At 34.3% G+C, this 62,221-nt stretch overlaps 4 protein-coding genes across 7 annotated transcripts; 2 read left to right on the forward strand and 2 right to left on the reverse strand.

Annotated features, from left to right (window-relative positions):
- The first annotated feature begins 19,309 nt into the window (after nucleotides 1-19,309).
- LOC145605288 (protein BONZAI 3-like) lies at nucleotides 19,310-26,827 on the forward strand. The gene is made up of 16 exons (XM_081661332.1): nucleotides 19,310-19,586; nucleotides 19,686-19,736; nucleotides 21,083-21,237; nucleotides 21,339-21,387; nucleotides 21,543-21,599; nucleotides 21,733-21,897; nucleotides 21,992-22,123; nucleotides 22,222-22,283; nucleotides 22,415-22,484; nucleotides 22,600-22,705; nucleotides 22,872-22,948; nucleotides 23,366-23,500; nucleotides 23,874-24,038; nucleotides 24,126-24,242; nucleotides 24,330-24,420; nucleotides 25,317-26,827. The coding sequence occupies exons 1-16, from the start codon at nucleotides 19,434-19,436 to the stop codon at nucleotides 25,406-25,408; spliced, it is 1,677 nt and encodes a 558-aa protein (XP_081517458.1). The 5' UTR covers nucleotides 19,310-19,433; the 3' UTR covers nucleotides 25,409-26,827.
- A 6,800-nt stretch (nucleotides 26,828-33,627) lies between these two features.
- LOC145604756 (uncharacterized) lies at nucleotides 33,628-36,858 on the forward strand. Of its 4 annotated transcripts, none has more exons than XM_081660701.1 (5): nucleotides 33,628-33,878; nucleotides 34,056-34,159; nucleotides 34,717-34,952; nucleotides 35,088-35,297; nucleotides 36,588-36,858. In XM_081660701.1, the coding sequence occupies exons 1-3, from the start codon at nucleotides 33,719-33,721 to the stop codon at nucleotides 34,732-34,734; spliced, it is 282 nt and encodes a 93-aa protein (XP_081516827.1). In that variant the 5' UTR covers nucleotides 33,628-33,718; the 3' UTR covers nucleotides 34,735-34,952; nucleotides 35,088-35,297; nucleotides 36,588-36,858. The 4 variants fall into 4 exon arrangements, with proteins under 4 accessions (XP_081516827.1, XP_081516824.1, XP_081516825.1 ...); XM_081660698.1 differs by having other exon boundaries at nucleotides 34,810-34,952; XM_081660699.1 differs by having other exon boundaries at nucleotides 34,839-34,952.
- Nucleotides 36,859-41,449: 4,591 nt separating this feature from the next.
- Nucleotides 41,450-45,617, reverse strand: LOC145604755 (purple acid phosphatase 3-like). Its single transcript, XM_081660695.1, has 7 exons — nucleotides 45,408-45,617; nucleotides 43,620-43,776; nucleotides 43,126-43,233; nucleotides 42,905-43,032; nucleotides 42,550-42,678; nucleotides 42,211-42,278; nucleotides 41,450-41,792 (listed from the first exon to the last, which is right to left on the reverse strand). Exons 1-7 carry the CDS (start codon nucleotides 45,597-45,599, stop codon nucleotides 41,579-41,581), a joined length of 996 nt encoding a protein of 331 aa, XP_081516821.1. The 5' UTR covers nucleotides 45,600-45,617; the 3' UTR covers nucleotides 41,450-41,578.
- Nucleotides 45,618-48,158: 2,541 nt separating this feature from the next.
- Nucleotides 48,159-54,175, reverse strand: LOC145605799 (uncharacterized). Its single transcript, XM_081661864.1, has 4 exons — nucleotides 53,943-54,175; nucleotides 52,320-52,577; nucleotides 51,602-51,821; nucleotides 48,159-49,497 (listed from the first exon to the last, which is right to left on the reverse strand). Exons 2-4 carry the CDS (start codon nucleotides 52,563-52,565, stop codon nucleotides 48,374-48,376), a joined length of 1,590 nt encoding a protein of 529 aa, XP_081517990.1. The 5' UTR covers nucleotides 52,566-52,577; nucleotides 53,943-54,175; the 3' UTR covers nucleotides 48,159-48,373.
- Nucleotides 54,176-62,221: the final 8,046 nt, after the last annotated feature.

Consider the following 62,221-nt stretch of genomic DNA (forward strand, 5'->3'; position numbering starts at 1 on the left):
ACCATTACGGCAAACAGGGCGAACCAAAACAAATAGGAAATACGGATTAGCAAAATATGCTAAGTACGATAACTGCAAGATAATGTAAACTCAATTTATTCGCAAACATGCTTTAAAACCAATTTCCAATAAATAATCCAATAATTCCAAAACTCATGATTCAAAACCAATTCCAATGATTCAACATTCAAAATAATTGATAAACCAATTCCTTTAAAAATACAATTCCTTTTTGAACCAATTTCTTTAAATCCAATTCTTCACCCAAGTGTGCACACCCCCCAAGCTAGTCTCCTTATATTACAAGGCTATTCTTGAGGAAAGACTAGGTCATACAAAGTCCATAGTCTTATCAATAAACCAAATCCGCATAGTGGGATTACCAACATGCTTATAAAGCATTAATAATAATATTTCAATGGTTCAATAATAAATCCTTTTAATATCCAATAATTCCAATATAATTCAAACTCCTTCCACATACTTTCAAAATCAAAACCTTTTAAATAAATATTTGAGAATAAAATCTCCTATTAATAAATTTCAAAATCAATAACTCTTCCTTGAGAAACCTTTTATTTAATTCAACAAACCTTTTAAAATCAAATCCTTTATTTAAACACGATAAGTAATTCAAACATGATTTAATTAAAAATCAATCATTCAAAATACTTTTATCAATACCTCCAAACATTATTTATTTCAAAATCATAGTTCAATCACCAATCAAATCATATAAAACATGTTATTCAAACCAATCACTTTCAAAGGTATCTAGCCACCTAACGTACCTTGATCCTTGCTTAGCTATATACACCAAAAGAACCTCATAGCAAAACACACCAAAAGAACCTCAAGAATCTTGATCGAACACACCCTACAAATAAATATAACCTTAATCAATATAAGGTTAACAAATAATTAAAAACCCCAACTATATGTACATGAACCTTTTAAATTATTTTATCATAAACATCATTAAATATATGATTTTATATAATTAAAACCACTCATAATAATTTTATACTAATCTCCCATAATAATAATAATAATAATAATAACTGAATAAGAGAAGAGAAGAAGAAAAGATAAGAAACCAAGGAAAAGAGAAGAATTGGATTTGCGTAGGAAATAATAGGCAGAACTTGCAGAGGCTATAACTCCTTTGATATAACTCCGAATTGGGTGATTCTTGAGCCTAACCTCAAGTATTTTTCGAGAGGAACAATCTTTTGTGAAACGTCAATACCCCAAAAACTGACCAGAAGTGCCTGAAAAATGGCTTCAAAGATAAACGGGATGATTTGTGTAAAATTGAGGAGAAGAAAAGAAGAGAATTTGTGTGAAAAATGTGAGAGGTATGAAGGGGTATTTATAGGCTAGTATGAGCATGAATTATGGTAGGAAAATGTAGGAAGATTTATGGTAATTAGGGTTTAAGAGATTACTTGGAGAAGTAAGCAAAGATTTAAGGAAAGTTTTGATATTTGAAGGGATTGTGTATAATTGAATATGGAAGGTATGTATGTCATGAAAAATATTAAGGAAATTGGAATTGCTTGGGGAATAATTAAGAAGAATGAATGACAACAAAATATAATAATTAGATATCAAAAAGATGGAGAATTAGAATGATGGAAAATAGGAGATTTTAGGGAGATAATTAAAAATACAAATTACCAAAATATTTTCCCAAAATCTTTACGAGATGGCCGAAATTATTGAGCTTTCCTAAGCTCATATTTTCAGCCTTCCTATTTAGTATTTAGGAATATATTTTGCTAGTTTTAAGGAATTAAAAATAATTGTGTAAATAATATATATTGTAATAAATAATTAAATAATAAAATACCAAATATTCACCAAATAATTTAACTTATAAAATCAGATTTTATACATAAGAAAATATGAGATTATTAGCTAAATAAATGGGATTTTCGGAATTATTAAAATAATAATAAAGTATAGCTTTTGCCTTAATTAAAATATCCGAAATATATAAATAATCCGATTTTTATAATAGGATAAATGGATAATAAATCTTATCCAAAATAATGATTAGTTTTCAAAATATTTTTGGCGCCAAAAATCAAATATTATTTTGGCTCCAAATTATAAATTTACTAAAATACCCTTTTTATAAAATAATTTCTAATTAATAATTAGGAAAATACGTATGAAAATACGGGGTATTACATCATTGTACACTAAATTAGTAAATTAATTATTTAATAAAAAAACTTTAATATTTTTTTTTTTAAAAAAAAAACACCACTTGCCTCCCCTATCTATTACCAGCAGCCAGCCCCTCGCCGACAAGAACTCCAAAAACCAGATCTTTCTCACTCCTTAGGCATGAGCACCACCCCATCCTTTACTCCAGCAGCGATGCCGACACTGACCCTACTCTGCTCCCTCTCCCGGCCCCCAGCGTTGGCGTCACAAGTCGTCCCTCCAACCAACCGCCGCCCTCTCCCCCTTCCCCTTAAACCACCATGAAACCCTAAAACCAAAACCTAGGGTTTCAATTTTGGGGTTTTAGAGTTTCGGGATGGTGGTTTAAAAGGGGAAATTGGGTCGGTGGAGATGGTAGGGGGAAGGGTGAATTAGGTTCGTTGGTGAGGGGAAGGGGATTGGCGTCGGCTAGGCGCCGACAGGAAGGGATGGAGGTGTTTTTCGAGTGGCGGGAGGGGTTTTACGGTTGGAAGAAAGTGAAATTTGGGAATGAGAGGGGTGTCGGCATGCGATAAGGCAATAGAGGTGGCCGTCGGCGTTGAAGTGCGCGTTGTTTGCCATTGAGGGTGGGGGCAAGGGGCTGGGCTGGCGTGGCCTGAAGATGGTGGTGCAGTGGGGAGGGTGGTTAAGTTTGGGTTTTTTTTTTTAACTTTTTTGTTAAATAAAAATAATAATAAAAAATGAACCAGTTAAAATACACCACGTGTCATAATTACCCTTAATGATTAACGGATAGACCTTTGGGCATTTTGTTATATTTTTGTTAAACTCAGGGACGTATAGTGAATTTGAAAATTTTCATGGGTATATGGTAAATAAAAAAATAATTCATGGGTATTTGGTGAAAATTATGAAGAAAATTTCGTGTTTAGAGCATATTCAGTAGTAAATTAAATGTAAAATTAACTTGCCATGCCACATATGATTTCAAGCTAACCTTCTTTATAGTTATTTTGTGCCCTAATAATTAGCTACTAGCTTGCTAATTAAATAAGCTTGACAAGTTGACATTATCAATTTGCTTTATAATTTTAAGGAAAAAAAATTGATTTTAATAATCCCACCTTTGACTGGTTGATCGTTAATAATCCCATCTTTGGACTATTATCTAATAATCCCACATTTATAAGGCATTATATTCTATTAGGTCAAGCTAACCTTCTTTATAGTTATTTTGTGCCTTAATAATTAGCTACTAGCTTGCTAAATAAGCTTGACAAGTTGACATTATCAATTTGCTTTATAAATTTAAGGAAAAATTGATTTTAATAATCCCACCTTTAACTGGTTGATCGTTATTAATCCCATCTTTGGATTATTATCTAATAATCCCACATTTATAAGGCATTATATTCTATTGGTCCTTTGTGAGCGGTAACCTATTGTAGACACCCAAATGTGTCCCCCCAAAACCAAACCCAGTGATAAATACCTTTCATGTCGTTTGATATCGAATGAAGTGAAAGTGTGAAAAGTCTAGTGTTGCAGTAGTTTTTTCTTTCTGTTTTCGAAAACCTACTCTATTTTATGAAAATAGGCAGTCCAATTTAGTTTGATCCATGAAAAGGATCCAATAATAGTGTATTTGGATAGGGCTCAAAAAGAGCTTTCTAACGACATATTATATGCCTTATTTGGACTTCTGGATCAAAAGATATGATTAAAAAAAATCGTAAAAATTGCTGTCTGTCGAGTTTTATTTCGATTCGAATTCGGATTCTTTTCTTATTTTTTCGACTCTCTTTATTCCTATAAATAGAGGTCATATCTCCCCTTTTTCAATCATCAACAAGCTTGATCACAACCGTCTCTCTTCTCTCTTTAAGCAATAGCTTATTCTCTCTCTATTTTTTTTTTCCTAAAGTAGCTTTTTCACAAACACCATACCGCATTCATTAGTTCTAGACACACCTAGCCAAGTTCGAAGTTGTCTTCGCCCTAGATGTGAAAGGTTGATACTTTATGAGGGTTTGGTCCTAAATCCCTGTTTCAATTATTTAATTTAATTGTTTGATTTATTATTCTATTGAAGTTTATTAACTCGTGTATTTTGTTATTAGAAAGAGGTACGAGGCATCAAAGTATGTAATCTTATTGCTCTATTTTTGTAGAAAGCATGTTTAATATTTATTAATTCCTAGTATCATGTTAGGATGTTATTAATGCAATCTAGTTGACAGGGTAAAGTCGTATCCCCTAATCAAAAGTAACTACCTAAGTCCTCTAACTAAAGTAGATAGAGAAGTAGGGTCGAATCCATAGGGAAACTAGTCTTTCTATTCCTAATTAATTAATTAATTAATTAATTATAATCTAAATTATTAAAGTAACCAATGTTGTTATAATTAAAGTCTATACTACGAAGAATATGAGTAGAGAAAATAATGAAGGGAGAAATCAAATAATAAAAAGTCTAGGGTATAGGTTCACTAATAAATAATATTCCAAGGTAAAACATAATAATCAATCGTCAATGCATCAATTAATCAGATCATAAAGGGCCTTCGCTACGTATTACAATTACAGAGTTAATTTACCGGTATTAAATCTCATCTCTCGAATCTCGACCTAACCATTTATAAATTAGTCTGCCTATTGAAACTAAGCCTAAACATCAATTCTCATCTCTCGAATCTCGAATCAATATTGCCAAACTCATACAATTAAACCAGGCCTAATCTAATTGCATAGTGTTTAATCAATCAATAGGAAATTAATTAAGCATTAACAATCAACAATCATAAATTACCCCTTCATATTATTTATTAGATCCCCATAAACCCTAGAAAGTAAACTACTCAGACATGATTAAAACTAAACAATCAAAGCAATTAAACAAGTCATAAGGAATTGAAGGAATAAAAATACTGAAATTAATAAAGTAGAAATCGTTACCGAATCGACGGAATTACAAAGCGGAGTCAAGAACAAGAGTAAAAGTTTATAGAAATCTAAAGAGAGAAAATCAAAGTAGAGAGAGAATAATAGTAAGACTCTGCAAAAGAAGGTGCTAAACTTGCTTAACAAAATAGCCTTTATACTAAGCAAGAAATCCTAAGCTGAACTAACTTAATCCAGAGTCTTAATCACTCTCAGAAACACGCGCCCGGTCGGGCGCCACACCGCCTGGCTGGGCCCGCCTTTTTGCTTGAGCTCCTCTTCTCGCGCCCGGTCAGGCGCGCCTCCGGGCGCTGCTACTGCTGCTGCGTTGTCTCGCCTCGCCCGGCCGGGCGCGCCTTCGGGCGACGCATCATGGCGCCGGGCGGATCACCTTGGGCATCTCTTGGACTTCGATTGGGCTTCGAATCTTCGGCCCAATCGGATTTCCTCTTCGGGTCTTTAACACTTGGTCCAAAATGCCTCGGAATCTCAAGTACCGAGCCCTTAATCACCAGTTCGATAACTCTAACCGGCCTTGGGATTCAACGGATGGTCGTGCTCCTCTAATGCTCGTAGTCACTCCATGAAAATCCGGGAAAATGCTCCAAAAGTGCAGTTTCCTACAAAACTCAATTAAAACTACGAAAACACTAGAACACCAATTAGTAATAAAAGTGGCTCGAAAGAGCCAAAAACACTACTAATTATGACCAAGGGACGGGGGTAAATCACTATATGAAATAGACATATCACTAGTATCATGCTTAGGTTGTCTTTTATTCTTTCTAATATCATGTTAGTATCATATTAGGGATAAAGCTTTGATTGTTAATGTTTAGTGACATGCTAGGGTTTGTTATTAATCATGTTAGTATCATGCCTAGGATCTTGCTATTATTATTATGCTTTAACGCTGGTATGATTATGTGTACCTATTATATGTAGCTTGATATTATTGTTGTTATTGCTTGATCACGCATTTTATGCCGGTTTAAAGAGAATTTGTACTTGAAATCACGCCTAATAAGATAATTAATAATTTGGTTTAGGCTAATATGATTTTAATTCAAGTGATCGCCAATAATAGATTTGTTTGTGCATTAATATTCAACCAACATAGATTAAACAGGTTTAGGGTTAACCTAATGATTGCATGTTAGTCAAAAAGCGCACATGAATACGAGTAGAATAAACTAGAGGTGTAATACCCTAGAAATTCCTTTCCTTTAAAATACACTTTACTCTTTTTAAAATACGATTTAGGAATATCTAAGACATTACCGCCACCGTGAAAACGGCTAAGGCAACTATCAAAGACACACAGGCACACAGCGGAAGACTTAACTCAAAACCATTCAAAAACGAGTCAACTTAAAAGTCAACCAAACGAAAGTAAAGATTAAAACCAAAGTCAAACGAAGTCAAATAAAATCAACCTACAACTTGGAACCATTGAAGGCCCTTATCAAAACCAATTAAATTATGAAAACCTTTGCGTTAGTCTCATAAGCATAACATAATATAATATTTGAAAGAAATAAACCACATCTCAACTAATAGAAACTAGCATGATTCGCTCTTCACTCATGCCCCGTCATGAATATGCTTCAACACCTGAAAAGATTATCTCCACTTGCCCCCACTACTCTCCGTTAAAATGGATCATCGTAGGGCCAAGATAAAGACATAGCCAGACACAAACAACACACACAATCAGCAAAGCTGAGTACATAAGCGTATTTAAACGCACTAACATGCAACTCCTAGCATCACACATACTTACCTCATTGCACCTGTTTACAAGCACACACAACAAACAACAAGACTCTTTAACTGGACACTAAATAATTCATTTAGCGTTAATTAATCATTGAACGGATTTCCAACTAAACCTACCTCAATAAATTGTGGCCCACTGACAAGGGAGCTAATCGTGCCAGCATCACCTATGCCACACATTGGTGGCGGAATTCCAGCGCATAATAATAATAAAAAGGAATATACAGCGTCCTGTACTCCATTAGAAGTTATGATCAAATATAAAGTCACATAACTCCCCCCATGTGTTCATACTCAAGGTATATACGTTCCAAGAGTTTTGGTGCGTAATCTCTTTCACTTTACGTTATTTACAGATTATTAAACTTGGTGATGACTCCCAAAGCATAATAACTCAATCAACAACAATTATTCAATCAAACAAACATACCAATTTAATTCTTGAATAATTAGTGACCACATGTAATTTAATGTTGAACCCTTTTTAAAACTACCTCAGTGTCAAAGACACCTTAAACGCATAAAGCGCCAACAATCCTATCCCTCGGTGTTAAAAACACCTTAAGTGCACAAAGGCACCAACATACTATTTAATCCTTGTGTACATAGACACTTATATAGCTCATTCCTCATGCTTAAAGCATCAATAAAAATTATATGAACTATAATAAAATTTCTTTTCAATATTCCAAACATAATTAAACAATTAGTTTAATTAAACATGCTCTCTAACATGCCATAAATAAATATGTAGTCCATATACTCATGCCAAAATATAATTTCCAATCCATAGATCATCACAAATAAATTCATGCTTCATAATTCAATCACCAATACTAATAATTCACAATTTAATACATAAACCTTAGCATGATGCTACTTGTAATTGATTGAAACCAAACCTAGCATGATTCTACATCATCAAATATGCTAAGTACGCGAACGTACCTCAATTAAGCCCATAAAGTGGCCGAAAATACTACAACAATTCCCGAATCAAGTCTCCTACAATAAGGGACAATGATACTAAATTAATTACTCTTGTATACATAATTTCCAGCAACTTAAACTCACTTTAAACTATTTAGAATAATCTGAAAATTATTTAAAAACCCCTAATTAAACTCCTTTTTAATAGGTTATCACACCCTTTTATTAAAATCACAATTATACTACTTTAAATAAAATTCCAGCATTTTTAACTAATCAAAAACCCCTTTAAAACTTCATCAAAATATATTTTCATACTTAAATTATCCATAGAGAAATTAAATTATCTCTTACCCTTTAAACTCAAGGATAAAATTAAAAAAAAACTTCGTTAAAAATCAAAAACTGCCCGAAAATCATACTTAGAGGCTGAATTTGGCCACGAAAGGGTGGTACTCACTACCAATGGTAGTGATTCTTTCTTAAAACGTTGTTTCCACATGGAAAACACTACTTTTTTGTCAAAATCGGATGAGTTTAGAACCTGATCGGGATTAAAACGGGATTAATATTAACGAACGGGAATCTATAAATTAAAACACGAATTTATGTGTTCAAAATAATCTGGAACTAAGTTAAACTAATTAGTAGTTATAATCACCAAAATTTCCAAAATATCATTACTATAAAAGCCCTAAATCAATTGTTCATAAAAACCCTAAAAATCAAGTCTTTAATAATTTTAAAACCCTAACTTATAACTTTATGAAATCTGAAAATAAAACACTTTATTATTTAAAATTTACAATCTTTAATCATCAAAACATAATTATGTTACTAATCAAACATACTTTGAATAATTAAAACCAAAACCCATAAATAAAATCATCAAAATAGCTAGAATGAAAAGAGGAGAGAAAAAGGAAGAAAATAAGACTAACCTTTTTGTGTGGGAAATTTTGGGGATCTAGTAGATATATATAGTGTAGGGTAATTAGTGTAGGTTTGGGCTTCATATAGTCATGGACTTTAAATGTTGAAATAGGTGGCCCAAAAGTAAAAATAGGGTGATTGGGTTCATAAGAAAGATGGGCTACATTTGGATTAAATACTTGTTGACCCAATTATAAATATTTGATTAATCTATAATCCAATAATTAAAATAGTTTGACCCAAAATATACTTCATAAATAAATAAATAAAATATAAAATACGTTAAAAATACGGGTATTACAAGAGGCCTATTTTAGGGCGAGTTCTTTCTCTTTTAGATTAGATTCATACCCTTATCCCCGAATATCCAGTCATTGTTCCAGACCTATGGAGTTAGCAATCTCATGGATCGTGAAAGGGGTGTAACCTTCACTCTGTGATTGGTTTATAAGTTCCTTAAACTTGTTGGCGCCTCTTTTGCTCTTGTTTTCTTCCCTTTGAACGCCACCATGTTTAAGTGTATGATCACAGTGGGGTTCAAGTTTGGGATAATGCTTGAAATATTCCCTACACCTATACATTGGGTTGATTTGTATTTAAAAAAAGTTAATTAAAATGACACATGTCGCTTAAGCTTTATTTGGATAGCAAAGAAGGAAGGAAAAGAAGGGGAGGGAAAATAGAGGAAGGGAAGGGAAAAGAAAGGGAGGGGGAGGTGAGCTCCATTATCCTTCCAAATCTCTCCAATTTCCACCAAACTAAGCACCATAATATCTATCCAAAACCATGTGATTACCCAAATGCCCTGAAATCCGGTTCCCTAATGCGGAGTACAACATATTATTTATTTTGAAAAAAGAAAAACAATATAATTTACAATAACAAAAAATAACCATTAAATATAATCTAAGTTCATCACATTTCAAGAGATTCAATTTACAACATGATTTAATTATTCAACATGTAATATAGTTTACACTAAAAGAATTAATAGTATAATTGATGATCAATTTATATCAGTTTAATATCCAGAATAAAAAATTCCAAAATAAATTAATTCAAATTGACAAAGAACCCCAACTATTGAAATTCAAGAAAATAAAGAAGAAAGATAAACAGATTTGATGAAAAAAATGAGTACAACCAAATTCACTAACCAAAACATCGATCTAATATACATTAGCCGTTCCAAATTAGATGACACAGTTTGACTTTGTAACTACTTACGTAACTTGCTTTGACTTTGTTTTGAGAAAAGTATAGTCATGTGGGGTCTTGTTTGATTCGTCTCAACATCTAAATTTTAAATATCAAAATTTTTAGGGAAATTCTCATTGGTAATTGTAGACACCCATTTGTGTCTCCCCAAAACCAAACCCAGTGATGAATGCCTTTCACGTTGTACTGTTATTGAATTAGGTGAAAGTGGTTGAAAGTCAAGTGTTGCGGTTTAGTTTTAATTAAAGTTCTCTTCTCTCTGTTTTTGAAAATGACTTTATTTGAAAATAGCCAAACCAGTTTAGTTTGGTCCATAATTAAGGTCCGATAATAGTGTAGATGGATGGGGCTCGAAAAGACCTTTCCAACGATATATTATAAGCCCAATTCCGATGAATATTGAGGAAGTTATGGCCAAAATACTAAACTGGGTCTGGTTAATTATTTAAATACGGCCCAATGATCTAGAGGAGGGCCCAATGTTAATTATTATTCCTAAAATTATTAGGATTAATTATAGTTTTCTAGAAGTTTCTAGAAAGTTCTTTTTAACTCTAATATTATTAGATTTAATAATTAATTATTTTAAAATAGACTTTTATTTGGAGTAAAATATCGTTTTATTATCTTAAAAATACATATTTTATCTTCTGTACGGATTCCGTAGATCAAGTTGATTAAAGATCGGATTCCGCGTGAAGAAAACGCGCTAATACAGGTTGTCGCCAAACGACAAGTCTGTCGCCGTGCGACAGACCCTGTCGCCTCGCGACAGACATTGTCGCGTCGCGACAGAGTCGATTCCTGGCGACAGCGTGTAGTTTTATTCCTTATCAAATTCTATGATTTTCCGGGCTATTTTCATTATAAATAGGGTCTGAATCCTTGTTTTCAGAATCATCAATTCTCATTAACTCTTCCTTAATTCTCTCTTTTCTCTCTTGAGCAATATAGCTTATTCTTTCTCCCTCTCTTTCTAAACTAGTTTTTTTAAACACAATATTCCGCATTCGCAAGATCTTGAATCTCTTAACCAAGTTCGAAGTTGCCTTCGCCCTAGACGTGCAAGGTTGATATTTTCTGAGGGTTTGGTCCAAAACTAGTTTAAACTTTGTTTAATTTGATTTCAATTTAATTCTTTAATTGTTCCTTATTTATTTTCATTGAAGTTTACTAACTTGTGTATTTTGTTATTAGAAAGAGGTACGAGGCTTCAAAGTAAGTAGATTAGCTTACTTTCTATTTCTTTCACAATGTAGATTGCATGCTTATTATTGTTTATGATTCCTAGTATCATGTTAGGATGTTTAATATTCTTAGTATCATGTTAGGATGTTATTTTATGCTTTCTAGTGTCATGTTTAGGGTGCCTTTATTCTTTCTAATATCATGTTAGTACCATGTTAGGTTTAAAGCTTCGTTCTTTATTGTTTAGTGACATGCTAGGGATTTGTTATTAATCTTGTTAGTATCATGCCTAGGATTATTAAGCTTTATTACACCTTATCATGCTATTATCATCATTATTGTTATTGCTTTATTATGTTGCTTGATTATATTTTGTTATTGCTTGATCACGCCTTTTATGCAGGTTTAAAGGGAATTTGTACTTGAAATCACGCTTAATAAGATAATTATTAATTTGGTTTAGGCTAATGTGATTTTAACTCAAGTGATCGCCAATAATAGTATTATTTGTGCATTAATATTCAACCAACATAGATTAAACAGGGTAGGTTTAATATGATGTTTGTATGTTATTCGAAAAGCGCACATGAATACGAGCAGAACAAAGTAGAGGCCTATTTTATAGGGCGGGTCCTTTCTTTTGTAGATTGGATTCGTACCCTCATCCCCGGACCCTGTTTGGTTCAAGACCTTATGAAGTAGTTGATGGTCCTTTTGGATTGTCTTTTGGGTTTACAAGTTCCTAAAACTTGTTGGCGACTCTTTTTGCTCTTTGTCTTTCCCTTTGGATCGCCACCGTACTTTAGTGTATGATCACAGTGGGGTTCAAGTTTGGGGTCATAATGCTTGAAATATTCCCTACAGTAATGCTGAATTTTTAAGTTTTCTCAGTGAATTGAAAAAAAAAACTAACTATCTTTAGTAAACTCGAACATTTTATATTAAGCTAACTATAACATTAATGACTAATTTAAACAAAACAGATATGTGTGTTTTATATGCTTTTTTATCCACTGTCCCACGGCCATTTTTATGCATATTTGATGCTCTTCGGGCTATTTTTAATGTGTTGTTCGAGTGTTTTGTAGAGTTGGGATGCGTCTATTTTGTAGGAATTCCCTGATTGTTGGTGATTTCTAATGGTTTTTAGGCCACTAAGAGATATTGGAGCTTAAATTATTATCAAATTCATGACCGTTTTTTGTAGCCCAAGACCAAGGATTTCGGTGATTTAGATCTTAGCTTGGTTCGTGGAATTGGTCCAAGTACTGGACCAAGGAAGAAGAAATTGGGCCACAAGTAATTAAAGCCCAAAAGAAGAAAAGAAAAAGGAGTTGATCAACAAAAAGAGCAAAGCTGGCTATAGCAAGGGTCAGTCAGCAAATAAGACTCCTCAGGATGAGAGGAGAAAGCCAGTCAAAGACAGGCAACAGACTCCACATCCTAAGGAGAAGGCCGCCACAACACTTGACTGGTCTAAGATCCTTCTGCCCCAGAAGGGTCCGATGAGAAACCCCTGGCAGGATCAGCCGGGTGAAAGCAAAAAATCAGTTTCTGACGCTCGAGAAATAATCGAGCGCAAGAGAAACCAGCAGCTATTGGAGTCAGCCTTTAACTCGAGCTTCTCAGACAGCTTCAAATCCACATCTGTAAGGATTACACAGTCCTTGATTGATATCCATACAGGCAACCATTCCATCCATACTGGTCCTCAGATGATTGGGTCTGTCCCGTATGCACCTCAGGCGCCATTACATGGGCAATATGGCCTTCAATATATGCAGCCAGCCCTCTATGTGAAGGAGTTATGTCTTCGTCGTGTGCAATTACTAGATATACAAATGGATCAAATTATGGAGATAATTAAGTCCGGACATTTGGGTCGTCGTTTTGCCATAGCTAGAGGTACTTACGATCTTTGGACTAGTAAATTAGGCCAAAGCCCAATTGGACGGATCCTATAAGGTCACACAAAGGGGCTAGATTGAGCATTAGAGGACGAGGCCCATCATGGGCCTCATCACTCTAGGTGGCCGGCCATGTAGGGGAATTAAGAGGCTTTTGGGCTTCGTGCCCTAGTCTAATTATAATGAGATTATAAATAGATTAGGTGCCTAGGTTTGCACGTATGAAAGTTTTACTGATCTTTTGATCAAACCCGAATCAGCAAACACGAAACCCAACCCCTCTCAAAGTCCTCTCTCACACGGCTTTCTCCTCCTCCTCGGCGCCGGTGGTGTCTCGTGGTGGTGGTGGTTCGTGCGGTGGTCGGTTGTCCGAAAAAGTGGTGATCGTGGTTTTCCTCAATCACTCGACCAATCTTGTATTGGTGGATGGCTCGTTCGAATCTCGTGGATTAAGTAGAGGAGCAACACTTGGGGCTCTATTCTCTCCCTGATTTGCCTGTCAAATAACTTCGTGGAATTCACACTTCAAAGGTATGATTATGTGTCTTGTGTGTTATGCATGTGATTCTTGGGATTAGGTGCTTAATTGAATATGATTCATAATATTTCCGCTGCGTAGTACCTATAAACTCCTACACTATGGAGCTCAGGCGACATACAACAATGTCCAGCCCCTGGATTGGAAGCTCTTTCTACTTAGACTTGGTGAACAACCTTCTGCGTTCACCAGGAAAATAACCGAGGCAGCACAGCCGGCCAAGGTTAAGAATGTGTTGGTGGGTACTTATGATGGTACCACCAACCATGAAGACCACCTCATGGCATACACCAACCTCATATATTTGCAGGGGTTGGATGATGCTACGTGGTGCCGTTGTTGTTTCCCGGCTATATTGAAGGGCATAGCCCACAATGGTTTGGCAACTTACCGACCAGATGTATAGACAGCTTCAAGAAGCTTGCCTTCTTAAATAATTTGAGCATCATATATACCGGTGATGTACAATGTGTAAGACTTCCTCATATATAAACAGAGTAAGTTGTAAAAAAAAAGGTGTAACACTTAAAAAACGGCTCTAAAGAAAAAACACGTGTATAATTTATTTAATGTGTGTATTAAGTGAAAAAAAACATTTCATATGTAAAAATTTTCTTCGCTAACCCAAATTCTTTCCTAAAATCACTCATATCTTAATGAGGAATAGTATTATCTATATATTTTTTTTTATTTTATTTCACATGTATGATTGTCAAGTGATTTCCATGAGTAAAAATTCAAATAACACAGAAGTATATTTTAAATGAAAAGTTTTATCTCAAAATTCAATAACATACTTGAGCATTGCACGGTACACAAAACTAGTAATAATTTATAGGATTAGAAGAACCATGTTTCCCTGTGGATTCGACTCTACTTTCCTATCAATACTAATTAGTGGTTTTAAGAATTATTTTTAATTAGGTGATGCCAGTGGCGGATCCAGGAATGTTGGAATGGGAGTACGGTGTGAAAAATTCGGCTTGTAAAATTACGAAATTAAGTTGACTTACTAAATTTCAATTATTATTTTTTTATTGTTTTCACCATCTTATTATTCATTGAATGTATTACTTAACTAAAATAGAACTAATACTTCTCCTTGCAATAATACAATGTAATACTTCATAATTTAAGGTCATATACTTACACTTTTACAAAACTTTTTGATGTATAAATATACTTGTACTAATCTATCTATATCTATACTTATATATTGTTTATGTGCCACGTCATTCCCTATTATAACATTATGCCACATCATCTTTTAATGACACATCATTACCAATTAACAAATCATTCCAACTATTATCGATGGATTAATAATAAGAAGCATTCGATGGGTTTCGAACACTAGACCTCGAGAAAACAAGATCTAACTCCTTACCATCTTAGCCAATATTAATTCACGTCATTTATACAAATAAATATAACTTTATATGACACGTACCAATTAAAAAGAAAAAACGAGATAAACAATTTGAAAAAATATTAACAGAATTAAAATCAACATTTCTCAAATATTAGAGTGTTAACAATTGTCTTTCTATACTCTTTGATAATTAGTAACATTATATTTAACATTTATGCAACATTTATAATGGATGATCAAGAACGGATCTAAGAATTTAATATGGAGCGGGCCGGATCTTTAAACCATATTTAAGTTAACTTTTAGAATTCTACAACAAAGAATAAGAAAGAAAAACAAAATGAAAAAAATAAAATAAAATTGTGGGCTGTAGATTTCAATCTCGAATCCCAAACATGATATAGGCAATGATGCAACCAACTCAGCCATATTGTCATATTTCTGCAACTTAATTGTATTATAAAATTTTTGGATCATGGGGCGGGCCGTGACCTGGGCTGGCCACCCCCTGGATCCGTCTATGTGGATGATAGTACATTTTATAAAGAAACAAGTTAATCAAAGTGGTAATCTAGTACAACGTCTGGGCTACACACTAGTTTAAAGTATAACTTATATATTACACTTACTTTAATGCCTTGTCACAATCTAATATATGAGTACACAGATTGAGGCATACTAATGATCGGTAAAAAAAAAAAAAGTATATTGATTACCCTAATTATAGTTTAGAACTAATAATGCGCAAAATCTTATTTTAATTTTATATAATGAGAAATCATTTGACAATCATAGAATATTAACAATATATATGAAATATCAAGTAAGATATTATATTATTATTTATAATAATTGATATTTGAGGGTAGTATTATATGTTCAAGTATTGAATTTAAAAGAAGCATACTTCATATTAGTATAAACTCTAAGGGCCTGTTCATATTTACTTAATTTCAGTTCAGTTCAGCTCTTAATATCCCTCTCTCATAAAATATTCATTTCAGCTCAATTCAGTTCAGTTCTAATCAGTTCAATTCAGCTCCAATCAGTTCAGTTCAGTAAATGTAAACATGCCCTAAGTGTATTTCTAGAAGTGAAGGAAAAAAATTGAGAAGACAAAAAAAAGTTATTACTATGATTAATACAAAGTTCTTTTTTTGAAAAAAAAAAGATTTGATTTAAGTATTTGAATGAAAAAGAAAAAAAAAGAAAAGAAAGATATAAGGAAAAAAAAATACCGCAAAGCAAATACGAAGTATTAACTTGATTCAAAAAAAAAAAAATACGAAGTATTAACAGTAAACAGCTATTTTGGTAAAAGTGAACAAAAGAAAACTGTTATTCAAGATTCAAGTAGGTGGTCTTTTTTCTATTCCCTCTACAACATGTCGCATCAGATTGCATGCTTAATGCTTTCTATGACAGTACCTAAGAGACCAGTTTTTTAGTAATAACAGGTCTCTTTGGTTAATATTTTTTTTTGGTTGGGAGAATGAGGTACAGTTGTAACTTTATGTACCCTGGATCCGCCACGAATTTAGCCTGTCAAATATTTAATTATAAATAGGATTTTCACAAACTTTTAAAAAAATCAGATGTACAATAATTATTGTACGTTCATTATAAAAATAGACTAAAGTGATCAAAAGTTACCCCTGAAATGAATAAAAGTTACCCTAATATGCATAAAAGTAATGCAATACAAATAAAAATTATTAGTAAAAAATCACATTTTAAATGACTAAATATAAATTATTAGTGATTGAATGTAATTAAATTACCATTATAAAAATTTTCTTGTTGTCTATTTATATAAAAATTGTATTATGTTTAAAGTTACCCAAAAAAAGACAAAAAGTTACCCTAAAATTAGTTTAAGTTACCCTACTGCTCGATGTACAGTAATATTAGTGTAAACCGGGTCTATACAAAAGTTTTTGTAGGATTTTTTACATTTAAATGATTTTTAAATAATTTTTCTTTTTTTATTTTAAAAAGTCACCTCTTTCCCACCAGCATCCCACGATGCCGGCGCCGGCACCAACTTCCCTGCCCCAACACACGCCGGCGTCCAACCTTCTCCCTCGGTGGCGCGCCACCCTCCCGTCCTTGCCGCGCCTATCCCCCTTCTGCCAAACCACCATCTCCCTTCCCCGAAAGCCACCTCCCTCTGAAAACCCTAAAAACCTCTTCCATCCTCCTTAAATCCCGCCACCGGCGATATTTGCTTTGCCCTCTCTCCTTCCTCTCACCTCACCATCATCAAAAAAATACGAATGGAACCAATTTGTAGATTAGATCTTGGAGGAAAAGAGTGATTGGACTTAAAGTATTACTCCGTATTTTTTTTTGAGCACTATTGGACTTAGGGCCTGTTCACATTTACTTAATTTCAGTTCAGTTCAGCTCCAATCAGTTCAGTTCAGTTCAGTTCCAATCAGTTCAGTTCAGTTCAGCTCTTAATTTCTCTCTCACATAAAATATTCATTTCAGCTCAATTCAGTTCAGTTTAGTTCAGTTCAGTTCCAATCAGTTCAGTTCAGTTCAGTTCAGTTCAGCTCCAATCAGTTCAGTAAATATGAACAGGCCCTTAAAGTATAAATTGGCGAAAAACATTGAAAAAATGGCGTTGATTGACGCTCATCAACTTAGGCATTTGGCACCTAGAAAAGTGTTTGCCCTGTTTGGTAATGATAAGTTGACCGAGTATGATCCCCTTTCATAAGTTTATTGCATCGTTTTCTTGAAATCCTTTAGGATATACATTGGGAAGATATCCGTGAAACTGTATATACTCGTATTTTTTTTTTTTTCGTTTTTGGTAAGTTTTGTTGATTTTTTCCCATATTTCTTTAATGTAGAATTTGAATATGGCATCATTTGGACTTGTACACCAACAAAGTATTTAATACTTTGTGGTAGAGGTAATCAACATTGACCCGGCCCGAAAATATAGCTTGTTTGGGAAAAAAAAAGTACTTTTTTAGTTTAAAAGCTTGAACCCGGCCCGAAAAAGCCCAAGATGACCCGTTTTGGCCCGACAAACCCGTTACTTTTTAACGGGTTTGGACACAAAAATTGTGTTAAGGCCCGACCCGACCCGATTTTTGATCACCTCTACTTAGTAGCCACTACATATAAGTAACTTTTGATTTGCAATTGTTTTTACATAATATACTCAACAATTATAATTACTCATTTCGTGTTTTAATAAGTGTTACACTTATCAAATTTGGCTGTTTTTGTAATAAGTGTTAAATTATTTTATTTTATTTTATTTTTTATTTTTTGACAAAAAACTACCTTTAAATATTACTCCCTCCGTTTTTTTTATATGCATCAGTTGACAATTGCACTATTCACAGACCATACTTGACTTAATTTTTTCACCTCTAAAAAAATGAATAAATGTTATTATATTATATATCATTTCATTTGTCATAATGTCTAGTTTCATAATATTTCCTCCATTTTCTTTTACTTGCAACAAGCCTTTTAGACACGCAGTTTTAGGAGATGATTAGTGAGGGTAAACGAGCGATTTTATCAATATAATTGTTACACGAAGATTTGAATAGGGTTAAGTATCATTTGTAAAAAATATAATGAATAATTTATTTGTTTACATTACATAAACCCGACCTCAAAACACGTGCCACAAGGCTGTGTTGCAAGTAAAAAGAAACGGAGGAAGTATAATTTTGTTACAATTTTTAGTAATATACAATTAAAGATATTAATGGTCAAAGTAGTGTCTTGACAAATGTGTCGGTCAAACTGATGCATATAAAAAAAAAAAAAACAGAGGGAGTATGTATCTCTCTCTCATGGTCATGGTCTCCATCAAACCCACAACTGTTTATTACTTTTCAATAAACTATTAACTTCACTAGCTTTCTTTTACAAATTTTTAATACTCCAATCACCCCACTTACCTCTTATTTTATTTAAGTCAATTATATTGCTTAAAACTATGTGCCGGTCAAACTGTACACTTATTAAAACATGGAGGAGTATTGCTAGTGGCCTAGTGGGATACAACCATTTTTTTTTGGTTCATTTCATATTTAACATACTACTCGTAGACCCTTAGTATTTTAAAAGGAAATGTACCCGTCAAAAAAAAAAAAAAAAAAAAAAAATGGAAATCTAGAACATCTTACCATTTTTTTTTTGAGGGGGAGTAGAACATCTTACCACGGAGTACTTCAGAACCGTCTTGACATTTTGACTTACTCTACTCTTAATAAAAAAGAAAAGAAGAAAAGGATGTTATAGCATGACTATTATATCTCACTCACTCACTCTATATAAAGCCACTCTGCTACTTCTCTGCATTAGAAATTTAACTTCTTTTCTGCATTAGACTTTTAACTCCTACTTTTTCTCTTCTATATTAATAAATCTAACTTAGTCTCCTAACTTCTTCTGGTTCAATCTTTTGGTTTTGCTCATGGAAAATTTCAATTTCTTAAGATTTAAAACAAAAAATTCTATTATTCCGCGCATTTTCACTTTCAACCTTGAATCACCGGCATTTTCACCGGAATCATCACCGGCACCGGAACCAGCACCTTCGGATGCCAATTACAATTCACTTATCGAGGTACACCCGCCTTATTTTAAAGTTTGTTATTTGTGTTTCTGATTTATTGTGGAGATTATGCCCAGTATTGTAATGTTCTTCTGTTTTTTTTTTTTTAAGTTATCGTTTTCAGTCAAAATACAGTCGGGTGAGCTCAATGAAATTCCCAGGGTATGTGTCTTTTCTTCCGAAGGATAGTTTAGTTAAGTCTTACGAAGTATTATTTTTTTTTTTTTTTTTTTTTTTTTTTTTTTTTTTTTTGTAATTTAATTTTTAACCTGTAAATTAAAGAAATAACAGATTAGGGATGGAATTTATGCTCTAATCTGTTATTTCTTTCCAATATGATGATTATGATCCAATGATTAATACATTTATTTATTTATTATATTATTTTTTTGGAATTGAATGAGCTTGAACTATATTCTATCTTCCTTATAAATTGGAACACTTGAGGAGGACAAGTTCTCTTGTTTAAGCATAATCTTTCCAAAATTGGAGAGATTTAGAGGGAAAATTGAGCCCATTTTTCACCTATCCTTTTTCTTTGTTCTTTGTAATCCAAACTATGTGTAAAGGTTCTTTTCAAAAAAAAAACTAAGTGTAAAATTTTTTTTTTTTTTTTTTTTTTTTTTATTTTTTATTTTTTCTCTTTTGGGAAATTTTACAAGGTGGTCTTAAAGAATCAGAAATTCTATGTGGAAGACCAAATTTTTGGAGTGACTTTAATGAATTTTGCCACTACATAGGAATTTTAGGAAAATTGGTCTTACAATTTTTTTTTTCTTCCAAATTACGAATTTCTACTAAACTAGATTTATTTTTTGGGAATTTCTGATCCAGTTGACTAGGTGAGGGCGGTTGAAAATCAAAATATATAAGAATGGATAATTTGTCATAAATCACCCTTTAAAATTGCGTTTTTGTGTATAATCACCTTTTAAAAATCTTTATTAAAAAAAAAAAAAACCTTCAAAACAAACTTGTAAGAAGAGAGACCTGATTCATTTCTTCTTCTTCTACATTTTTTTTTAATGAACCACCTTTAGCCAGATTCCAATATTTGAGTCACAATTTTTGGTGTTGATTTATCTTTAACCCCCAGTTATACTACCATGGCAGCTCCACCACCGCTTAATTGTGGACTTTATTTTTTTATTGATGCAAGTTTTAGAAGTGGTGATTAAGGAAGTTTGGTGATGGGAAGACATGAAAAAGAGAAAAAAATGGTAAAATAATAAATAACATACTTATTTTGATTTTTTTTAAAAAAGTAAAATATTAAACCCAAGGACCTAACTTTTTGTAACTACAGTAGTTCATCTTTGTCGGAAAAGTAAACATAGGTCTACGGTGAGCTCTAACGGTGAGCAAAAAAGTGGAAGGTCCTTAATGGTGAAAAGTGAGGTCTTGATTGTATGCTTAACTCGTCTTTCCATATTGCATTTTTTAAGCATTTGTAAGTTTATCGTTTCACATAATTTCTGAGTAATGTTATTTTCCTACACACTACACAGAACAATTTGCTGCTAGCAATGTTCAAGGGGGAAAAAGACAAGATTACTAAAGAAATTGGTCATACAGAGGTCTTTGAGGACAGTTCAGAGTTAGATCTTTTCTGGTCTAATAAACTGTTAGTCAAATATCGTTTTGGGGACAATCAGCCATTAATGTATGCTTTATCTTTGTGTCCTTTCAACTTTGGACAATTGTGTCTGCTAAAGCTTTCACAATTCGGACTAAAGCATTTTCCTTATATTTGCTTCATATCAGCTTACGTCTCTATCACGTCTATCCAGAAAATCACAGCACACTTGTAGCGGTAATACCTCTAATTTATGACTTAAGAATTTTCTAACTTGTCTAATTTTCTGTTGGCTGTTTGCTGTCTAAATGACATACGAAGTATATATTACTTAGCTATATAAAGGTATTTAAAAAGGTTATGTTATTTAGACTACATATGATCTCTTGCAGGATCTCATGTTGCATGAGGAAAAACTTCTTGCAGAAAGCAGCGTTCTTCTGTCTCAGGTATATATACCCTTCTTCCCTAATGTCTCAAGTCTGAGGCAACTTGCATTTAGTGCTAGATTGAGACTCATGATTGTATTTTTGAAGCTTGAATATTGTTCTCTTCTAATGTTTTTCTTTTACACTTCATCAGATTGTTGTAGGTGTGGAGAGTACTTGTTCTCTAGGTCTAGAAAACAAACAAATGAGACAACAGATAGGAACGCTTACTGTTCGAGCAGAGGAGACTGTGGCGTCAAGAGGTCTATTGATCAAAATTTGTACCCATATGGGCAAGACTAATGGAATTTCTAAAAAGGTTGTTATATTATAATCTACCCTTGTGAATAATCTCATGTCAATAGTTTTTTACAGATGGAATTTTCATTTCATTCTCCTGCTTGTGTTTCTAGGGTCAATTCCTGAAAGTATTAAAAAAAAATGCTAACGGGACAGCCAATGAAATCTGCACCACGGAACTGGTGAAGAACAATCCGAAACCTGAGTGGAGTGTCTATCTTAATATGCAGCAAATTGGTGGCAAGGCAAGTATACCTACTTCTTGATATCTCTTCTTTTGATTGGCTAAGAAACTAGATGTATATAGTTTGTTTAGCAAAGAAAATCCTGTTATTTTTTGCAGGGTGACGAGTTAGTCATTGAAGGCTATAACTTCAGCAGCAATCGCAATCATACTTTATTTGGGTAAAAAAATTCTTCTTGATTCCCTATGTTTTATTTAATTTTTATTTTTTAAAAAATTTCTTTTAAGCATATCTCTGCTTTTCAGCAACCTCTACAGTAGATAGTTGATTTAGATAGTATTTTTCATATAGCGCGTGGCAGGCACCAGTATCCGATCCAGCAAAACTGAACAGTGAGGAGTCTTCTCATGGTCTTAAAAAGGTGCTTCAGTATGCTTCCTTAAGGATGATACATTGACCTTTCCCCTCCCTTTATCTATTCTATGCATTGCAATGTTACATTATTTGTGAATGATGATTGATGTTGATTGTGACAGAATCGTAACAGTCAGCTGTCTGTGGATATTCTTGAAAGTCATAGCTTCCTTGACTTTATTAAGAATGGTTACGAGATTGGTCTCATGGTAGCTGTCGATTTTGCTGGTATGTTTTCGTTGTATGAGTTCTGATTATATTTGGTGCTGATGTTAGATCAAATAGTAGCTGCTATATCTTTTGGAGTTTTGGTTGTACAATATAAGAGGCTTGTTGCTCATCTACACTTGGCATTTTCAATATGCTCACCAATGGTGTTCCTCATCTCATCTAGTGACAGATGTAGACCCAGAAGGCTTGGATTCCTTTCACAACATCGATTCCTCTGGCCATTTGAATGCCTATCTGCAAGTAAGTCATCTTCATCAGTATTCTTTGTTTTTTAATATGATGCCAATGACGTGTACATTTTTTTTCACATTAATTTTTGTATTGAACCACCTATAATTATGAAGAATCACAATACTAATCTTTTTATTACATATACTAATAATGGACACACATTAAAGGAATTGAAAGGTCAAGATATTTTTAGCTCTTATTATTATTATTATTATTATTATTATTATTATTATTATTATTATTATTATTATTATTATTATTATTATTATTATTATTATTATTATTATTATTATTATTATTATTATTATTATTGTTATTATTATTATTATTTTTATTTTTTAATTTGAATTTGGTGGTTGATTTCCAAGTCTCATTTAGAAAAGAAACAGTACCTCTGAGAGCACCTTCACAACATTCTATTTGCAGGTCTTGAAGGATATTGGTGGGGCTATTGAACATTACGATTCTGATCAACGTTTCCCTGCTTGGTGTTTTGGAGGAAAAACTAACGGGAAAATGTTGTCCTGCTTCAACTTGGATCCGGATTCAAGCAATTGTGTGGTAGGAACAATTAAGTTTGAAATCACTTGAGATTACAGTGTTTTGTTCTTATTGCATTCTTTAAGGTTTCTATAAAGCTTATTATTTTCAATAGGAATACCCAGAACTTAAATTAATAGTGCTAACACTCAAAACTTAGTTGATACCTTTAATTTTGTGTCATAATCAAAGAAAAGGACTTTAGCTATTGTGCAACTATCCCCGGCTTTCTTTTGTTGAAAAATATTTCTAGCCTCAGCTTTGCTTTGCGGCCTTTGCCGAACTTGATTTTGCTGAACTAAACTTATCTTTGATTGAAATTTATTTATAATAAGCTGAGGAGAGCACAGAGCCTATGTGGTTAATGCTGATAGCAACTTTCTTGTCTTTACAGGTTAAAGGAGTTGAAGGTATTTTAAAATCCTATAACTCTGCTTTGGCAAAGGTCAAGTTTCATAGCCCCACCTCATTGAGTGAGGTGATTACAAAAGCCTCTAGCTTTGTCTCCGAGTCTTGTAACCATATATGTCGGAAGTACTATGTATTACTTATTGTAACGGTAAGCATTATATATGACTGTACTTGTGTTTGGGTAATGCCTGCATTATATTTTTCTTAATAATTTGAAACACTACTATATGTGTAGAGTGGAGACTTGCTTGGTATTCAAGATACCATTGATTCTTTGGTAACTGCATCCAACTTACCATTGTCAATCCTTATTGTCGGTGTTGGTGATGACAAAAGATTTGAGAAGATGAAGGTAAGGGTCAACTTCTTTTGGTGATGATCGTTTACGTGAATATATTATTGATAATTATATATATACTACTAACATGCTTGATAACAGAAACTTTGTCCTGGGCATCTGCTAAAGGATTTTAAAGGTGTCTTGGCTCTGAGAGATATAGTACGCTTCATGCCAAAGTGTAATGTGTCTGGTGAGTCAATCACTTCTAAATTATACCTTTTCTGAATCCATGTATTGTACTAAAAATTATTAATATGCTTATTATTGCCTTGTATGTGTTATTTTCAAACACATTGGAGGGCAGAGATAGCTTATCAATGACATTGGAGACAAAACATATCAATGACATAACGGAGGAAATTAAGAAGTTTATATTTTGGTTTAACTTTTCTTCTTTAAAATGTTTGGCTTTTGATTATAATGTTTGCCTTTAAAACCTGGAAAATTCTGAATTAACAACCAAAAGGGTATATATCTAGATGACGGAATGGTATTTGTTTGCTTTCTGGGCCGTTATGGTATTAAAAAAACAGAACATAACTTTCAGGATAGTTAAAGTGCAAATTGAAATTCAAATTGGATCTCTTAGTTGCTTTCAGAATTACAGGAGATACAATAATTTTTATCTCAGTTTTGCCTGATAATGGTTTATTTTCAGGGAAGGGTTGTACTCCTTATTTATATATATTTTTTTTTTTTTAAGAAAGTATTCCAATTCAAAGAGAATTACACAAAATATATTTTTACCGAAAATATATGGAGGATGTTTACATTTCTTTATCATAAACTTACAGGCTTTTTTTAAAGGTGTTGTGTTCCTTTATTTCGTTTGCTCTTCTTGATTGCCTTTATACATTGAGTATACAGACACCATGTTTCTGTACAAGCATTGGCCTAAGCCCATTGACTACATTAAGATAGCTGCTTGAATGTTTGCAAAATTGTGTGTAAATTTGAACTGAGAAATAATGCTTAACATCCTTCATTTAATTAAATATTGTCTTCTGATTTTCTGAAAAATGATTTATTCTTATATTCTTTATATTATTTACCATCTAATGATAATTTCCTATTATTAATTGGCAGCTGATGAACGATACATGACCTGTTTGGAAGAAATACCCAAGCAGTTCTTAACTTATATGCAGAAGAAAGGCATCAAGCCAGACTCCATCTGACACCTCTCCAAACAGGAGGTAATAAATTTAAAATTACACTTGGGTAGTTGGGTGTATGTAGAATTTTGTGTGCTGAAAAAGTGAAGCTACTACTCCAGCTGATAAAAAAGGAAAAATAAATATAGCTGTCACATCGTCATTATATTTAATAAGATTCCGGTGGTACGTAGGTGGTGAGGGTTGGAGGAAAGCTTTCCCTTGATCAAATATAAGTTGGTTATGAAGTGGACTTATTATGAATGGAATGTTGGATACCTAATCACGAAGATAGCATGTTAGAAATCGTTTGGGTCAATTAGATTGAGGACTCATCTGTGAATTTCTCTAAGGATGAAAAGTTCTATCTAGATTTCCTTTTTTGTCTCTTATGTGGGTGCTTTGTCTGGAGAGAATTACGGGATTGTTTTCGGTTGGGTGAATTTTCTTTGATTTTGTTATGTGATGAGTGGTGTATTTGGATTTTCTATGCTCATGCTTGTGGAGTGTTCCATGACATATCATTTCTAATGCAATATGAGATTGGATATCTCATTGGGTGATGTGGGAGCATGGTATACACTGATGCACTTTTGTTGGCCTGACGTGGGTTCATGGCTAGATCTGCATGCTGACGGGCCTGGTTTGTGTTAGCTAGGGACAGCGAGTCCTAATTGAATATTGGTGCTTGAGCATGGGCTTGGGAAGTTGGGGTTATCAGCACCAGGCCTTATTTTGTGGCACAGTGCTACGAGCACATAAACAAGGCAGCAATAACGTAACAGATTCTTTAGAGTTGATCAATTGGGTGGAATCCATTCGTTTAAAACTTGAGAGAAAAAGCAGGCAGGGGTTTAGTGGCTGAGGGGGGCAGATGAGCTAGGGATCGGGGTTCATGATTGGCAGGCAAGGGTAGTGTTTTAGGGTGGAAAAGCAGGGTTGGTGGCTGGGAAGGGCATGGAAGTGACAGAAGATTCGGGGGTTTTGTGCTGATTTGGATTGGCTGATTTGTGGCACATACTGCTGACTTGCTGAGGCAACTCAAACATAGAAGAATGTGTCTAGATAAAATTAGCACATGGTATGTGTCTGTGCTAGGGCAACAATGAAAGGGCTATTGAGTTGGTTTACCTGTATGTCACATATGCAGGGGTAGTAAGCTTCAGAAAGGAGTTTATGCAGTTGCTATCTACCATTTGTGGAGTGCATGAAGTATCAGGGATCATAATGTTCTGACAATGAATCATATTTTACAGATATAATGATGTAACCTTGGTATATGGAGTAGTATATCTACTAGGAAAAACAAAATTAGGGTAGGGATTGTTGTTCATTGTAAATAGCCTTTCATTGTTTTTATATCAAGGCTACATGCCGCGTTTGGTTTGCATTTTCATGTTATAGAGGGTCTTAAAAGGCTTGCCTATCTTGAATTTTATCTGGCCGGGGAGGCTTTTTTCTCTTCACCTTATTATTTAAGATGATCTGATTTGAAATTTTAAGTTTTGGTCAAGTCTGGTTTGGTATTGGTTTAAAAAAAAAAGTCTGGTTTGGTATGATCCAGTCTGATTATTATTTCTGGTCTGAGTCAGTGACTCATCATCTTTATAATTGTCTAATTGATCTGAATTTTACTCAGCATTAGGGCTTACCAATATAGAAATGATGCTATGATTGATGCCAGTACACCCCTCGGGTTTATAAAAAGAAATTCAATGAAGATGTTTGATCAAGCTTAGAATTGTTATGAATAAAAACCTTAAGAGTGCATTTTGGTACCAACAATTTCAAATCTTTCAACCTAAATACCTTTCAAGTCTCCCAACTTCACTGTGCTGCAGGGATAAACTTCTGAAGTAGTTTCAAAAGAATTGTCTTGTAGGCTATGAATGGGACTATAGAACACATAAAAATAACAACAATGGCTGCCCACAAAGTCTCATGAGACACTACTACGAAAACTCCAGTCATAAAGGCTAGCAGAGTGCCAACCAGAGAGTGCTGGAGTATAGTAACGCTAAGGTCAATTAATACTAGTGATTTATCAGGATCCAAACCCATGGCCCAGATAAGGCAGAACAAGACCAGCAGAGAACAACACATTGCATATGTATCTGATATTAAGAACACTAGGAAGGCTCCTTTCCTTCCATGAACTGCATATCCTGAACTGTTGTTATAGCCACCAGGAACTTGTATACCAGCTGCGAATGTGATTGTGGCTAGAAGTGCTGCCACTACAGACATTGTGCCTCGCATTTCCCCCAAGTTTGTCTTTGGTTGCACATAGCTTGTTCTTATTCTAGGATTCAAACCCAAACGCTTGCACATTGAATCCTACAAAACAGATATATAGTTTAATTGTTGGCATAATATTAACCCAACTGAAGTACCACCAATCAGGCTAGCAATTTGGTTGCTGGCTTGCTGCAAGTCCTGCAACACTCCTTGGTTTTGCTTTACTGGTGAATAAAGTGGCTATTGTTCTGAAAGTATGAGGATGAATCTGTTGCATACTAATGTTTTTGCAATCGTAGTACAGCAATGTATGAGTTTGGCTTAAGTGAATATTAAGTGAATTCCTAATTATTAACATATAAAACAGTTAATGGTAAATAAAGTTTGTAGGACGTACCCATTCCTGTGACTCCTTGCATTCTCTTGCAAGCATATGCAAGGCTGTTTCACCATTGTTGTTTCTGACAGTCAAGTCAGCGCCTTTACTTAGTAATACTTCAACAAATACCATGTCCTTTCGTTCTATGGCCCGATGCAATGGTGTTGCACCATCCTTATCTTTCTTATCCTTCAGTGTTTCTACCCCGGGAGTACTCAAGAATTCTTCATAATCCTTTTTACATTTTAAGCAGATGTGATGCAGAGGTGTATCAGTTTGCTGCTCATAAAGCTCCAAGAAACCAAATGTCCCATATCGGATTGATATAAACTTGAGGATAGCCTTTGTGTGGCCACCTTCGCAGGCTTTGATCCAAGCTTTAGGTGCATTCTCTGATCCAGAGCACTCCATCAGTAACTTAATTAGTTTCGTATTACCTGCTTTCGCTGCTTTGTCAAGGGGCGTATTTCCATTTATATCCTGGCTTTCTGCCCACTCAGGATAATAATCGGTCAGGAAACCTGCAATTTCTGCCTTGTTTCGACGAAGAGAACAACTATTAGGAAGCAAATATATCTAGATCATCAAGTTAATAATACTTAAACGTGTACAAACTGTATTATGAGCGAAAAATGAATGATACCTGAGCAGTTTGAAGCAACATGAATAGGATTTTGTTTGTTTGGACCAGTATGTAAAGTAGCATCATGCACATTCCATCGTTTGTGTGATTTCAGAATTTCTTCTGCTACTTTAACACATCGGTTTTGGACAGCAAGGAATAGAGGACTTTCCTGGCTTTTAGAAGCTATCCTACACTGTGAAGCCGGATCAACTTTTAATAAACACAAGGCCACAGCTTCCTGACGATGCTCGAGCGCCATAAGCAAAGGAGTGGCCCCGTATTTGTTCTGTTGTAACCAAGGTGGCTGATCGTCGCCTTCACCTTGGGGTTGGCCTTGTGAATATGCTACTACAAGTAGTTCTGCAGCTTCAACATAGCCTACTCTAGCAGCAATATGAAGAGGATTATTACCAAAGTTGTTCTTGTGACAGATTACTCCCTTCAATACCTTTTGCCAATCCGGTAAGGTAGGATCGTCCTGCGATAACCATTTCAAGGCGTCTGGTTTACGATTTTCGACCTCGTCTACCCATTCATGAAGGAAGATTTCCTGACGTTTATTGTGTTTCTTGGCAAGGGTTGGGTATTCCTTTAGCAGTTTTTTAAACACTTTTTCTGTCAAATCAGAAAAAGAAAAGGTGTCACAAAAAATATACATCTTCCGTTTTTAATTGCACTATTTGTGATATCACGTTTATTACTCTTAAATGGACCTGGTTTCACACTAATATATTGTGGACCGCTAACATTAGATAAACTATGGTTGTTTTATTAAAATAAAGGGGTCACTACAATAAAAAAAAAGGTCGCTATGTTGAAATAAAAGTCATTTTGGTAATATATAGCTATTAGAGGTTAATTATTTTAATGAAATATTAAACGTTATACAGGTTTTAGTAAAGGTTACTATGTTAAAAATAAGGTGACTGCGTTAAAAATAAGGGTCATATGTTCAATATAATGTCAATTGCATGTTTATAAACCTCGAGTTCACAATAATATTATTGCGGACTAGGTCTACACAAGTCTTTCTGCACATTTGTCAGATTGACAAAGAGGAAGTATATTTTAGAGCTGATCAAAGCTGGCCCGGCCTGAATTTAAGCCGGATTTGGACAGTTTTTTTTTGGCTTTTTCAGCCAGAAATTGAGTCGGGCCTGGCCCGACTTACTTTTTTAAAAGTTTTTTGGGCGGGCTTAAGAGTGCATTTTTTATGCTAATTGAGTTATATTTTAGCCCGATCTGAAAATGGCTCGAAAGCAAGGCGGGTTTGGGCATGAAAGCCCGAATAAATGTGAAAAACATAAATTGAAAATGTTACCTGAGCAGTAGGGCGCTACGCTTAAGGGATTTCGATAGTTGGGCTGGTTGTATGGGATGTCTTTTGCTTCCAACATTATCAAGGCAGCCTCTTCCCACCCCTTCTCTATTGCGAGATAGAGGGGACTGGCACCATCTTCGTCACCAGCATTACACATCATTTCCAAAGGACCAAGTGATAGCAAGTACATTGCTACTTCCTGGTGACCACCCTTGATTGCTATGTGGAGCGGGTTCACCCCCTTCAAATCTGTTTCGATCCATGGCGGCTGATTACTTCCAATCTCTATCCTACATTCCTCTTCTTCCCCTGTATGGACAGCAATAGCAAGACGTCGAAAACTGTCAACAAGGGCTTCCACAATCTGCTTATGCCCTCTCTCGGCAGCTAAGTGAAAAACGTTCCTCCCTTTGTTATTCTTTTTGCATAATAATATTTGTGGCACCATTTGTAGAGCTTTACCGATGAAAATTTCCCTATCATTTTTCACTGCGATGTGAATGATGTTATTCGCACACTCATCAACTGTATTAGAGAGGTTATTGACAACATCAGGGAGTTGAGAAATTTCGTCGAGGATTACTACATTTCCTGTAGCTGCTGCTTGTAATATTATTCTTTCCTCCATACTACACCAATATCTAACAGTAGTTGTTATGAAATTTTTTAGCACATCAACTTTCAATGCTATTACCAATTTGGTATTGTAATAATGAACACGAAATCCTTTTTAGTCCTATATACTCGTATAGTCGTATGCCATTATTGATCTCAGGGATTGTGCTTATTATTGATTATCAATTACTTTCCATGATCGTCTAATCAAACTATATGCTAGTTGATATTTGATAAGGTTATCGAACAATTTGTTAGATATCATGCAGGTGACAAGCATTTTTATACTAAGTATTAGGAAATTAAAATTACATAAGAGTTTACTTTGTAAAAAATATTATAAATGTCTTAAGACTTTGAGCCAACTTGTAGTGCTTTATTATTTCCATTTTTTGCGTTTCGAACTGAATAGGCGTGTAATCATGCAATGTTGATAACCTTGGTTGTCAGCTTGTCATTCACATTGCCTATGCATAAAAACCATTGCACTAGTTGAGTTCTCCGTAGTTCCTTATCATTGTTTTCCCTACAATATTTTATGGATGTGGAGATTGTGCACATAGATAGTTGCTAGTTAGTTGGTAGCAAAACTTCAGAGTTTACATCTATTTTTTAAAAAAAAGAAAGAAAAAACCTCAGGTGTAAAACTTATACAAATACATAGTATATTGAAAAAAGTTTAAACAAAAAATATATACTTGTACATGTTAAGACTTGTCAAATTAGAGAGAATAGAGTGTTGTATTTTGTATTAGGGGTATGCACAAATATATATACAAGAGATTAGGGCACAAGAACTAGGCCCGTTAGCTATATAATCTACATACTCAATGTAGGCCCTAACACCCCCCCTCAAGTTGGAGCATGCAAATCACAAATGCCCAACTTGCCAAGTAAATACATGAATTGACTTTTACTCAAAGCCTTAGTGAATATATCTGCTAATTGGTCCGTTGTCTTCACATAAGACGGACTAATGATACCGTCCTGAATCGCATCACGAAGATAATAGCAATCCACCTCGATGTGCTTGGTACGCTCATGGAAAACTGGATTATGCGCAATATACAAAGCAGATTGATTATCACAAAACAAACTCATTGCGCGGGGATGCGAGACACCTAAACTCAGAAGAAGAGCCTTTAACCATTTCAACTCATCAGTAGTTTTAGACATAGAGCGGAATTCGGCCTCTGAAGAAGATTTGCCACAGTGTCTTGCTTTTTAGTCTTCCAAGAGATAGGAGAAGCACCAAGAAACACCAACCAGCCAGTGATAGATCGTCGCGACAAGGGACAACCTGCCCAATCCGAATCACACCAACCTGTAAGATGTAAATCACACTCTGAACTCAAAAGGATTCCCTGACCCGGACACCCTTTCAAGTATCGCACTGTACGAAGAGCAGCCTCCCAATGGTCCTGTCGCGGGGTTTGCATAAATTGAGATAGAATATGCACCGCATAAGCTAGATCAGGTCTAGTAAAAGACAAATAAATCAAACGACCCACAAGTCGCCGATACATTTCTGGATCAGAAAGAAGAGAGGACTCAGATTTTGCTAGATTATGATTTTGCTCAATAGGAGTACCTGCCGAACGTGCCCCTAGCAAACCGGACTCTGCAATTATATCAAGTGTATATTTCCGTTGACATAAGAATATGCCTTCCGGACTCCGTGCAACCTCAATGCCAAGAAAATACTTCAACACACCCAAATCTTTCATATGAAAACAGTCACTCAAATATGATTTGAATTTCGAAATTTCAGAAGAATCATTACCAGATATTATTAAGTCATCAACATACACCAGAACACTCAGTTGAATAGACCCAGATTGCAGAGTAAAGAGAGAGTAATCAGAGTACGATTGCAGAAATCCGTACCTTTTCAAAGATGAGGCCAATTTAGAGAACCAACAACGAGGTGCTTGGCGAAGACCATACAACGACTTCAGAAGACGACACACCATACCAGGTTGAGAGCCATGAAACCCAGGGGGAAGCTTCATATAAACTTCCTCATCAAGATCACCATGAAGAAATGCATTGTGGACATCCATTTGATGCAATTCCCAATTCTTTGCAGTAGCAACAGCAAGAAAAGTACGAACAGTTACCATTTTAGCAACCGGAGCAAAAGTCTCGGTATAATCAACACCCTCAACCTGATGGTTACCAAATATAACCAGGCGAGCCTTCAATCTCTCAAGAGTGCCGTCAGAATTAAGCTTGACCTTGTAAACCCATCTGCACCCAAGAGCTTTCTTGCCCGGAGGTAATTTTTCCATTACCCATGTTCCATTTTTTTCCAATGCATCAATTACTTTTTGCATTGCCTCTTTCCACCCCTCATCTTGCATTGCCTCCTTGAAATTACGAGGCTCAACCACCGTATCAATAGCTGCAATAAATACACGGTGTCGCACAGAAAATTTATCACAATTCAAAAAAAGTGCTAAAGGATAAGGAGTACCTGAGGAGCTTGGAGTGGACGGTGAACTTGGAGAAATAGATGGATCGGGAAGAGAGACAGTATGTGCGACATAATCACGATGCCAACCAGGAGCTTGCCGCGGCCTTTGACCACGACCTAATTCAATAATAGAGGAGCTCGGATCAGCCGTGTGGCTGCTGTCTGAGGGCTGTGCAGCAGTAGAAGAGGGGCCAGAAGACCCCACAACGGGGCTGCTGGGGGGGCTAGATGCCGCAGGTGGCCTGCGGTGGGGGGCCGTAACAGGAGCTGTAGGAACAGTAGTAGCAGGGCTGCCATTATGGGCAGCAATAGAAGCAGTAGTGGTAGGGTCCACTAGTAGAAAAAGTCAAAAAGGCACCGCTCAATGGCCACCGGTTTTTAAAAACCGGTGGGGAAAAAAAGGGGGAAAATGGGCGGGATTGTGGGGATATAGAATTGCCACCGGTTTAAACCGAACCGGTGGGAAAAATATTATTACCACCGGTTCAAAACCGGTGGGCTTTGTTATTTAAAAAAAAAAAAACGCCCCCCTTATAAACCCCAAACCCTAACTCACTCCTCTCCAATTCTCTTCTCAGCCGCTCCTTCTCTTTCTCTCTCCTATTTTCCCCTCCCTCAGTTCGTCTCACATTCTTTATCTCCTCTTGCCTCACACTCTCTCTCTTCAACCACTGTAGCAGATGCGAGCTTTAATTTGCCGCAACCACCGTAGCCCTGCCCTCCGCACTCACACTCACACTCCTGCTCGTTTGCGTCTTCTTTATGAAGATGTTTGGCTCAGATCTTCTGATGGGGTTAAACTTCATGCTTGGTTCATCAAGCTTCTTCCCGATTGCCGAGGTTAATTTTGATTTCTTTCTCTATTGTGATGTTGTGATTGTTGGGTTTTTTTTTTTTATTTTATTTTTTTTTATGCGGAATTCGAATGAATGATTTTTAGGGTTTGATTTGGTTGGTTTTGAGGTAATGATTTCTGGGTACTTGCTTATTTGTGCTTTGATGCAATCTGGGTTTTAGGGTTTAAATTGAGGGTTATGGCTGTGGCGAATGCTGTCGTGCCCATCGTAATTGGCGGTGGTGGTGCCTTCTCTTTGCAAATATGGTGGATTTTTTTCATGAAGGTATGTTGTTCTTCGATTCGTGATCCAGGGTTTCTGATTTTTTTCAATTTAAGGATCAATTTTTGCCTTTAAATACAAAATTGGATCATACACTATGTTGATTGAGCGAGATATTCGACAACTATTCACATGCATGTGTTAATCAAATTGTTATTTTATTTTTTGTTGTTAATGTTGAATAATTGAAATTTTGATTGAATTTAATGGTGGGATAATAGGATTGTGGGATAATCTAGGTATTTACACTTAGTTCAGATTATGGATTTGAAATGGGTATGTGAGAAAGGTTGTTTATAAGTGCTACTCTGTTTTCTTGTTAATTTGTCTGCATATTTGGTTTAAATTACGTAGTATATAATTTGGCATCAAATATGTTAATTGATTATCTACTTTGTGCTGGAATTTGAGCAACTTGAAGAGACTTATTTTTTTTTTTTTTGGTTTCTTTGTTAATTTTGCCCTCTAATTTCCTGCTTTAGTTTGTAGTATTTGATATGTTATGAGAGCTCTAGGGTCTTAAAATTGAAACTTGTTATATGTCCTAAATGCTATTGCAGAAAGTGGCAGTAAGTTGAAATGGGTGCCCTGTCTCTTTTTTAATTGTAAATTGAAACAATGACCTTATCCTACCGTGATTTTTCAACTGATAGAGATGTAAACTCAAGCAATATCTTGTTAGACTCAGAGTTCAGTGCCAAGATAGCATATTTTGGACTAGCTAAGGTGACAATTAAAGCCAAAGGGCCTCACACTGCATCTGCTATTGCAAGCTCTTTTGGTTACATAGTCCCAGGTTGGTTTCCTGTGAACAATTTTATTTTATTTTTTAATTTATTTTTTTATATTCAATCTCCTTTTTTTTATATGGAATTTATTTATTTAGTTGATATCTTCTTAAATTTTTCTTTATTTCAATATTTTCTTGCAGGCTTCCCAAATTAATGAAATGTAACCTGGTATTTGTGCTTACCCAAGGAGTCCAGCTTATGGAGTTATGGGCTAGAGACAAGTGCAGCGGTTGCCCTTCTAGCTGCTCAAGTTATTGTTAATGTTGCAAGCAGTTGTATTGTTCCCGACGAAATCCCTATACTTCAACTACTCATTGGACTCTTGCCCTTATTTGCTTTATTATATCCTGGTAACTCTCTTTCTTTGCTACATTAACTCATGTCTAGGCTTTGCATCATGAAATGCTTGAAATTGGAAATGAGGCTTTGCGTTTTTGAAGTCTTGCAGCTTCTTAAGTTGGTTTATTTGATTATTAACATGTTGCTATAGTCATCCTTGTTGTTTGATATTGTGTGTATTCATGATTGGAGTTGGTATTGGGTGTTAGCAGATTTGTGAATTTGTTATTTGTTGCAATGATTTTTATATGTATGTTAATAGTTTTATTATAGGCTTGTAATTTAAATAAGAATAGATGCTGGGAATGATTTTTATATGTATGTTGCTATTTTAAATGAAGAAACGTATAATGATATAACTAATGGGACAAAATTGTTAAACAAGTTCGAGATGTAATGCCTTGGGATGTCATTTTTTGTGAAGGAAGCCTTATTAATTTGTTGAATATATGGATAAGCAGTAATATTTGGATTTTGCCCTTTTTCTAATAATTTGTTGAATATTTGGATTTGTGGTAGTTTTAATGAATTCGATAATAAGCTATTGGGTAAATTGAATTGAATTTAGTTCATGTATTGTTAGTAGTGAAGTGAGTAGATATAGGCTCGCTAAACCATTAGTTAATTATTGTAGATATCTCCATAGTTATATATTAGATACTTAATTCTTGTCACGCGGCTATATCTTGTCTTGTTTGCTCAGTCGTATTGATTGTCAAGGCTGTAGGGAGCTAGTGATACAGTAGGTGTTTCTTGTTACTTGAATTCAAAAGTGGACCTCATCCTTAGGCGATGAGATGTCTTTAATTGCATTTACTTGCTTTTGATGTATATGATATCTTAATTTAGCTAAGATTCTACTCAATCTCATCCTCTCCACGATAATTTTTTCTCCCTCTTTCTTGGCGAACATGCTATTGTCTCGTCTCTTGTTTTGCTTGATTGTTAATCTATAACCTTTGAGGAAGGCGAAGTAATGGAGGGAGGAGGGGGAGGTGGGTTTTAGGAGAGGAGAGAATTAGAGTGTATATTCAGAACCACACAAATCAATCCACCAAAAAGTTACTCATGTTCTGAAGTAATAATTCTGAATTAATATTCGAGTGTAAATAAAAAATAAGGTTCGTCCTTTCTCTGTGTTAAGAATCTTTTAAAATATGAAAATGTATTTTGCTTAAGGCTTTTCTTCTCAATCTTCCTTATTGCATGTATATATGGCTGAGTATAAGGTAGTATTGCTCTACTTGTTGTCTTTGACTAATACACACTCCGAGATCTCTTATCATTGTTTTTTGATGCAGGTTGCTATTGGAACATGTTATCTATACGCAAGGTTGCTGCTGCCTCGTAAGGCTGCTGCAGCTGCTGCTGCCTCGCCAAGGATGTTACATTGGTGTGACTTAGCTTGTATTTAACAGTGACTAGTTTATTTTTAAAGTTTTTTTAGACCAAAATTGTAATGTTACAGCCTTTTTTAATGAAAATATGTAAGTATATATATATATGTTAGTGTTTATATATCAATTTATGTGGAAAAAATGCAAAAAAAAAAAAAAAATTTTTTTTTATTTTTTTGGGCCATTTTTGCCACCGGTTTTGAACAAAACCGGTGCCAAAAACCCGTTTAAAAAAAGCGAGAATGGGTTTTTGCCACCGGTTAACCGGTGGCCAAATTAATTAATACCACCGGTTAACCGGTGGCCTTTTGTGCTAGGTTTTGCCACCCCCCCACTGGCCACCAGTTCAAAACCGGTGGCAAAGGGGGGTTTTGAACCGGTGGCCAAGCCCTTTTTTCGCCTAGTGGTCGTGGCTGCTATTTTCGGGCACAAGAGATTGCTCACCAACCTCTAAAATGTACTCCAAATCATCAATAAAGTCAAGATCAACCCCAACATTGGCATTAGATGTGTCTTCGATATCCACATTAGGAGAAACCGAAGCACCATCATCAACAAATGGAAACTCATTCTCAAAGAATTTCACATCACGAGAGACAAATATATCACCACTTTCTAAATCATACAACTTCCAACCCTTCTTGCCATGAGGATAACCCACAAACACACACTTCTTACTCCTAGGTGCAAATTTGTCACCCTTAGCTTTTTGGTTATGAGCAAAACAAAGACAACCAAACACCCTCAAAGCATCAAAATCGGGTTTTTTGTCAAAGAGAATTTCATATGGGGTTTTATCGGCTAGCAAAGTAGAAGGAATACGATTAATCAAATAAACCGCCCCAAGGACACACTCACCCCAAAAAGTAATCGGCAAATTGCCTTGAAACATCAAAGAACGACTCACATTCAATATATGTTGGTGTTTACGCTCTACCCGACCATTTTGTTGAGGTGTGCCAACACAAGAGGTTTGGAAAAGAATGCCATTTTCAGTAAAATATGGGATGATGGGTTTAAATTCTGTGCCATTGTCACTCCTCACACACTTAACATTGACATCAAATTGACACTTAACCATAGCAAAGAAAGAGCAAAAAGAAGAATAAACTTCGGTTTTGTCATTCAATAAATAAACCCAAACACCACGTGAAAAATCATCAACAATCGTTAAGAAATAATGAGCGCCACAAGTAGAGGCCGTGTTATATGGTCCCCACAAATCACAATGTATCATTTCAAGAATACGACTAGCACGACTATCACTATCAGGAAAGCTGGCTCGGGTCTGTTTAGCAAGAGGACAAATTTCACAAGCTTTGTGTAAACACTTAGTACCAGAAGTACCTCGAATAGCAGGAAGCAATTTGACAATTTTCTCCGATGGATGCCCCAAACGGCGATGCCACAACTCAAATGTAGAAATCTCTGGACCCGGGAGTGCACATACTTTTGGGAGACGCCGGAAATAATATAGTCCATCTATCCGTTCACCGCCTCCAATTAAGCTCCCCGAGGATTGATCCTGATAGCACAAAGAGAATTAGTGAATCGGACAAAGCAATTAGATTCATCAATCAACTTAGACACTGAAATCAAATTGCAATTTAATTTAGGGACAAATAAGACGTGTTCAAGAATGATTCCATCCGCCAAGAAAACACGACCCTCCTTTGTTGCAAAAGCTTGAGCCCCATCGGGAAGACCAACGGGGCATGATAAAATTGATTGAGTATCAAATAGAGAAGACTCGTCACCCGTTACATGATGTGAGGCTCCCGTGTCAATAATCCATGACAATGAAAAATTATCACCGGTAATACGATCGGTAGGAACATCAAACACCCCACCTAAAATAGGAGTATTGGTGGGAAAGTGAGTAGTAGAAGTAGGAGTAGTAAAATCAGTGACCGTAGATGAGGAACGACCATATTTGTTAAGCCACCATTCGGATAGCCCGTGAACAAGAAAACAAGTCTCATAATCGTGACCCTTACGATTACAATGAGAACAATGTAGCGTCGACTTATGACGAGGCCTAGACAGAGAAGTACTATTAACCATAGTATCTTGTTGATTGAAAACAATAGCGTTCGTCATTGATAATCAAGCAGCAAGAGTAATAGAAAGGTAGAAATAATGCACCAACCAAAGAGCTCACAACACACCAAATAGAAACAAAATACGCAACAGTAGACAAAGCACCACACAACACCCAACCAAGGCAGTACACGCACAATAAAAAAAATAGAAGAATTAGAATTAGGAATTAACCCCAAATTCAAAGTAGAAAAATGTTGTAATCGATGTCAGGGAGTAGAAGAATTATAATTAGAATTAGGAATTAGGGATTAGGGAAAAAAAAAATTTAGAGGTTTAGAGAGTAGAATTTTAGAGGCTCCGATACCATGTCAAATTAGAGAGAATAGAGTGTTGTATTTTTTATTAGGGGTATGCACAAATATATATACAAGAGATTAGGGCACAAGAACTAGGCCCGTTAGCTATATAATCTACATACTCAATGTAGGCCCTAACAAGACTGCTGGTCAACCTGACTCGAATTAGTAGGCAAGGCTCTTTGATAGTGAGGGGGAAGGATAAGAAAATCCTTCCCCCCAAGAGTCCTTGAGCGCGATGCGCGCGAAGGGGCTAAGCTAGCTCTTGCATAGATGTTGTATTGGCGTGTATTTACACCTTTGGAGTAGACCTGGTAGTTTTAATACGTACTATTTGGTTTATGTGCCTATATGGTGGCTTTGTAGAAGTATAAAAGAGCTACCAAAATCTTTTATGACAATTATTTTTTAAATCCCTCAAAAGTTTGACAATGTTATTTCAAAATTATTATTAAATAATATTTAATTGATTTGCATCCCTTCATATCTTAAGCTATTGTTAGTTTAGACTCTTAATTGATTTGCATGATTCAATAATACTTAACATATGTTTCTTCAAACGAATTTTTTGTGAGCTTTGGTCATACGAAGTAATAAAATGTGAAGTGTTTGTTGTAGCTAAAAACTTAATAATGTAAGTTCAATGTTTTACGACCATCTAATATCTATATCTATATCTATTATTAAAGCAATAACCAGTTAACCACGTAGCTATATTTTTCCTCTTAAATTATCTCCATAATTAATACAATTTTTATTTCTATCATCAATTTCCCTCGATTTTAGGATTTTTAATCTACTCAAATATCACTATTTAATATGAATGTCGTCATTTAAGTTCCATGACGTTGTTATGTGCGTGCCATCAAATTATGTACATTTCAAAAGCTAATAAACCTTAACAATAGTTGTAATTAAAAGACAACAAGATTGTAAATAAGAAGAGCAACCACGAAGGAGTAAAAATAAATCGTCTCTTGGTAATAAACAGAGTCTTCATACATACAATTATTTTTCTCTTTTTAAATAATAATAATAACATATGAAGTACAAAGCATTATAATTTTTTTTATTTTATTACGGAGTAAAAAAAGGCATTACAAGTTTTTGTTGAAAAAAACTTTGAATTAATTGATGATATGTTAAAAAAAAAAACTATTAAATATATTAATGAGAGTAAACATATTAATGAGGGTAAAAAAGTAAATACACATTTTTGTACATAATTTTATACATATTTTTGAGGGTATAATTGATAGCATACTATTCCTAAGAGTTATCTTCTATTTTTCATAAGGTAGGGAAGTGCACATGTTACCTGATACTTGCCATTGTCATATAATAGAAACGTATCTTATCATTTACATATAATTACAAAGGATTTTTGACAACGCACGTAACAACAGAATACAACGAAATTACCAGGAATCAGAGAAGGCACGAAATCAAACTAGTGTACGACAATGATTAGTAAAAAGGCTAACTCGGAAAAAATAGGGGGCAAAGGTTAGCTTGTTCTCAAAATAAACAAAGATTGGCTTGTTTTGAGTAGGTCAAGCAAAAGTGAGATTATTCTTTTTAATTTTTCCTTTGATGTTTTGTGAACCCGATTTACAATAATATTTTTGTGAACTTCAAGGTTCAAGTTTTCATGTGTCAGTTGATTTTATGTTGAATATATACACATAGTGCCTTTTTATTATATGTTTTTTTTTTTTTTTGACAGACACATAGTGACCATTTGAATATAGTGACCTTTTATTATTTATATTGTCCATTTGACCTACTTCGCATATATTAAAAATCTCATTAATAAATAAATTAATTTTTTATGATCTTTATTTTAATACAATGACTTATATTTTAACATAATAAGTAATAACATTCATTAACATAGTGACCTTTTATTAATATAACAATCTTTATTCTTAATTAAGAACATTTAAATATAATGACTCTAATATTACCGGTCCACAAACATAAGCTTATCATGAACACTAATAAGACCAAGGTTGAACGTAAGAAGTATGAGGAAGATGAGGTGCTGTGTATAGGATACGTTACATTTTAATAATCTTTCCAAAGAAATTTGGAACTCATTGGAGATAGATAAAGTACAATTTCCAATAACAAGGGTCATATAAACTTCAATTAAATTACAGAGATCATGCCAGTATGCCACAAAGTATTAGTGTTAAGTAATGTAAAATTGTAAAGCTTTCCTTTTCTTTCACTAGTTTATTCAATCACAAATTGCTAACATCACATTATTGACTAATTTCAAATACGGAGTACGTTTAATACCATAATATGACATCTCATAACACCATTTACAACAACGAGAATGATAATTTAGACAATGGTGAACCTATGTAGTATGTACCATTCTCCTCAATATGACATATTTGGTGTCTATCTTCAATAATATTTTCAATTAATTACATTAACATTTTCTTAATCTTATAATGATAGTCAAAATGGGGATGTTCTTTGTTGCTAATATGTGTAGTAGCCGGGTTTTGCCTTGCTCCATTTGTGCAACGTATTGCCAAAAATATCAAAGAAGGCTATATCGACCTGAGTTCGAGTCACTTGCATTGACATGAAGCCTTGGCCATCATAATACAACTTCAACTCCTCCGGATCCCATTCCTTTACATCGCCCCTCCATGACTTCGAGCCAGCTCCACTAGTTAAAAATTGAATTTCACTGCATATTGACCAATAATGTCATAAGTATTTCATTAAATTTCTCTTGTAAATTTTAATTCTACGTATATGGACAATGTGTTTGATGCAAAACAAAGCTTGAACACAAACTCGACCTAACAAGCTCATTAGGCCATATCCAATTCAAAATATCTAAATCACATAACTAAATTGGATATCCTAAAATTCAAATCGGATTGACTAATTATAGATCAACTCAATCATTGTCAGAATTATTTAGGTCTAATCAATATCAATTTGTGGGACAAAATGTGATATTGGGGGCCCACTATCTTCATAGCAGATCAATTGTAAGAATAAAGCCCAATAGTTGTCAAAATCATGGCCCTACATTTCATTATTATGTACCAACAAGAAAAATGTGGAGTAAAACAAATGCTCTAAAATAGATAAATTACCTGTCTGGGCTACTAATGTGCTCCAAGCAGTGGTCATGCCCATTGATGTAAAGATCAACGTTGTTTTCCTGTGAATTCATTGAATTTTAAAATTAGTGTGCTAAACTCGTACCCCCCACAAAGGGAAGGTACGATGAAACAGACTCGTAATAAGTTATCACAAAATAAAGCGACATTTAGTCATTTACCGAGTATTCATTACACGAGCACAATTATAACAACCAAATGCATAGGTACTCAATTCAAAATCTAATATAGTTAAATTAGGTTAAAATGTACCGATTACACGTATAAATTCGCTTTAATAACTACGAGTAGACGAGTAATAGACATTTTTACCTCAAGTATTGGGAGAAGCTGAGCCACAAGCTCTTCAGTGTTACCATGATGTCCAGCACTCAATACTGGATGATGACCAATCACAAACTTCCATTTGGCACTTGACTTCTTCAATGCCTCATCCACATCCTGTAACATTAGTATGAATGTAACATTACATTACACATAATTTTATAACTGTTATACTATAACATTAAACTTCTTAAAGATGAGCTTATTGAGCTAGACTCGAACCCTTAATGTAAAACTATCGTGAAGATCTCAAATCCCTTACCTTTAAGATCTTTATGAATGATTAAGGATAGTATCTCTAGTTTGATTTAATTGTTACGTTATTAATGTTTAGAATAAATACCTGCAACAGATTAGAAAGATATCTTTTTCGCGGTAATACACCTCTCCAGTCATAAGTATGTTTGTCTTCATCAACAAAGTATTTGTCTTGAAATGGAGTTGTATCCACGAAAAAGAAATCCACAGTCTCTGCTCAAACAACAAATTCATGAAAATTAATCTCTTAATTTAAATTTACATAGTATAACAATAAACTTCTAGAAATTAAATGTATGTATTCACCTGTTTTGACAACATATGATCTTAAGGAAAACCATCTGCTGTCTCTTTTTCTAAGAATTGGGCTCAAATGTGCTAGAACATCTCCTCTGTAGTCATGGTTTCCAAGCACTAAAATACCATCAACAATAAACATTTAGCATATGACATTTTATTAAATATATATATAATCCTATAAAAATTGTCAAGGGTTGTTTACCCTAAAGTAAATACAATTGTCGATTTTATTCTATTTTTTCGTACTTTAAACTTATAATTGGTGATAACTAATACTCGTAAGATCTCAACCTCTCGTCCAAGCTAAGGCTATAACTAGATACAACTTATGACTATTCACAAGAATCACAACCCTTTCTAATGAGAATCGAACTCCTTCGATCCTAGCTCCAAGAGGGAAGAGGGTTAGACCAACCAATGGTCATTTAGTCCTTCCCTAGATTTAATTCGTTAGTAATTATCCGAGTTTAATTAGAAAATAAATTAAAAAAAAAACGTACCATTGTACCAACGCTTTTGTAAGCTAGGGGCAGTATAAATGTTAGAAAATGAATCTTCAAAATTAGGATCATGAACACCAGTCAGTCCATCGTCGTAGAAATTATCTCCTGTTGATATAATGAAATCCACATCCAATTTCTCCCCAACTATGCCCATCTGTCAACAATAATAATTAATTTAATTGATTTTTCAACACTCCATAATTATATTATACGTCATAAAATTGGAGCATTTTTTAGTCCAACTATTAAAAATAATAAGAAGTAGATCACATGGAGTATTTTTTTAAGAATTGCCTTACAATACCATGTAAAAATATTTGTATAGGTAACGTGTTATGATTAGACTCGTTTGGCTATATATTTTCAATTTCAATTTTTTTTTAACTTTCTCTGGTATGCAATTAAAATGGTCAATTAGTTTTTTCTTCAGACAATCTTTGAGGGAAGAATACAACAAACAAAGCTTTACAAAAATTGTCATATAAGTCTAAGGGCCTATTCTCATTGACTGAACTCAGCTCTGAACTGAACTGAACTGAACTAAACTCAGCTGAACTGAACTGAACTGAATTTCAACGTAAGAAACAGCCCCTAAGATGCATTCAAATTTCAAAGTTATTTTTTGCTTATTCGATGATTAAATATAATAACCATCCTTTAATTATCCAAATAAGTAAAATATACCTTGAATGTATCGTACACCCGGGTATATATAAGAACCTTTAAAAATTCGATATCACAAAAATTTACCCCGTGATGGGGAGTACGTGAGCATTAAGCATTTAAGCGTGGAAACCAATTTGAGAATGTGAAAAACCAAGTCTTAAACCACGAGTGCTAGTAACCAAATAACACACACATGAAACATGAAATAAGGCAAGTTCAACAACTCCAACTTACTTTTTTTGCAGGTGTTACTACAAATACAACCTTGACAACTGTAATTGCATGATTAGCTACTAACACTTTGTTTTATCTCTCTTAAACAAGTTGTGTGTTGGACATAAAAGGATGATTCTAGCTTCTAAGTTCTAATTTCAGCTTATAAAACTGTTTAATTAATTAATTATTTATATAAAGTAATGTTATATTCCTGAGTTATGATCCGAATATGCTATGTGATGTGGACAATAAGTTAAGTTATGTTTGAGTTGTCCCTTACGCTTAAGCAATCAATAGATAGCATCAAGGAATCTCATCCAATTATCCTCTAAATTAACCTATTTTTCATCACAATAATGTTGCCGAACACTATTTTTTATATATATTTTTTTTTTTTTTTTTTTTTTTTGAAAGACACTATTTTTTATACTTCATAAAGTTAGAAATTAATTTAAAGGGAATATATTTATCACATAATTTCACATATGTCACCTTTTTAGAAATAAAATGCTAAATGTGGCCACTAATTTTTAAGTTGTAAGCCAAGGTCGTCTCTACTCATTCTCTTTTACTTTATCACGATTATAATTTATGAAGTACTAAGCATTTATTAGGTTTTTTTTTTTTATTTTTTATTATATATATATATATATATATATATTTTATGAGTTTATATATACGTACGTACCTAATAATTATTACGACATACATAAGAAGTACTTGTTTTAGATTAACTAAAGTAACACTCCATTTTACGAAGATTAAAATAAAAGATCAAGCTTTAAACTTAATTTCTAGCTTATACTACAAATCTAATCAAGCTAACTATTATTATGTTCTCTTAATAGATGATGGACTAATAAATAATCAACCCAATTATCAAAAATAAAAAGTGTTAATTACCTGATTAGCAACAAGAGTTTGATTATAGGCACCTTTCCTTCCCCAATCACCAACAACCAACAAGCTAAGAGATCCATCTTGTTTGGTAGCATGTTTAAACTTGGGAAGCTTAGCATTAATTACTTTACCATTAAACACCATTAATATACTAAGTATGATTAGTATTGTGTTGATGAAATTGTAAGTGGCCATGACTAGAAATGAAGCTAGCTAGTTTTTCTCTCTAAAATGAAAGGAGAGAGAAAAAAAAGCAGAAAAGTTAGGATAAAGAAGGAACCTTGATTCCTTCAGCTGGTTGTTTGAGATAAAAGGGCCATGTCTTTCCTTTTATATATAGTGAGTGTTTTGCATGCTTCATGTGTTGTAAAATGCCAATTTATTTAAAAATTAAATTAGGAAACTTATTAGAAGGATTTTTTTTTTCTTTTTTGGGCAAAAGCCTCGGGGCTGGATAAGCTAACTAAAAGTAGAAAAATTAAATTACAATTAACATTAATTACTCCGATCAACGCGTGATTTTGTCACGCTTTTCCAAATTAATACCATTTAGGTAATATTTTAAATGCTTATCCAACGCCCCGGGGCGTTCGTTAGCAATATATATTATTTTTAGTACACTTATTACATAGGGCATGTTCACATTTATTGAACTGAACTGAACTGATTGGAGCTCAACTGAACTAAACTAAACTAAACTGAACTGAAATGAAATTAAGTTGAAGTGAAAGACCCGTATTATATTATTATTATTATTATTGTTTTTTTGACAAGTTTTTTTTTAATTATTATTTATCTATGTGTGACATAATGACCGTGTGTGTTTTGTTAACCTGTTAGTTGATTATCCTGAGTGATGTCTTGGCTTCTTACTTTTCATAATTTTATATTTACTGAGAAAAATTAATTAACGATGTGATATTCAATACTACCTTTATTTTATATTATATTATATGCAACATTTACTAAGAATAGTTCCTACAGAATACATATATATGCAACTAATGGATATTCTTTTTTCGTTTTTAAGCTGTCATTTTTTCTATATCTCTCTTCATCACTTGCATGTTGCATCTCAGTCCTTTTTTTCCCTTAATGTAACACTCACAAACTAAACTGTGTTAGGAGTCGGTGTCAAGCCCTTAGTATTGGATGAGATACATCAATAAAAGTATTTCATAAAATGCATGGCTTCAATAGAAATACTTTACAAGCTAATATTGATAGAATCTTAATGATCATATTAATAACTTTTATTTTATTTTATTTTATTTTAATATATGATGAATTGAATTATACAAAAAAAGAGAAAAAAGTCTCCAATATTAGAAGTCGTGAAACAACAATTAAGTAGTTGGATATAACTATATAAGAGTGGGTTCGTTCATAAGGTGATTAGACTGATTACGTATGAATAATGTAGTGTGAATCTCATCAGATAATCGGACTAGAAATAAATTATTCCCAAATGTTTTTGGTTTGCATTTATTTGGCATATAATTTCACACGTCAAGCAAAAGCTAACTTGTTCTTTAGTTGCTTGTATTTGTATTTGTCTCTCTTCCTCTATATGGTTTTCCTCTCCTCTCTTCTCTTCTAAATAAAGCTACTTAATTTATTTGTTTTTAAAAAAAAGCTACTTAATTTATTTGTCGAAATTTTTATTTGTTTATTTGCTCATTTTTATTATCATCTGAAAAGCTTAATACAAACGCAAGATAGTATATATATGAAAAAGTTACTTTTAGATGCTCTTTTAAAAAAAAAGTACCTTTGATACAAAAAACTCTAATGAATTGTTGTATATCGTATGATGTTTTTTTATTTATATTTTTATTTTTTTTTTCCAAAAAATGAAATTATATCTTACTTTAATTATATTGTCTAAACTTATTTTTTAATTTCATAAATCGAACCTATTAATATGCGTGTCACTTTTCTTTTTTTCATATAGGACTAGGACTATGAGAGAGGAAGTGCATTCACGCATAACGCATGTATGACTTTGTTATCGAGTTTAGTTGAATTTGGAAAGATTTTCGTCTAATTTGATAAAATATCAATATTAATAAATAATCATTTATTCATTTTATGTTACTGTGTGTCCATAAGCACACGTCAGATAAATCCATTCAAAAATAGCAAAGGAAGAGGAAGAGGAAGAGGAAGCATCCTACCATCCCTATATAAATGCTAAAATAGAAAGATATGATAACATTATTGTAAAAAAACATAGCAAAAATAGTAGATTGGCTATGCGTTGTCGACATATTTATGTAACATAGAAGCACATGGAGTTAGAAAGATACAAGTATGGTTGGCTAGTTGTCCATGTGAAATATATATTATTTGTTCCATTAATCATATGAACTCTTTTGGATGTTTTATGTATAGATTCTTGTGAATATACTAATAATGGTAACTCATTCATCATCTTATTTGATTTGGATAAAATGGGTACACAAAGAAAATGCAATAATGTTGTAATTTTGCTTGTTATTTTGACGTTTTTGAGTTATTGAGTATGGAGGATTTTTGGATACTTGTTAAAAGACAATCATCATTCAACTGGTTTATCCAGAAATCCAGTAATCTTCTCATTTGTGTAATAAGAGCAAAAACGATTGCGATTTGCTCATTTGTTTGATTGAGCAAAAGCCACACAAATGAGCAAAAGCAAAATTTGAAAGAATATCGAGCTGTCTTATTTCGAGTAGGTTTTTGAGTAACCAAGTACAGAGAAGTTTAGCAAGGTCTCATAGCAAAGATAGCTCAAGGAACAGGGAATAAAAATAACTATTGAAATGGATGGTCACATTGAAACAAAACAATGAGCAACAATTTTTGTTTTATTTATCTGAACCATTGCAGTCTCATCGTGAATCATCGACATACCTACAATTTTGAAACTGCAAATTTTATAGCAATTCTAACATGAATCTATACTACCTAAGTTATATGCCACTATTCTATATTTCAAGGTTTCCCAACTTTGATTTAATAACGGAAACATCACCTGTACTATTATTCCTCGTGTCATCAGTTGATTCTTCCTTCTGAGTGGCGCATGTCGTTCTTCTAGGTGGGGCAGCAGAACACACCGGCACAACTGATCTGATTTGTACAGCAGGTGCAATAAACTGTGATCGAAAACCCCCAGTTTGCATTCTTCCAAATCTAGGTCTCACAGATGAACCCACACCACTTTGCATTCGTGGAGCAGTAATCGGAGTTCTAACATTCCTATGGGTTGGTCCCACTGGAACACCTTGTGAGGCTGTTGGCAAAGGCTTTCCTGTATATCCAGGGTGGTTTGAGGTTGCAGCATGGCTAAATCTAATGTTAAGCGGCCTTGATGATTCAAACGTAGGCTGCCCGTTTTCTGGGACATCCACTGAAGCTGAGCTGATATTATTAGCTTGCGATAAACCGTCCTGTTTGGCTTCCTTTTGAAGCTTTTCATTCAACACATCAGCACTATTACTGTTGGGAACAGGAGCTTTTGAGGGCTCTGGTGGACTATGCTTAGAAGAATTTTCTGGTTTTTCCTCTTGTATCTCTTGAATAGCCACCATTGACATAGCTTTCGTAGGATCTTGCACTATTTGGTTCGAGAAGTAGAAGGGTGACCTGACTGTACACATTGAGATTCCAGGGGAGAGAGGAACGGGTTGTTGTTCCCCAGTCAAGCAGTACGGATGATGACTTGGCTGCAACATAGTAGAATGCATCCATGGGACAACTTGGTTGGGTGGAGGAACTGGTTGGATAGGAATTGGAAGTGCCATAAGACGGCGCTGTTGCTCTGCTGCCTGTTCTTGCAGCCACATATGATGACTTGCCATTTCAGGAGGGAGATTTGAAGATGTCCAGTTCTGATAACGAACACCAAAAGAGGTTGGAGCAGATGGAAACGGATTTCTGAAGGTTGTAGATGCAGGTAACCTATGATACCCTCTTTGCTGAATACTTTGAGAGGAATTACTTGGCTCTGCTGGGTTTAGGCTAGCAAGAAATCGAGCAACAACTACTTGTTCCTGCTCTTCATGACCTCCGGAAATAGTGGTAGAAGAAGTTGAGCTGCATTGAGACACTGCATAAACAAATACGAATAAATTCAAGATAAAGGCCGGGTAGACTAAAGATAATGGATCCACAATATGTTTTGTAAAATAAATGCCTATCCAATTATTAAAAAAATTATACACATTCATAGATCTATAAAAGAATAAATCATAAAAATGGTGCAAGGATTGCCACCTTTTCCAAACAATAGAACGCCCATCTAATTTTCCTTCAAAGTTTGAACTAAGGACAAAATTATAAGGTAGAAGGGAATCAATTTTACTCTCCATCTCTCTCAGTTCCCAAAAAGAGTTAGTGAAACACCAATGAATTCATGATTGTGGTTATGCAGCAAATGATTATTACTGCAGGTTTGATTGTGGAAGATAAGTTGTTGATTAGCTATACTTCAAGTCAGAATATGACCCTCTTTTGGACTGAAACAGTTCTGTATATATCTCTTAACTTATTCTTTGTACCACACTTTTTGCTTTCGAGGCTTCTCTTTACCTTACCAATAAATGACTATCTAAGTTTTAAAAAAAATAAAATAAAAAACACTAGTGATGAATGCCTTCTCTTTACCTTACCAATGAATGACTATCACAATTAAAGAAAACTAGCATAACTTCTAATAGTTTCAACTATAAGAAATAGGATATATCATTAAGCAAACTATAGAGAAGAGGAATGTACTAAAGGCTGCTTGTGGACAACTTTAACTTGCAGATCAAAGCATTTCTAGTCTACACAAATGCATTCCAGTCCCACAATAAGGTTTGAGATTGTTCCTCTCAGGTTGCCTAGCCTCTTCTCTACCTCCCATTTCTAGCTATAGACAGGAACAGTGAGAATCTCATCAATCAGGAAGTGTGATTCACACTAATGCATACACTGAATTACTGATACACATGCATCAAAAATTACTCCCAAGTCTAGATACCTTAATATAGTAACAAATTCACAATTACTCCCCTTTCTTTACCTGTGATTTGTCGAAATTCGTCATTGAAATAAAAAAGCACAGTTACTAGAATCTGAGCTATTTGCCTAGTATGAAGCTGTTTACCCTGTCTAATACACCTTGTGCTTCTTGGATACAACCCATAAGTGGACACTAGGGCAGGACAGGACTTAATTTATACTTTAACTTTTTCACTAGTGTGAAAATGGAGTTGGTTTGCACAATTTATTTACAAAATACAAATATAAAATCAGTAAAGCCTCTCTGTAGGGATACTGAATTATTCAGCATAATCTTTCATTAGCATGGGAGTCAACAAATTTTTCATCTTTTAATTGAGCTGAATTCATTCAACATAATCGCTTTTAAAAGTAGCTTAGATGTATTCAGGAAAATCAATAAACATGATACATCTTTCTCTCCTCCCCAAATCATTTTGGGACTAAGGCTTTGTTGTTGTATTTTTTATATTTTCATTTATTTATTTAATTTTTTCTTTTGAAATGGCATGATACATCTCTTTTAATAGTTACCTAGAAGTATTCAAACAATTTCTGCTGTGAATATATTCCAAACAACCTCTCATTTATGAATTCTCTCAATTATGCATTTAGGCATCTTCAAAGTCACATTTCTTGCACTAGGAGACGAGTGTGCCACATGTTCCGATCCTTACCAATGACAACATGGCAGAACAAACTGAATAACAATGCTCTAAAAAAACAGAACAGATTCCCTAAAACAAACAAAATGCTTTTCTGTTTTCCAAAAAAAAAAAAAAAAAAAGAAAAAAGAAAAAAAAAGCTTTTCCTGTCCTCTTTAATATGGTGACAGGCTATGTTAACTTGGATACAAAAATCAGAAATGTGTATGGATCAAAGGTCATAAGCCATTATTCTTGCAGCATTCTATCTATTAATTTGAACTTTGACGCTTCCAACTTCTTTACCCTATCTCAGGGCACTAGTGGAGGAGATATCAGATATGCATGTTTATTAAAGTGCGGATGCTAACATAATTGCTAGTGATTCACATCTCAGCAAAAGTTACTAGGAAAGAAAAAGTGAAAAACATAGTTAAACGACTTGACCAATAGGATTTTATGTAATGAATGATTAAGTAATGACCAAATGCAAGGAATTCAGAACAAGAAGGAATTCATACACACTTTGTTTCAAGGCAGACCAAGCAGAAATAGCTGCATTTTTCTGAGCTTGTTTCTTGGTTTTAGCTGGCTCTCCTACGAAAGTAATTCCTGCCAACTCTACTGTGCATGAGAAAACAGGAACATGTCCTGGCCCTGAACGAATAGTGGTGTAGGCAGGGAGGTTTAGGCCAGCTCTATGAGCTGTCTCTTGAAGCAAGTTCTTATAAACTCCAGTTTCATCCTGCATTACAGAATAATAAGACATGTCTTCAAGTCTACAACATACTTGCACAAATCACTGAGTGCAACTAAAAATAACTGTAAGCAGGAGCCATGATAATGTGCAGACAAGCAAGACCTTTAGCTGATACTCTGCAGCTGACATGTTGCCCAAGGAATATGACATGCCATTGACTCTACGTTTATATTTTACATTTAATTATATTAAAGCCTGTTCTTCAATACATAAAATCATGTGAATGGCTGTCACAAAAATTATAATAAAAGAAAAATATCCAGCGGTGAACTACAAGGGAGATAAATTATCCAGCAGTGAACTACAAGGGAGATAGTCTATTAAAAGAAAATAATACATATCTTACACGAGAGACACTATTACACAAGAATTTTGAAGTCAAGAATATTCCTCCAATGCAATATTTGGAGAAGAAGGAATGAACTGATGAAAGGAGTCAAAGAAGTCAATCAAGGTAAAAAGCCATGAAACATGGGTACTTACCAAAACTTTAGCGGCAAGTGTTTTTGATGGACCTCTATCTGCCAGTGTATTTAAAGCTACTTCTGCAGCTGCATGCTCAGCCTGCCTCAGAGTAGAGAAGAAGGCTGGGCTATCAAATATCTCTCCGTTGAAGTTAACAGAAGCCTTGAAACGTGGGGCATGATCTGGTCCTTCACGGATACAGGCGTAAGATGGCAGGTTGAAACAGCTACGCTGAGCTAACTCTTGCAATTGATTCTTATACATAACTATCTGGAGCTGTGGAAATACAAATGATCTCTATTCAATGAGTATAGTGTCACACATTACAGGCATAAAATCTCATATGGGCTATACTGATAGCTGAATCAAAGAACCAAAATGGGGAAGGAATCAAAGAAGGTAATTGAAGGCCCATGACAGTAGCTCCAGACAAACAACTAAGAACTAAGAGACCAAAATAGGAATAGATGCCCTCAAAATAAACCTAATGCCGTTTCCCCAATAATAATGGTCAACAAAACTTGGGGGCGAGGGAAATCAATACAAAGTTTCATTTAAGAGACAAAGCACTTCATGATTTCCTTTAATGGCATTTTCCCCATCAGAGAATAATTGATCACTCTTCATGATTTCCTTTAATGGCATTTTCCCCAATAATTGATCAACGCTTAGAATTGGAAACTCTCATCAGAGAGGTTGAGGAGAAAGGGCCTTACATGATATAGATTTGATGGTCTTTTCTCCCTCAATTTGTTTTTTCCTTAATGCAAGTTTCTCTGTATCCCTCTCATGAGGTTGACAACTATAAGGATTAACCAAAAATCATCCCCTCATATTACTCACACACATACCTAACCAAAACTATCAACAAACACCCCTGGGATAGATTTCATGTAAACATCTGGGAGTTTTTCAACCATATAGCATTTACTCCTAATATTCTAATTAAACGACAGCAGCTTATACTTTCTCCAATAGGATACTCCATAAATCCTACAAGTATCTGTCTTCTTTGTTCAATTAGCCATAGGAGGGTTACATTCAGTACCCAAACACGCGAATTCCATGTACAACTGAACTCAGGACGAGCCACTAATACGACATCAAGAACCACCAGAATTTTATTACGGAGAACATGTTATTTGCACATTTCATTATATTCCAATAACACAAATAACAATCACCACCACCCAAATAAATAACACAAACAGCAATGAAACAGCTCCAGCCTCCAGCAAACAGCATAAGCAGTACAGCTCTCCATTTCTACCCCTTATTTCAATCTCATCATATTTGTATAGCTAAGAAATCACATATACTTCATTTTAATACCCACAAAAATTAATCAAACAAGTAAAATCAGCAACATTTAAAAACCAAAACTAAGACAATCAACTTATATAATATAAACACAGTACTTAAATGCTCATCATCATAGACTAAAACCCACAAAAAATAACCATCATTTAAACTCTTAATCAAACCAAACACATTAAAAATCACCCATATTGTTCATACTAAGAAGAAAAAAAAAACCCCAATCTTTAAACCCAACATTAATCAGATCAATCAATACAGAAATCAACAAAGAATTCCAAAACAAACCCAGAAACCAAATTACCAAAAGACAAGAAGGGTTACCTTCAAATTATTGAAATTCCTGATTAAGACTGAATTGGATTATAAAAAAGCCGGCAATATTAAGGTAAATAGAATAAAAATGAGATTAACCCAGAAAACAAAATAAAATTTCAGCTGGAGGTTGTTGAAAGTGTACGTCATTCTATTTGTAAGTCTATCACTCGTTCACTCTCACATTTTTCACTTTCGTATCAAATTTCACAAAGCAGCATACACTCACTTTTACTTTTAGAGCTTCCGATAGCAACATCTATTTTGTTTTGGGGCTTTTCTTTTATTTGCCCCTTCTATTTTTTGAGGTCTTTTTTTTTCTTTTTCTTTTTCTTTTCTTGAATTTCTACTCCCATTGTGTAAATTAGATTATACACTGAGGTGCACAAAACAACGGAAATCATGCACATTGTCTAAAAAAATAATTGCTTTATACTTAAATTCTAGGAAGAAAGAAAATGTAATTTTAAAGTAGGTAAGTATAATACAGTAGAAAATAAATCTTGTATAAATTAATACGAAGTAGCAAATTATGAATTTCAAAACAATTGTGGAGGCGATTAGGCCGTTCCAATGGATCAATAACAGAGTTTATAAAGATATGAAATTGACAAACGAGAAAGGTATTTTTCCATTTATTTCTAATTTTGCTTACTATGTTTATTTTTCTTCTAATTTCGTGTTATAATTAGGTTAAGATGTTCATTTGATTATGATGAATGTTTTATACTTTTATTTATCATAATCTGATTCATTTTTCTTTTCTAATTTTGGATTGGAATTGAACATATTCTTTGAGTTTAAGCTATATGTTCTTTGAGTTTAAATATACTTTATGTACCTTAGGCTCTGTATAGCTTGACATAAAATATTGTCCAAGTAAATTTTATTTGTTTGTTTTCGAAAAAGTTATAGAGTAATTGAAAAAAGGGATAGAAATGTGAGAATGGATGAGATGAACGTAAAAAGAAGGTAAGGAGGAGAATGGAAATTTTGGTTTTCCTTGTTTTGTAAAGGGATATGTTAACGTTATTGAGAGAGTAATTTCAACCATTAGAAAAATTATTTTCCATCCTTTCACAAACGTAACAATGGAAATGAGAAAACAATTTACGTAGTACATCAAACCACAACCTTAAAGTTTGTCTCAACTTCCTTTTTAGTCTGTCCCTTAATGTTTGTTTCATACTACTTTTGGTTGTAGGGGACTAAAACTTTACACTCACAAGAGTCACAACTATTACGTTTAAATTCACCATTTCCCCCCTCTTCAATCCCTTTCAAGTTTTAACTAAATACTTTAAAAAAAAAAATATCCCTTGTCAGACCTTATGGAGCAAACAAAGGGCAAGAGTGGATCTATCTTCAAGGTAATGGAGAGCCTATTATGGGGTAATTCCAAGTTTCTCATATTGATTAACATAAATTGTTTCTCATGAGGGTATTTCTGTAATTGTGGTATGACAGCTGTTTGAGTTGACATAGACGGAGTTAACAAGGTAAACCCACGTTACTTTACTTTTGAACAATGCTCAAAAGTGATGCTCAGAAGAAAAAAAACATTCCCGAATTCCGATTCAACACAGTACATTATTTCCAGTTTTCCACCATTGAAGCAATTTAAGGTAAGATTAAATTTTCCCCAAAAAAAAAAAAAAAAGTAAGATTAAATTTTTTAAATCATCGAATTTAATGTTAAGCGCCACTGCTAATTATTGAGTTTCAATTTCACGATCTAGTGTTAATCGGTAATCATCAAATTTCAATTTCACAATCTATTACTATGCAGTAGCTTCAATGGAGAAGGAAAGCTCATAAGTGTCAAATACCTATCCATTAGGGGTTAACCATACTCTTAATTTCAATATTTTCTTTAGGGTTTTTCGTTAACCATTCAATGGAGGCATTCGAGTTTGAATGGAGGAATTCGATCTTTGGCGGCGAAGCTTCAATGGAGGTTGTTGTCGGTGGAGATGATTTTGATGAAAGAGGAAGAAGATGGTGTTGGACAGTCGGTGGTTGTTGTCGGTGGGGACAAAAGAGGAAGGTGAAGGTGTTAGTGTTTGGTGAAAGACGAAGCTCCGATGGTACTGCAATGTAACGCCGCTGATGATAAACGCAAACTTGATATGACGCCGTCAAGTTTAGTCCAAGTCATCAACTATAGTGGATTTTACAGTCAGCACTTCTTCTGATTATAATACCATTAGTTTACAATTCCCAATGCATTTTAATTACACAAATGCCATTTGAGAAACTCTTCTTGTTTCTCAAGAAGAGAAACTGGGGCACGCCCCCTATTATGTACATTTGGGGTCATTTTCTCATTCAATCAACAAATGAGTAAAAATATTATTGGATCATTTGTTGATTAAATGAGCTAAGTACACCCGAGTGTAATAATAAATTATAAAGCTAATGGGTCAATTGACCCCACTTATTTTGTAAAAAATATTGTTATTGCAAAGATTTGAAAGATGAAAGATATAATAGAATGGTTTAACTTTATTAAAAAAAATGGTTTAACATAAAATTAAAAAAAAATGGTTTAACATAAAATTATTTAATATGAGAAAAGTGATATTAAATTATTACCAATATATCAATACCAATAATTATATGTGTGACACAAAAAAATTTAACACCTCTCCTTTTCTCATCTCTTCTCTTCTAGAGGTTCTCCAAAATTTTGTTTGTTTATTTTCTTTAAAATCCTTTTCCCTTAATTTTCTTTCGTTTTGCAATTTAGGTTTCAATTAATCAACACGAGTAGTGTAAATTTGTCCATCTCTTTATGGTGGAGATGTTAGTTTTTGTTAGTTGTTAGGGATTATCAAAAAGGTAATCATCTTTTGCCCTATTGTTAGTACGTTGGCAAACATTTGTTCGGGATTGCAACAATTGTCAAGTTTTCAAATGCGTTCAACATTTGTTCTGTGAGCTTTTTTTCATTCAATTTTTTTTTTTCCATTCCATCAGGCTTAGCCCTGGCAAAGCACTAAAATTGCACCGTAATTGAAGCACAGGATAACAGGAGTAAGGCCCATGCTATGCACGGTAAGTCTAATCTTTTTAAGAAAATTAATTATATCCAACTAATGAAATTTGATAAAACATACAAATCAAATATATAGAAATTATAATGTCATAATCTATATTAATAGGCAAAGCAATAAATTATCTTAAAACGAATATTTTTAGTCTGCCCGAATTTGAGAAATTTTCAGGCGGGACTTGATCAGGTTTAGTGGCCATATTAGTGAATACTTATTTATAAATGCATTTTTAATAAACATCAAAAATCAATCGAACAACAAACTAAAATCTCCTCTAAATTTTTTAGCAAAAGTGCAAATATACACAAATTACAAATAATATATATCACCTTTATATCTAAAAAATCATTTGTTAAACATAACATTTATTTTATAGCTATACTATACTCTATAAATCAATTTGTGAAATTAAAGTATGTACGCATAGTAGTAAACTTTCATAAACAAAATTGTAATTAACTCGGATATATAGTTATATTGAATTGAAATTGAAATAAAATATTAGCTAGAAGTATTTGAAAAAAAAAAATTAAGTGATGTTTTAAAGTAATTTCTTTAATATGTATTATGTGAATCAATCTATTATAACTTTTTATTGGCAAAATCTAATAATACTCCATTTAAAAGATAGTTAAAAAGGAGTTGATTATTTTTTTTTTTTTGAAAGAAGTTGAAATAATTATTTAGGTAAATGTATATAAAATAATTATGAACAACAAATAAAAAGAAGTATATATTTTTCATAAAGATAATATAAAGGATTTGAAATGATATAATTATAGAATCAAATAGTAACAAAAAAAAAGGGTTAAAAAGGGAAGGAGAATTTTGGAGGGAAAAAACAACACCGAGATGTGACACGTGTCACTCCCGGTGTCTGTTTTAGTATTAAGTTATTGATTGATTGATTGATTATTGATGGGAATTTTCTTGGAAGATTACGCAAAGTAGCCAAGAAATCACGATTGTTGGGATCTATGATCCTAAAATACTTATCATCTGTTATTTTTAGGTGAGAGAAGAGAGAATGATTTTATTTCACTAATTAAACACTTCAGTTTCCCCGTAATAAGAATTTAGTATTTGACTAATAGTTGACTTGTCAATTTAAGACCCGACCCGCAAACCCGATCAGAACCCAACACTTTTTTGTGGGTATTAAACATTATTTATTTTTTTGACCCGTGACCTGGTCTAACTAGAATTCGTTTAACCCATAAAATTTATGTGTCAAACTTGACCCCAACCCAAATCCATCCCGTCGACTCGTTTTTATGTTTTTTTTTTTTAAAAAAAAATACATTCATTTGAAAATTAATACAAATATGTAGTTTATTGGTTAAGTTTGATTATTTATTTAGTATCCAACATTCATTTCTCTCTCATTTATCCATTTCATTTGATTGTTGCTCATATCCTCACTAAAAACCTCCTGCATCAACTATCAACCTACACCAATTGCATTCACATAACTTACATCATAGTTGGCCCGACCTCTTTCTTTAATTTCGTAATGTTTGAAAGCTAGTTTTTTTTTTCTTAAATTATTTATTTTACTACTACCTCCGTTTCTTATTATTCGCAACAAAGGGGTATTATTTGTGAGATATAAAATATTCATTTGTTGCAAGTAATAAGAAACGGAGGTAGTAATTAGAAATTAGTGTGCTTTGGTGACAATTTAAATTATGTAATAGGCATGTAATGACTAAAAATAATACTGGTGATAATTTTTGATAAAAATTGAAAAATAATAGAAAAGTAAGCTTGAAAAATCATAATTATTTAAAAATTAGCTAAAAATAAGTTAAAAAAATTTGTTCCAAACCCGTTGGGTTGACCCGAGCCCAAAACTTTGGATTAGGGTTGAGCATTTCTCGACCTGTGACCCGACCCAAAATGACCAGTGACCCAACCCAAATCCGACTCGACCGACCCGTCAAAGGGATAATATGATATTTTTCTTAGATTAACTATGTTTGATCTCGGGCAATGCACAAATATTATATGTATGAAGTATATAAATATAAGGTCAAATGAGATGTTTTAAAATATAAATGATGATTAGAATATGATTTGTATGATTTTTAATATGAATAGGCTTGTTTTATTGAATATGATGTGCGAATTTGTTTGAAGTTGTTAACTTAACATTATAGATTTTAATTAATTACATCGAGCCACTTACTTACTGTAAACAAAAAAATAAATTAAGTAATTTTGAATAGACAACAAGCTAAGTACTTTTTTTTTTTTTTTTGACGGGGTACGTATTAACTTATTGTTTAATTAATCTTTAATTAGTGTACACAAAGCAGAAATTCAAACGCAAATAACATCACCTTAAAATCAACTTAACTAATTAATGTAGCTTCATTAGTTTCATATTGTAAACAAGCAAACTGACGAGAACTTATTTGAATACACAATACTATTACTATAGTTTTATTAATACACCATGCAAAAAATAAATCATTGTTTTGATGAAGTAATTCTTTTCAAAGTCTAGCTTAGTTGGGCAACTTTGATCACCATAATTCCTTGCAACTTCTCCACTGTCAATACTCAATATATGTTGGACTTAGTCTCACGTACAGGCTCCTTCGAGGCAGGATATGAATATCCATTGTTTCCGGATTGTGAGTTTGTGAGATAATCAGGTGACCTGCCTGTTGCAACCTTGAGGTGCGGCGAAGGTTCTATGTCATGAGTTACCTTGCTTGGTGGAGTGGTTGTTTGACGAGGAGGACTAGAATGATAGCCACTTGGTTTCATCCCAACTTTGCTTCCATATTCTTTTGGTTGATGATCATAAGCATAATCATCAGGCTTAGTCTTACTAATCTGAATATCGCCTTTATTATTACCTATTTGCTTATCATTAGGGTTGCTTGTAACTCTAGGTGATTGAGGATTCACCGAAGAGTTTACCAATCTACTGTTAGGAACTCCATTGGTGTTTCGAGTTGGTGGTGAGCTTGATGACCTATTCCATTGGTTGAAACCACCCTTAGGAGACTGGGGCGGCTTTATAGGAGGATCACCAATGTTCCCACCTAGAGGTGAGTGGTCACGTGCCAAGCTTGGTTGCTTATCCAGCTTGTTAAAAGCTCCATAATCTGTAGGGGGTTGAGACTTCACAGGGGAATTTGGCCACTGGTTATCATGATTAAGGCTCATTGACCTTGGATTTTCGTGGTTCTTAATAGGTTGAGGCTTGACAGAATCATATTTCCTAATTGCTGACGGATGATCATAACTAGGGCTTGATGATCTATCCCATTGTTTGTTGGATACTCCATGATCTTTGGGAGATTGAGGCTTCATCGAGTTACCCCAATCGTTGCTTGGAATACCGAGAGCTCCCCTATTGTTCTTATTTGGTGGTGGGTGATCTAGGACAGGGTTTGATGTTTTGCCCCATTGGTTTTTGGGAACATCATAATCCTTGAGAGGCTGAGGGTGAGGCTTCGTTACAGAGTTCTCCCATTGGTTGTTCGGAGCACTAGAAACTTTTCTATTGTTCCCAGGTTGTGGTGGCTGAGGCTTCGTTACAGAGTTATCCCACTGGTTGTTTGGAGCACCAGAAACTTTTCTATTGTTCCCAGTTGGTGGTGGCTGATCATGGATGGGGCTTGATGATCTATTCCACTGTTTGTTGGGAACTCCATGATCCTTAGGAGATTGAGGATTCGTCGAATCACCCCACCGGTTCCTAGGAACACTATAAACTCCCTCGGTGTTCTTAGTTGCTGGTGGTGGGCGATCATGGTCAGGGCTTGATGTTTTACCCCATTGGTGGTTTGAAACTCCATTATCCCTGGGAGATCGAGGCTTTATTAACGAATTATCCCATCGATTGCTCTGAAAACCGGGTTCTCCTTTAGTATTCTTAGGTGGTGGTTGGTGATCATGGTTAGGGCTTAATGATCTATCCCATTGGTTATTGGGAACTCTATGAACCTCAGGATATTGAGGCCTCATCAAAGAGTTTCCCCATTGACTGCTTGGAACATCCGAAGCTCCCCCTCTGTTTTTAGTTGGTGGTAGGAGTTCACGGTTAGGGCTTAATGATCTATTCAATTGGTTGTTCAGATATCCATGACCCTTGGGAGATAAAGGCTTCGTCAACGAGTTACCCCATCGGCTGCTTGAAACACTTGGAAGTCCACCAGTGTTCTTAGTTGGTGGTGGGTGATCACGAACCGGGCTTAATGATCTATCCCAATGGTTTGGAAATCCCTGACTTGTGGGAGATTGAGGATTCATTGACCAGTTTCCCCATCGATTGCTAGGAACATCAAGAACTCCCCCAATTTTCTTAGATAATGGTGGAGAGTGATCATCAATAGGGCTTGATGACCTATACCATTGGTTACTAGGCGCTTCATAACCCTTAGGAGATTGAGGCTTCGTCAAAGAGCTTCCCCATCTGCTATACGGAACTCCACCCGTGTTGTTCTCATTTGGTAACGAGTAATCACGGATAGGGCTCGACGATCTATGTTGTTGATTGTCGTGGATTCCATAATTGTGAGCATACTGAGGCACTTTAGAGGCCTTTGGAGCTCCACTAGGTTTCCCATCTAGTGGTGGTTGATAAGAGTTTCTAGGAATTTCATGGCTATCAGAGGACTGAGGCTTCCCACCAGAAATGCCCCATCGATCATTGCCAAATTTGTAATCTTTCCACATCTTTGAAGGTTGATTATTAGGAGATCGATCACCGTAACTTGGGCTAGATTTGTCCCATTGTTTGTTAGGCACTTCATGATCTTCCGGAGTATGAGGATTAATTGGAGGGGAGCCCCAATTAGTTTTAGGAGCTGCATAATCCTCAAAGATCTCCAACTTAGTTGGAGACTTATAATGACCCCAAGGATCTTCAGCAGGATAAGGTGACCTATCCCACTGCTTAGGAGCTTCATAATCTCTGGGAGCCTTGGCTTTCGTGCGAGACTGATACAAATAGCCCTTGTTAGGAATACCCGAGTCTCTATGAGAACGGTGATCATAAGCAAGGCCCGGTGATCTATCGTCATGGTCATAAGGATCACCATGGTCCCATGAAACCTTTGATTTCACAGGTGGACTACTAGGATAATAGTCAGATCCGTAGTCTCTAGTAGGGTACACCCTCACTGGAGAGCTACGCCAGCCCCAATTTGGCCCTGAATTTGGGATGGTGGCCAAACCAGGTGGCCCATTGACTTCATTAAGAATTTGTGTGAT

Source organism: Chenopodium album, chromosome 22 (assembly GCF_948465745.1).
Source record: "Chenopodium album chromosome 22, dcCheAlbu1.1, whole genome shotgun sequence".
NCBI classification, from domain to species: Eukaryota; Viridiplantae; Streptophyta; class Magnoliopsida; order Caryophyllales; family Amaranthaceae; genus Chenopodium; species Chenopodium album.

What these genes read in the sequence shown, in the direction of transcription:
- LOC145605288 (XM_081661332.1), top strand. Translation starts at nt 19,434, where the DNA reads ATGGAAAATTTCAATTTCTTAAGATTTAAAACAAAAAATTCTATTATT. An exon ending in AGCTCAATGAAATTCCCAGG is followed by an intron (nt 19,737 to 21,082) that starts GTATGTGTCTTT and finishes CACACTACACAG; the next exon opens with AACAATTTGCTGCTAGCAAT. An exon ending in GCAGCGTTCTTCTGTCTCAG is followed by an intron (nt 21,600 to 21,732) that starts GTATATATACCC and finishes ACACTTCATCAG; the next exon opens with ATTGTTGTAGGTGTGGAGAG.
- LOC145604756 (XM_081660698.1), top strand. Translation starts at nt 33,719, where the DNA reads ATGCGAGCTTTAATTTGCCGCAACCACCGTAGCCCTGCCCTCCGCACT. An exon ending in GCTTCTTCCCGATTGCCGAG is followed by an intron (nt 33,879 to 34,055) that starts GTTAATTTTGAT and finishes TCTGGGTTTTAG; the next exon opens with GGTTTAAATTGAGGGTTATG. An exon ending in GGTGGATTTTTTTCATGAAG is followed by an intron (nt 34,160 to 34,809) that starts GTATGTTGTTCT and finishes TTCAACTGATAG; the next exon opens with AGATGTAAACTCAAGCAATA.
- LOC145604755 (XM_081660695.1), bottom strand. Translation starts at nt 45,599, where the DNA reads ATGGCCACTTACAATTTCATCAACACAATACTAATCATACTTAGTATA. An exon ending in ATCTTTCTAATCTGTTGCAG is followed by an intron (nt 42,679 to 42,904) that starts GTATTTATTCTA and finishes CTAATGTTACAG; the next exon opens with GATGTGGATGAGGCATTGAA. An exon ending in AGCTTCTCCCAATACTTGAG is followed by an intron (nt 42,279 to 42,549) that starts GTAAAAATGTCT and finishes ATGAATTCACAG; the next exon opens with GAAAACAACGTTGATCTTTA.
- LOC145605799 (XM_081661864.1), bottom strand. Translation starts at nt 52,565, where the DNA reads ATGTATAAGAATCAATTGCAAGAGTTAGCTCAGCGTAGCTGTTTCAAC. An exon ending in CACTTGCCGCTAAAGTTTTG is followed by an intron (nt 51,822 to 52,319) that starts GTAAGTACCCAT and finishes TCTGTAATGCAG; the next exon opens with GATGAAACTGGAGTTTATAA. An exon ending in TTGGTCTGCCTTGAAACAAA is followed by an intron (nt 49,498 to 51,601) that starts GTGTGTATGAAT and finishes TTGTTTATGCAG; the next exon opens with TGTCTCAATGCAGCTCAACT.